Source organism: Hippopotamus amphibius, chromosome 2 (genome assembly GCF_030028045.1).
Source record: "Hippopotamus amphibius kiboko isolate mHipAmp2 chromosome 2, mHipAmp2.hap2, whole genome shotgun sequence".
In the NCBI taxonomy this organism is placed as follows: Eukaryota; Metazoa; Chordata; class Mammalia; order Artiodactyla; family Hippopotamidae; genus Hippopotamus; species Hippopotamus amphibius.
The window spans coordinates 193,673,701-193,745,789 of record NC_080187.1 but is presented as its reverse complement, the minus strand read 5'-3'; the positions used below and the strand labels follow the sequence as shown (position 1 = coordinate 193,745,789).

General features: G+C 42.4%; 1 protein-coding gene and 1 non-coding gene across 2 annotated transcripts; both read left to right on the top strand.

Annotated features, from left to right (window-relative positions):
* Positions 1–31,782: 31,782 nt before the first annotated feature.
* On the top strand, positions 31,783–31,888 carry LOC130847237 (U6 spliceosomal RNA). The gene has a single exon (XR_009052021.1). It is a non-coding gene; the product is annotated as a U6 spliceosomal RNA (small nuclear RNA).
* A 4,768-nt stretch (positions 31,889–36,656) lies between these two features.
* On the top strand, positions 36,657–60,222 carry LOC130845124 (aromatase). Its single transcript, XM_057721879.1, has 9 exons — positions 36,657–36,989; positions 38,978–39,128; positions 46,574–46,728; positions 50,110–50,286; positions 53,093–53,207; positions 55,345–55,459; positions 55,895–56,057; positions 58,533–58,774; positions 59,974–60,222. The coding sequence occupies exons 1-9, from the start codon at positions 36,845–36,847 to the stop codon at positions 60,220–60,222; spliced, it is 1,512 nt and encodes a 503-aa protein (XP_057577862.1). The 5' UTR covers positions 36,657–36,844.
* Positions 60,223–72,089: the final 11,867 nt, after the last annotated feature.

The window sequence follows — 72,089 nt, the reverse complement described above, 5'->3', positions numbered from 1 at the left end:
TGTGGGGTCTAAGAATTTGTGCTCTTCTGAGAGCAGAGGCAGGTGGGGCAGGGGCCAACCTGGAAAACATCAATTGATGTGAAACCATTAGAATTTTGAAGATATTTTAATGGTTTTATGGGGACAGTAGAGGTATTCTGGAACACCCAGGAAGCCTGGGGACCGTACCTTTAGGCAACTGGCAGACCTTATGAGAGGGGTATTGCTCCTATAAGTGTTTGAAAGAGTGTCTTCAAGAATAGTGTGGAGAGGGACAAAACAGAAGACCTCAGTCTGCAGACTGGATGACCCTGGGTGATTAATGAGAAGAGGTCACAATAAGGAATCATGACAGAAGACAGATAAAAGGTGACCAGAGACTTTAGGAGAGACCCAGACGCAAACTCTTCCAAGAAGATGTTCTCTGCAAAGGAGCAGAAAAGTAAAAATTTCTTAGACTGGCAAACAATTCATCAGACTGCTGAGAGAGAAGTCACTGGTACCCTCAAAAGGCAGTGTGGGTGGAACAGGAAGCTGGTGAACCAGACAGGGGTGGTACGCACCCTGGGGGTGGAACACCAGAGCCCAGTCAGCCTCCCGACCTGCAAGCCCATGTGCTGGACAGATGCAGAATTAGTCAATCCAAAGGCTTGGCCGTCAGCATAAATCTGTTTTAAAATCTAGCTCTCTGTCTGAGTCAGGCTGGGGAGGAAAGAGCATGAACTTTGGAGTTAGATGGATTTTAATCTTTCCTCAGACAGAAACCAACTGTGAGACAATATCAAGGAGATTTAACCTCTACTTCTTCATCTTTAAAATGGAACTACTTCTATTTATCTCACAAGGTGTTTTTTCTTTTTTTAAAGACTAATATGAGATAAAATGCCTATAAAATATGGGGAAAGATACTCTGTAAATTCCAACTCCCCTAGGACAGTGGGTTGTTTAGAGAAAACTACTGGGACTAGCAATGAATTTGGCAAGGTTTCAGGATACAAAGTTAATACACAAAATTCAATTGCATTTTGATACACTAGTAGCAATCAATTAAAAAATAAGAATTTAAAAACAATTCCACCTAAATGTCCATCAACAGAGGAATAGATAAAGATGTGTTACATATGTACAGTGGAATATTACTCAGCCATAAAACAAGAACAAAATAATGCCACTTGCAGCAACATGGATGGACCTAGAGATTGTCACACTGAGTGAAGTCAGACAAAGACAAATATCATATCGCTTGTATATGGAATCTAAAAAAAGGCTACAGGGACTTCCCTGGTGGCCCAGCGGTAAAGAATCTGCCTTCTAATGCAGGGGACACGGGTTCAATCCCTGGTCAGGGAGCTAAGATCCCACATGCTGCGGGGCAACTAAACACGCACACCACAACTACTGAACCTGCGCAGCTCAACTAGAAAAGAGAAAAACACATGCCACAGCTAGAGAGAAGCCCGCGTGCCACAGTGAAGAGCCCATGCACCATAATGAAAGATCCTGCATGCTGCTACGAAGCTCCAGAGTGCCACAACTAAGACCCAATGCAGCCAAAAATTAAAAAATAAAAAATTTAAAAAATAAAAAATTTAAAAAATAAAAAATAAAAAAAGGCTACAAATGAACTTACCTACAAAATCGAAATAGAGTCACAGATGTGGAAAATAAATTTATGGTTACTGGGGGGGTAAGGAGGGGCAGAGATAAATTGGAAGATTGGGATTGACACATACACATTACTATATGTAAAATAGATAACTGATAAGGACTTATCTAATTAAATAACTAATACAGCACAGGAAACTGGAAAAGAAGCTAAAAAAGAGTGGGTATATGTATATGTATAACAGATTCACTTTGCTGTATATCTGAAACTAACACAACACTGTAAATCAACTATAATCCAATAAAAATTTTAAAAAAATTTCCAATACAGTAAGGCCAAAAGCAATAAAATACTTCATAATAAATCCAACAAAAGATGTATAAGATCTCCACACTGAAAAGTACAAAACATTGCTGAGAGAAATTGAAGAAGACCTAATAAATGGTGAGATGAATCAGATTTGTGATGTAAGACAATATTGTTAAGGTGGCAATTCTGCCTAAATTGTTCTGTAGAGTCAATGAACTGTCAAAATTCCAGCAGGCGTTTTTTGTTTGTTTGTTTATGTGCTTTTGTTTTGTAGAATTTCACAAAACAAAGTTGATTTCAAAATTTATACAGAAATGCAAAAGACCTAGAATAACCAAAGTATGGTCAGTTAGGGATATTTGAGAAGCAGGCAGCAAGACTAGATTTAGATTTGCATGAGCTTTCTAGAGGAAAATGACTGGGGAGGATAAAAGAGGAGGAAGCAGGAGCAGATAAGGAAGCTGTCAGATCCCCATGCAAGTCTGATACCCATGAAAGGATAGAGGGAATGAAGAATTGTGTGGAAAGGGCTTCAGAATACAGTGTAGTCCTGAGAGTTTTAGTCAGGAAAGAGGAGTCCCCAAGCAAAGATTGCCTGTTGGAGGAATCCTGCATTGGATAGAATGGGCTATCACTTATACCCTCACTACACTCAGTCATTGGTTGGAAGCTACCAAGAGAAAGATAGCCTTTCTGTGAACTTGGTGGTGAATCCACAGGGTGGAGCCATCAACTCCACTCCCAATAGCAGGTTCTTCTCTAGGAGATCTGAGCAGTACACCTCCATGGCAAAGTCATTTTTAAAGAGAACAAAGTTGGCAAACTTATCTTCCAATTTACCAAACTTACCTTTATATTTAAATACTTTCTATACAGCTACAGTAATCAAAACAGTTTGGTATTGGCAAAAAATATACAGATCAAAGGAACAGAATAGAGAGTCCAGAAAGAGTCCCATACATATACTGCCAATTTAAACAAAGGTACCAAAGCAATTCAATGGGGAAAGAAAACTCTTTTCAGCAAATGGTGCTGGATCAACTGGATATGGATAAGGGGAGGATGGGAGAGATATCAACCCTTATCTCACACCATACACAAAAATTAACTCAAAATGTAATCACAGACCTAAATGTAAAACCTAAAACTATTAAACTTTTAGAAGAAAACTTAAGAGAAAAATCTTTGTGATTTTGAAGTGGCAAAGTTTCCTTAGAACACACAGAAAAGCATGAACCATAGAAGAAAAGCTGATAATTGGGCTTCATCAAAAATTAAAAACTTTTGATTTTCAATAGACACTAAGAAAATAAAGCAGACCACAGACAAAGAGAAAATATGGAATACATATTTTAGACAAAAAAAATTTGAATCCAGAATATTTTTTTTAAAACCTCTTAAAATTCAATAAGACAAACCAATTATAAAAAACAGGGGAGGGAGTTCCCTGGTGGCATACTAGTTAGGATTCCAGGCTTTCACTGCTGTGGACCAGGTTCAATCCCTGGTTGGGGAACGAAGATCCTGCAAGCCACATGGCACTACAAAAAATAAACAAACACACAAAAAACAAAACAAAAAACCCCAGCAAAATCAAAAAAATCCCCACAAAAACAAAAAACAAAAAAACCAAACCAAACCAAACCAAAAAAAACCAAACCAAAACCCAGGGGAAATATTTAACCAGATGCTTCATAAAAGAAGATATGTGAATGGTCAGTAAGTTCACTAAAAATAGCTCAAAATTACTAGTAACTAGGGAGATGCAAATTAGGCCTGCAGTCAGATACTTCTAGAATGGCTAAAATGAAAAGATTGACACATACCAAGTGTTGGCGAGAATGTGGAGCAACTGGAGCTCTCATATGCTTCTGGTACTTTGGAAGATGATTTGGCAGTTTCTTAAAAAGTTAAACATACAGCTACCATACAACACAGCCATTCCATTCTTGTATGCTAGTGTTCATTGTAGCCTTATTTGAAATCGCCAAAAAACTGGGAAACAACCTGAATGTTCATTAACAAGTGAATGGATAAACTGTGGTTTAACTATACAATAGAATACTATTCAGCAATATTAAGGAACAAATTGTTGATATGAACAACAACATGAATGAATCTCAAAATTAATATGCTAAGTGAAAGAAGCCAGACAAAAAGAGTACAGACTGTATGATTACACTGAGATAAGACTCTAGAAAATGTAAACTAATCAATAGTGACAGAAAGCAGATTTGTAGTTGCCTGAGGATGAGGTGGAAGAAAGGATGGATTACAAGCATGTGATGAAAATGTTATCTTGATTTTGGTGATGATCTCATTCGTATATAGAAATACACATAGATATATGTTCAAACATAAAATTGTATACTTTAAATATTTTAGGTTTATTGTATATCAATTATGCCTCAATAAAGTGGTTTTAAAAGGATGAGGGAGGGAGATGAGAGCTTGTATAACTAATGTAATCCCACCAATACGATAAGAAGATTTGAACCGTGTCCTAGAAGAAACGTGGGGAGGAGGGAGCCTGGTACTTTGCTTTCCTGTCTGTGTAGTATCTGCCTTTCCCCTAGGCTTGACGAAGGAGCAATGCCTAGTTCCAACCAGCTGTGGCGTTAAAGCTCCTGGAGTGCTTCTGCCTGCTAGGCTGGGGTCCACACAAGGAGGACCCTTCCCTCTGACAGGGGAGCAGGCAGGATGGCTGCCAGGGCAATCCACCACTGGAGTCACATAGGGCCTGGTGCTGGCTTAGAAGACGGCTGCACTTGCTGTTTAATGCTCTGCAGTCACCACACTGACTCAATAGTTTTACCTTTGAATCTGTGTTTTGAGGGCAAAGTCCCATGGGACAGTGGATGCGCCAGGAACTCGGACCCTTGGCTCACGCAGGGTTGCTCCTCCAGCCGCTTCCTGAGTTTTGGCTGCCTGCTCCTCCCCCGTCCTGCCCAGTGGACGCTGCTGGACACTTACTCGGAGGACAGGACTGGCGCAGAGCCAAGGGGACTGAGTCATCACAGGGTGCGCCCCGCTCTCCCCCCACCCCAGCTGTGTGTGCCTGTGAGGGTCTGCATTTGCCCTGAGAGTAAACCTGTGCCCGAGACAGCGCAACATCAAATGGCAAATGTAAAACAGCATGACAGGTGGGAAGACCATGGAGGAAAGGAAAATGCTCACTCCCACTCTCACACCTGCTTTTTGAAAAAGGGGCTCCGCCCTTTCATTTTGCATTTGGCGGGCACAAATGCTGTTGGTGCTGGCTGCAGGGCTGCCTGCCAGAGATCACTGTGCTCCTTCCAGACCCACCTGCCCCATCTCTCCAGCTGTGGATTGCCACCAGGACAGGAGCTGGGCTGATTTTGCTCCCAAGAGCTTCCAGCCACACTCAGGGGAAAGATGTGGCTCAATTCAGCCCACTCAGGAACGATGGAGACCCAAGCATTGTAATGAAAAGTCTGGAATATAGGGCAGATTTGCTCTACAGAGCAGGAAGTATATCAGGGTACAAGCAAGGAAAGTCCTGCTCTCATAAGATTCCTCTGGATGCCGACCTCCCTGTTCTTTGATTTCCTCTCCAGTGTGGAATAAGGGTGAAAGTCCCAATTTGGTGTTTTGAAAAAAAGTAACCATGACAACAGCCAAGTCCATAGAGAGAGTAGTACAAGGCATCAAGCTCACTTTCAGTACTTTGCCTATCCTTCCAGAATGAATGCTCCTAGTCAGACGATGATCCAGCTTCAATGAAAGAGCCAAAGGGAAGAGCAGACCTAGAAGACCGTCGTGTGCCCAGGCCCATCACAGATTAGTGGGATCTCTTTGATTAGGCAGTTCATTGCCTCTAGCGTTCTCCACACAGTCCAGGTCAGCTTTTGAAAGCCTATTCTGAAAGGGCAAGAGCAGATATGAGCTCTTTATAGGAAACATATCTGTTAAATTCACATGTTTAGAAGCAAAAATAAACTTGGAAAGTTGCATTAAGCGAGTCAGAGTACGATCAAAATCGTGGCCTAATCCTTGACTGCATGGTTGGAGAATGAACTGGCAGATGTGCTTTTACTTCTGTCCTGGGGGAGGGAGGCCTCCCCCTGCCACCAGCCCTTCTCCGAGGCAGAATGAAGCAGTCTAATCTTCAAGGGCACTGGCTGGGAAGAGATGAGGCCTGGATTCTAAACTCTGTCACTAATTAGCTGTGAGATCTTGGGTGCGCAGCTTAACCTCTTAGGCTGAGCCAATGTTTGCCCTGCTCTGTCAGCGATGTAAATCCTTGTGCCAGTAATGTGACCTGTGAGAGCATTATCACATGTTCCTCTCTGCTCTTCTCCAAGTCTGACAGAGAAGGGTTGGGTCTGGCAAGGTGAAAGATAAGTCTTTCCTCTGCTGAGTCTGGGCAGATTGGGGAGACAACAGAGGGTTATTGCAGCTTTCCACCAAGGAAACCAGCTATTTTTCTCAGTGTTGAGGGAAGGTAGATTTGCTTTTTCTCTGAGGTTGTAACTGGATTTATCAAGACTGGTCATACATGCTTAGCCTGTACCCTGGCACTCAGCTCACTGGGCATCAGGGATCTGAGGCTCTAGAGCTGCAAAGTTCAGACAGGCATCAACTGGAGGATGATAATCAAAGGCAATGGGGAATACCCGCCCCGTTGAAAGGGACAACAGCTCTTTGCCACAGGGAATGTGGGTCCAGTGTGGGCAGATCTTCTGAGTTTTCCTGAAGAGTGGCCTGAAATCTGGGCTTTTAAAACATAAGATATCCAAAACTTTAGATAATGGCAGTGAAAGCAAATTTAAAGCACAATGTAAGTCAAAATGAGACAGGTTAGCAGGCTGGGTGAGTTAATGAAAGAAACTCTGGTTAGGAGGGGAAAATATAAGAGCAAGGCAATCGTGCCCTGCTTCCTGCAGAGAGCCCAGAGAGGAAGGAAGGTCCTAGGGTGTCTTTATCCAGGCAACTCGTCTCCTGTCTCTCAATTCTCCTCCTCTGTCTCCCCTTCTCCCTCCAGCCTGAGGAGACTTCATCTCTCTGTGGGAGGAGGAGGTAAGAAGCCTTGCTCCTAACACCCATATCTTTTCCCAAAACCACCATTGAGGCCACTCCTGCCTACCCCTATAGGGCCTAGATTTTGAAACTCAAAAGCCAGGAAAATATTTTTCCCCCTCTGCATTCTGCTTTCCTGAGGCAATGAAAAATGCTCTGCTGATTTAATGAGGAGAGGGGATATAGGTAAACCAGGTAACACTAGCTAACCTGCCGCAAGCTCAGGGGCTGTGCTGAATGGAGGAACATCACACACAGAACCTGAGGCTCTAATGGGGGTGGCAAGCTTGGGAAGTTAGGACTAGTTTGGCAGGGCTGGGTGGAGTATACAGCAAATGGCAGGGGAGGGGACTGGAAAGGCAGATGAAATAGGACTTAATATTAAAAAATTTAATTGGCTTAGATGTCTAATTACTAATGTGTTATTTTTGTAAGGCTGGTGGCCCAATCCTATATTTATTTTGTGTAATTTATCATCTCTGCACTTTAAAGTGACGTGTACTTTATCATCTACGCACTTCAAAGTGACATAAAGAAACCATGATCTGGAAACCATGCTCCTCATAATTTGGGTGGTCTTGCTGTCTACAAAGTATCCAAAGCTGATACAGTTAAACTCCTTTGCAGTGCACTCACTGAGCAGTTCACCATAGCTGTCATCAAGCCTTCTTGCTATTTCAGAAACTGCTACTGCTTTCTGCCTGCCCTCCCCCAACTCCAGCTCCCATTCTCTACTTCCCCAGGCTCCACCAAACTCTCCTTCTTCCCCAATGATCCTTCCAACTCCATCTCTTCACAGAACTCAGGCTGACCCCTGAGGACTCTGTTTTCCTTTCTCCCCTCTCAAGCAGAGGATGTGTTTTCAATCATACATCCTCCAATTTCAGTGTTGGGAGCTGGGGTTGGTGTCTTCCAGAGTGCTGCCTCTGGACCATTACTCTCTTTTTCTTTCTAAAATACTCTAATCTCGAGGTTCACACTGTTCACCCCCTTAACCTGACCGCCCTAGTCCCTGAAGCCTTTACCCTCTTTCTCCATGTCTTTCTTTCCACCCCATCACCCTAAGGCACTAAATGTCCTTATGGCTGATCAAAACAACACTCTGGCTGCACAGTTCCTTGATGATTACACCTTCAGTGACCTTCTCCCTCCACCTCAGCACACTCCTAGGGGCATGGCTGGATCCTTATCATCATCAGAAACTGCACCTCCTCTGACCTTTCATTCTCTCACCGCCACCTTCCAGCTCATCTGCTCAGGTCCCCTCACTGAAATCTTCTCTAGCCTCACTGAGCTCTCCAAGCCAGTGGTCTCACCACTTTCTCTATGTCCATGAATCTCCTCCTATCTTTACTTTCTTCTGTATCTAGCTTAGAGGCCATAGTTCTTCCTACAGTGTCCTAAAAATATTATTAAATCCATTGTGCCCCTCTTCACTGTCCTTACCTGGCAAAGTCCCATAGACTTATTTGTGCCTGTGCCTGAGTAGGTCAGTATTACTGGAGAATATGGCACAGCTGGGTGTTTGGACATGGCTCTGACTTCATGTTCTCCAATCTTGTTTGGGTCTTTGACACTGCTCAGCAGTTTCACCATGCTTTGCTAGACGCTCCTGCCTCTTGCATTTCCTCTTCTCAGAGCTTTATGCTTCCAACCCCTTTATTCTCAGAGAAGAAGCTTAGCAGAGAAAATTGATGGATTGCATCTGCACCTGTCCTCTCCTTTCACGTACAGTACAATGCAGCACATGTCCTTCTTCCAACCAAAGGCAGTCCCTCCACCCTTGCCCCAGATCTCATACCCTCTTACCTAAGCAGGTATCCTGTTCCATTAGGTACTTTTTCTCCTTTCCCAATCTTCAACCTCTTCTTCACACCTGGATTCTTCCCTTTAGCAATCAAATATATGCTAGAATCCTTCATTACAAATAAAGCCAAGCAAACAAAACTTCCCTTTATTCCACACATCCCTCAAGCTCTTAGCTACTATTCTATCTACTTTGCATTCACAGCTGAGCTTTTAATTTGAGAGTTGCATAGGCACTGCCTCCACTCTGTCTCCTCTTCTCCTTTCCATTCTGGCTTTCTCCTTCACTGCCTTGCAGAAATTGCTCTTGCTGGGGCCACCAATCACTTTTTTACTTTATCCAATGTGAGTTTCCTGCCTTCACTGGTGTTGACCTCTCAGCAGCATTCAGTACAATTAACCACATCTTCCTTCTCAAAATATTCTCTCCTCTTGGCTTTGGTGACAAAATTACTTTTATGGTCTTCTTTATACCTTCTGACTGTTCTTTCTTCGGATCTTTTGCCTGTTCTACCTCCTTCCAAATTCTGAATTCTTGACTTCTTTGGAAATTCTCATACCATATTCTCCCTTGGCAATTTCGACGTTTCCCAAGGCCTTAAATCCATCTCTATCCTGGTTTAATCGCTCTTGAATTCTTACCTTTTCTATCACAGAACTATAATTAAGTACTTATTTCGGTGATTATCTATGTATTGTTTCCTCTGCTAGAACCATAATCTCCATGAAGATGGACAATGTCTTCTTTATCTACCATTCCTATAATCCATTGGGTCAGCCTGCAAAAAAATGACTGAGCTTCAATGCAAAATTTGACTCAATGGGCCTGTGCTCTTCCTACCAGTAGAGAAAGCAAAAATCTACCTTCATGGAGTTGTCTAATAGCTAGAACTTGTCACTGCAGCCTTTACTCCCAGATTTGTTAAAACTATCTCTTCTTTAGTGCAGAACAGGAAATCTAGATATTTTCTTTTGCCAAAAGCAGAGGAATCCTGTATTAATAAAAGTAAAACTAACACTGAGGGGTGAAGGAGTCTTCAAGCTTTGAAGCAGAGGAGTGATAAGGTGAGTTCTGTATTTTGGAAAGCTAGCTGTCAGCAGTAAGGAGGAAGAGTTGGTGGAAGGAGAAAATAGAGGCAGGGGTATTCATGAGATTCTGTTCCAAGGGAGAGCTTATGAAAGTCCTAGCTCATGGGTGGCATTGAGAATAGGAAGAAAGAGGGAGAGGTGAGACTTTCAGAGATAAAATGACAATTGAATATGAGGGTAAGATGGTAGGAAGCGAGAGATTGCCCAGAATCAGAGGATTCTCATATTTTACCCATCATCCCCTGCAGTGGGCCCTCACATATATGCTGTTCTCTCTCCCTGGAAGGACCTTCCCCTACATTTAACTCCTTGGAATCCTGTTCCTCCATCATGATCTTTATAAAGTTCTCCTGGGTTATTCCAGGGAGGATGACTCTTTCCCTCCTCTTTATCTCCACAGCACTTTGTTCAAATGGTCAATATTATTGCCAGTTGTATATAACACAAGTGCTTATGTAGTTGATTATATCAATAACATGGTTTAACTCATATATGATGTGTATTGGCTTATACAGATGTCTTCATAATTAATGCTTTCCCTAAAAATTCCCAACATTCACTAGGGCTTCAGCAGCCCTTTAGGACCAATGCCTTCTATGAAAATACTTAAAATACATTTGAATACATGTCCTATGCTACCCCCAAGAGCACTCCACCACCTAATTCCAGCAGAATCCTAATGATACCACATGACCAGAAAGACTGCCTCCTTGGGAGACAGCTCCCGATTCCCATCTCCCTCCTCTGACTGGGGTAATCCGTTTGCTGTTCCACCTTTGTAATTTGCACACTGCTTCCTTGTGGAGTTTACCACAGAAAACCTAGCTATTTTTATTTGTGTTCATGTCTTTTTCTTTAGCTGTATCAGAAGCTTCTTAAAAGCAGAGACAATGTTCTCTTAGTGCCCTTCCTACTTGCTCCCACACCCTCCACCCACCCATACTGGAATCATAACACCATGCTTGGCACCTAGTTGAGTTCAGGGTTCTAGAAAAGTTAATGAATGAGTGAATCATAAACATAATTTGGGTCATTTTCTGCATGCAATGCATCACCTGTCTCTGCCCACTTTGAAAGCCCTCAGCCTCTTCTCTGCCCACTACCCCTGGCTTCCAAGAGTTTCTCCCCTCCTGTGCAGCATTTATCTCCACCCCTAAAGAGATTTCCAATCTGCTGAAATACTGGTGCCTGCACCATAACTCCCTCTTTGGACTCATTTTTAAAGCCATTTAATAAGATTTAATTCCAAGGCTTAGCACTCTTCATTTGGAGAACTGTCCTACCACTTCTGGTTTCTCTAGCCCTGATAACACTGCCTCCCACCCTCAGTTTATGGCCACTCTACAAGAAAGCCTTATGAAGTCTCCCTCAGCAAAGGAGCTGATTGTCTTGGAACCAAAAGAAGCTATGCAGTGTCCAATTCACTCCCTAAAATTCCCCTTGGAACCGAGGAGTTGAGCAGAATGTGTCTCTGGGCTCTTTCCTTATGCCATCTTTTCTCACACATAGCAAGAAATGATGTTTTGTTTTGTTTGTTGCTTTGATTACTTGACAGATGTTCCTGGTGGCAACAGTGATCCTAAATCCTAACTCTGCCTACCATGATTCTGTAGGTGTTGTCACTAACCACTGTCTCCTCCAGTGATCACATTGTCCTCTGAGTGGTGGGAGGGCAAGCACCATTAACCCCATTTTACAGATGCACAGTCTGGGACTGGGAGAGAGATTTTGTGATTTTCCTAAATGGCCATGGTTTGTAAATGGTGGTGGTGGGTGGAGGCGGGGGTACTTAACCCAGAGCTTCCTAAGACTTTCCCACTTTCTCAAGCTTTTGTCAAATTTGTCGTGAGCAGCATTTGCCGCAGCCAACGCTGGTTTCTTGGACATTCTGTCATCCACGTAAGCTGGCTCCCCTGATTTTTGGATTTAAACTCTAATTGAATAAACGAGATTTACATTTTAAAGGGAAAACCACCCTTATAGTCCTTAGTTTTTTGTACACCTCTGTAACAATTTCAACAGGCCCTACCTTAGAATTACAAGCAGCCAACAGATACGTATGGAGCACCTGCTTGTTAGCCCTTATGCCAGACACAGGGAGGTTGGCGCGGGGTGGGAGATGGTGGGGGATAGGGTGGGGAGAAGCACGGGGAGCAGGAGGGCCTGGAATCCAGTCCAAGCTCTACTGGAGGGACACCTTTTCCAAAGTTTATCCTTCCAGAGGTGGTGGCCTTTTCTGAATCACACAAAATGTGCTGCATAGACTAATAGGTGTCCAGCTAGGAGGGGAAAGGGGAGAGAGGCAGGAGAGTTTACAATCTAACCTGAGAGTCAGGCCACATGCCACAAGTCACATGCACACAGAGGCCTGCACCTGGGCTGCATTCAGATAAAGACATACTGGAAATGTCACCAAGGATGTACACCAAAAGCTGACTGCGGTCATGGGCAATAAAGGAAAACAAAGGCAGGAGAGGTGACTGTAGCCTGGAAAGATCTGGAAAGCTTTGTAGAGAAGAGAAAGTGATTTGGAAAGTGTGCAATCCTAGCTAAAAGGAGGGAAACACTGTCCCATCCCTTGGCAGGGCCCTAGAGTCCTACCTAGTGCCTGCTTACGGAGACTCCAGTCCTTTTTGGAAGTAGGTAGGATATAAAATGCCCAGTACAAAGGAGAGGAGAAAGAAGAAAGCAAGGGACAGCAGAGAGGATAAGAACTTGCTTCTGAGCCACAGTGCCTGGATCTGAGTCCTGTTTTACCGCTCAGTAGCTAAGTGAAGTTGGGCAAACTGCTGGTAGATTCTGGACTTCGATATTGGTAGTACCTACCTCCTAGAGCTGGCATACAGATTAAATGAGAATATTATGTACAAAGTGCTTAGAATAGTGCCTGGCAAACAGTAAGTGCTCAATAAGTGTTAGCTATTATTATAATCACACATGCATGCGTGTGCATTTACTGACATGTACACATGTGCACAAAATGCCTCTTATGATCCACAAGTAGTATTAGGAGCTATAGATTGAGAGTTATTCTAAAAGACACCAGGGAAAGGTCAGAGAAAGAGGCCTTGACCTTCATGTGTTGCTGCTGTTTTTCATGGTTTAGCACTCTGGAATAAGAGACGAAAATACGGCAATGAAAATGGTACTGTTTGGGACAGATCTTATGCCCTGGGCTCAGTCACTGGAGCACAGGGTCCAACAAGTCAAGGCCCGTTTGGATTCCACACATCACAGCCTGGAGGCAAAGTTGCTATTGGCTATGAACTCAAGAGTCAACAGTCTTTTGAGCTGCACCCTTCCCAGAGGTTTCTATGGTCCAGACCCTGGAGGTCATAGAGACCAGAATCATGGCTAAGGGAAATTTCCAAGGTGGCTCTCATCACTCTTAACAGAGTCATCACCTGCTCTGCCCTGCTGCATATTGAAGGGCACTCAGAGGCCTGTCCCAAAGTGTCGTAAGTTGGGGCCATCACCCCACCTTCTACACTTGGTGTAATCTATATTCCTGGGCAAGCTACTTAATCTCTTTAAGCTACATCTATAAAATGGATACAATAATAGAATCATTATGGGACTGGTTGTAAGGTTTTGATATAATAAGGTAAAGTTTAGCATTCTATAAAAGGTAGCCATTATAATTATTAATAGCTGCAACCACTGTTATTTTGATGCTGCAGGCAGAGAGATGGGGGGTGCCACTGCTGAAAGCACACCTGAAATTCACATATAATTATGGTGACCATAAAATTTATTGATCAAATGGGAAAACTTTTGAGAGTAAAGAGAGTGCTATTAGTGATGGCACTGGGACAACAGGCCTAAATTGGGACTGTCTTGGGTAAACTAGTCCACAATTCTCTCCCCACTGCCCACCACTAATCTCCAAGGCCAAGCTGTCTGACTGTACCTCTTTCTTCAAAACATAGTTCTTAGTGATTGAAGGAACCAAACAGGAAATATTTTCTCCTTCTTGACATCTCTGTCTTTTGGTGGTATTTACTTTACTGTTTAGGTTAGCTATCGCTAAACATGTGTTTGCCCTTGTACATAGTGCTTCACGGAAATGAGCTCTAAAATCCTTCTGACCGCTGTGGGAGGCAGGTGTGAGCTCTACTGCACAGCGATGGAACCTGAGGCTCAGGGAGGTTAAGTAACTTGCCCAACCATGGTGACAGGTCCATTAAATGGTATGTTGGGGATTTACCACATAGGCCAAAGCCCATGACCTTTACTGGATCAGAATGTTTGGTGGTGAGTCCAGAATGATTTTGGGAGGCCCTCACTCCCACCCCTCACCTTCTGGACTTACACCTTGCCAAGGTGTATATCTTCCTCTGATGTATACTCCAATCCCGAAACCCTCAGGTCTGAATGAGCATTGGCTGCCCTCTGATTTTCACAGAAATGGGAGCTTCATAAATATATGTATAAACACAACTGATTCACTTTGTTGTACAGTGGAAACTTGCACAACAGTGTAAAGCAATTATACTCCAATAAAGATCTGAAAAAATAAAATAAAAAAACAATAAAATTAAAAAAATATACAGCTACTAAACCTGCTCCCAGTTTCTTTGTAAATGGAACCTTGTGTAGTTTTCATAAGACCTAAAGAGTATATAGCTATGCTCGCAGCAGATTTTATCTTTATTTTTTTCCATTTCAGTGTTCCCAGGCTGGGGTGGGGAGCAGTATCTCTAGACCCGATTCTCTTCATAGATAAGCTGTACAGAAACCCTTCTTTCAGGAATGCCCACTTCCAACTCTGCCCTGGTGATACAGGTGCACCGCCTTACCCAGTGAGTAGCTACTGGTGCAAAACATTAACCTCTGAATGCCTGGTTCCACGGGAGCAAAGCTAGGGCTCCCATAAAACTGAGGAATGATCCTCAGAGTTCAGCTGAACTATTTGGGCAACTTTATCATTTCTGGGGCCCTAATTTTCAGGAGGACAGTTCCCACGGTGTAAGAAAATGACTGCTTCCTATAGCACCAGTGTGAATGTGAAAAGAGCTCTTTGGCGAAGGCGTTACTCATCCGTCGTTACAGAACCTGTCACCTCCAGGGTGCTTGTCCAGAAGCAACCTCCTTACCTACATTCTGTTGTAGCAAGTGCAAGTTTCCTCTGTACCCCCTGGGGCTGATTTCTCAGGACCACTGATAACAGCTTTCTTGTAGAACTTGGCATCACCAGCAGGCAAGTCACAGCTTTTATCTCAACTAAATTTGGGCCCCAGGGACAGTTTTCATCCGGGGGTTAAGTGCTTCCAAACTTTCAACAGTGGTGTTGATGCCAGTCCTGAGGAGTGGGAACATCAAAATGCTTCTCTCCCCACCCACCTGCAAGCATACAAAGGGAAAATTAAATCTATTCTCAAATATTCTGTTGAGTAAAGATTCCTTTGCATTACTTTAACTGGGTTTTTATGGAGACAGGGATTCCTTTTTGTATCCCATGTCATGAGTGACTTTAATGAGAAATGGTGGAAGTGAATTCAGGGGAGCCCACCTGCACATGTGTCTAATTCCATACTTCACTCCTCTGCCAAGTCAAGAAACCATGTGGGAAATTATAGCCCAGCTCTTCCCAGAGACCTTTAGCACAAATAACGTCTGCTCCCAACTACTGGAATAATGCCTGCATAATATGGAAAGAGGGAGATGTCCTGCTTTTGGGAAGAGCACTGTCTTCTTAACCAGCAGGGTCTTTGTACACACGGTTCTCTCTCCCTGGAATAGGTCACCCCTTTGCCATTGTTTCTCCTGGTAAAAACCTACTATCTTTAAGACTCAGCTTAAGGGGGCATCTGACCTCATCTGGGGGATCTGAAAGAAGTTTTCTGTTACATATTCCCATAGCACCCAGTGCTCCCTTTGATAAACCTCATCTCATTTTTATACTTACTAGTTCAAGGCCTGCCTTCAGTACTGGGTCATGAGCTCTAGGTCAACCTGGACCTGTTAGCCATGTTCCTCACGTGTCCATCACCTGGCAGAAGCACAGAAGGCCCTCAGTGAAGAAGTGTAGTACTTGGGAGGATGTGTCTGGTGCACTGGAAGTGGCATATCAGGACCCCTGGAATGCTTACCTGAGGCTGGAGATGCTTTGTATCTCCCTTTCGAGGGTCACTAGATGGTTCACGTCTGCTTTGCTCCTAAACTCCAAGAGAGTTAGAAGCAGCCTCCAGAAAAATCATGCCTGCCATTTGTATTATATCACTTTATGATTTATATAGATATTTCATATCTCAAGGCAAGGAAGGTTCTATTATCTCCATTTTACTGGCAAGGAAACTGAAGTCTCAGAGCGGTGTAGTAACTTGCCCCAAATCACATAGTATGGGGCAGAACTGTAAAGTGAATTGCATCCTGCTATGACACAACTACATTAACAATATAATGTCAACTATAACAATGCTGTTTATGTCTTACTTCCAAGTTCCAATGGTCACAAATCACTCAGAGCCTTTTTCAAACTGCCTCTTATCACTTATTAAGGATTCACCCATTCCCTGTTTGTAAGTTTACCCTGCTTCGAAGAAGTTTTGATTATTCTATTGGAATTCTCATGCCTGGCCAAAATCTCCCATGTTCTCTGCTCTGCCCACTCTCTGAGAAGCCATTTTTATGTGTTTGCATTTCTGCTTGCTTCTCTTTCTCTTTTCTCTTTCACTGACCTCCATGTCTAGCCTGTGTTTGCTCTTCTGGGTCTCCAAGTATATCTCTTTTTACCATTTATCCCCTGATACTTCCTATATTACCATATCCAACTCTGGACCCCTCCTGAGGTGATGTCTCGAGCATCTATGATATCAGTGATACTTCTTTAGTGTCACATGTCAGGCCTCAGAGTCCCATGACTGATAAGTTGACTATATGACATCAGACATTTCATGACCAAACAGGCAATTCTCCTGTGAGCCTAACTGCTCATTTCAATGATATCACCAAAACATCACTGGAGCCCCTTCTTTGGAACTGCTTTCAGAAATCTGTAACACCTTATTTTTAATATCCTCAGCAAACTTCTGGTTCAAGATGGTGGATGAAGCACATACTACAGCCTTTCCTTGTCACCCCAAATCTCTGGAATTGATAGAAATGATATTTTTGAAATTCACCACTGAATTATACAACAAGAAGAAGAACCCTCCTTCGGCAGAAATTCTGGCAGTATAAAAACTGATGGGATCAATCTGATAAAGGAAACAAATCAAAATACATACAGGTGAGAAGAGAATCCCTACAAAAGCAGGACAAAACCCAATAGAGCTCCACACCTGGACGGTGGATAATGAGAGCAGGAGAAAATCAGGGGCAACCAGCAGATTGTGGAACTGGCCTCAGGAGCTCCTACATATCTTCTTTCCCCCTACCAAGCAGCAGCTGAAGTGGGGCTTTACCCAAAGAAGCTTCTGAGGGAGGGTTGGAGCTGGAGACGCAGGATATACCCAAGCCCAGAAGCCTAACTGCTAAGGTATTCTGACTAGTAGCATGTTCCACTCCTTCCTCACTCTTCCTGAAAACTGATTAGAGTATAATCTGCAGCAGAACATCCGGCTTCTTTCTGTCACTCCCCAAACGGTGGGCAAACAGAAGCAGCCAGCTGATTGACAAGGAATTTCGGCCACAAAAATGAGTATGTAATTAAGACTCACCAAACATTTGATGAATGCCAATACCATGGAAGGGAGTTTGTTTCACAAATTGTAAATAAAAGAAGAATTTATACCCAAGGAAAGAGACTTAATGATCAATCAAAACAGGGATCTAGAATATGTTGAATTAATAGCCTCAGAGACACGAGTAGATATTGCATCCATAAAAAAGTAACAGATAGTGGACATTAATACTTTGATTTTTGAGATATAAATCTGAATGAATGGACTGAAAAGCCAAATAGATAACAGCTGAAGTGATGGCTGGGAGATTCAGTCAAGGAATTATCTTAGAATGTGGCACAAAAAGATAAAAGAGATGGGAAATATAAAAGAGCAGGTAAGAAACATGAAGAATGGATCTGTAAGACCCAATATTTGTCTGACTGGTGATCTGGGAAACAAAAATAGTGAGAATGGAGGTAAGGCAATATTCAAAGAAATATTAGCCAAGAATATCCCAGAATTGAAGAGGACCTCCTAAATTCTCAGCAGTATAAATAAGTCACATACAGATATCTCACTGGGGCCAGTTCTTCATCCACTGAAGATGGACTTGATTTGGGAAGCAGTAAAAAGCCAGTTGAAGTCGTGTGGTGGAAAAGTTGATCAGTTCTTATTGACAATGAGATGTAAGTTAAATGAGAGGCAAATTTAATATATTTTTGCAAGGCTCATGAATTAGTTCTGAAGATGCCTGTCTCTACTGTTAGCACCCACACAGCCAGCTTAGCTAGTAGAATTTCTTGTTTTCTCAAAACTTCCTGTAGTTTCCTTGTACAGGAGTACACATATGCTAGTTTCCTAGCACAAGAGTATGTAAACAAATCAGAAGACAGGGAGTCGAGTAAGAGAGCAACGTATCCTCTCATGTATCCTCTCTCATCATCCCCACCCTTACTTGCACTTCCACCAGCGGATGTGAATGCTCCCCAACATGAATCCAGCTCCTTCGGTCTCATCATCCCCAACCATCTTATTCAAGTCCTCCCTCCAAGCATTGCCAAAGCCCTTTCCTCTGCTCACCATCAAAATACTGGCCACATTCCAAGGCTCAGAACAAGTGCCACCTTTCACACAAAGCCTTGTTTGGTCACATCTCTATGCTAGTATCTCTTCATGCTTGTGATGATATCATGCTTATTAGTTTTTCCTCCTCCTAGCCTGTACACTCCCCCAGAGCGGAGAGAGTGTCATACGTGTCTTTTGTGACCTCCACAGAACTGCTCCAGATGCCTGTTAAAATGAGAATACCCCTAGGAGAGAGGACAAGCTGAAGGATTAGCCCCTGGAGACTAATTATTTTGGTGAGATGATTTCCTCTGACTGGGGAGAACAAAGTGGGTGATGGGAAATGTGGGGAAATAACACAGAAAAGGAAGTGTGGGTGAAGAGGGGCCCCAGAGTTGTGTTCATGCCACCTCAGCATCTCACAAGATCCCCAATTACTCCTTGGCACCAGGGTCACAGATCTGCTGACCTCTAGACCACCAAGGGAGCTTAGAGACAACCCTGTTTGCTTCGGCCCCTCCGAGTACCCAAGAGAGGTGTGGTGACCTGCCCACAAGCACGCATTTCTTCAGGGACCCCCAAGGACACTATTCCAGTCCAGAGACTCTATTCTTACCAGCTATTCCTAGGACTGTCCCTTATTACCGATGCTCTTGTTGGAGACTGAAGGCTAATAACAATGTTTATTGAACTCTTACTATGTGCTTCACGTAGATACTCTGGTAAGGCCTCAACATGCTTTACCTCATTTCTTCCTCATAGTTACCATACCAAGAAACTCTTTTATTTTCCCAATTTTTCTGCTGAAGAAACTGAGGCAGAGCTGTAGCAGTAAACACACACAGTGATAGGGTATCCATCTGAACCCAGGAAAGCAAATGGCACCAGCAAGTGTGCAGGAGGAGCTTTGAGTTTCTCTCGTCAATTCTTTTCTCATTCTCTCAACCTGCAATGCCTTTCCCTCAACTAGATGTCTTGTAAAATAATACTCCTCCTTTCAAGGCCATACCCAACCTTCCCAGGAAAATCATTTTCTCCTCTAACCTATCATCGTTTATGCCTCAGTCTGAACAGTTGTAATCTGACTTATATTAATAAAAACATGGAAAAAATAATAATATGGGTGACTCTGTCTTGTCCAAATTAACTTCTTGAGGGCAAGGGCTTCATTTTGTTCATCGCTATACTCCTAGAGCCTGGAGCATTAGCGGGGTCATTGTAGATATTACATTTTCAGAGTGAGCACCATAGTCTGCACATGCACGTGCTCTCCATGAGATGGGCTCCTCCGTGGCAGAAGCCCAGAGATCCCATGAGCCTTGATGCTCACTGAGGCTAAGTGCAGCCATGGGCAGTGCTAGTGTGAAGTGGGCCACAGATGGGATTTCAGGGATCAGACATGTCCCTCATTCTCCCTGTAAATGTTTCTCACTGGTTCCACTGACTGTATAATCTACCACCATATCATCAAGTCTTCATCTGTAGATTTGGGGTCCAGGTGAAAAGTTAAATGCCAAAGGAAATTTCATTCACTTACAACCTGGAAATCACATTCTGCTGGTCAGTGAAGATAGTTTTGATCTGGAAAGAGCCTCTGGGACATTGAGAACTGGAGGTGGAAGGTGGATAAAAGAACTTGACTTAAGAGTTGATAATTTGAAGTCTGTGGATGGGCTGCAAGGGGTCCAGAACCCAGGACTGTATTCAAAGCATGTTGATTACTGAGTGTGTTTCTCCACAGCTTTCATTAGATTCTCAGAATGGGTCTGGGGCTCTAAAGAGAATGAGAAGAGCTAGAGAAGATGGCCAAACCTGGCCATTTGCACCTGACCTTTCCTGACATGCCAGATCAGCTCAGGGTACCTGGGCCTACAGGTGCCACTGCCTGGCCTAAGGCAATGTTACAGAAGGAAAGACCCACGAAAGGTAAAGAGGGCAAATGCACTGGGGAGGGCCATGAGGGGAAGCTCAGACAAAGGGTGACGACGTTGGGTGTCAGATACGTAGCTAGAAGGGCTCACGTGGCCCAAGCCCCTTGTTTTATAGATAAGGAAAGGAGGTCCAGAGAGGTTAAGTAACCCCAGCATTTGGGGTCAGCCAGTGGCTCCCTTGCCAGAGACTGGCCCTGCTCTAGGCCATCTCTTTGGCCTCACAGTTTGTTCATTAAACAACAGATAAGCTCACAGGGAAAGGCCAGTATTGCTGCTGTTATCTGACTATTTGGGTGGTGGCTGTGGGCCATTTCATCTCTGGAATTTGGCATTTGGAATCAGAGATAGGATAAGGAAAACATTCCTCTGGGTACATGTGAACGCATCATTCTTTGATGACCCCAGGCCTAAAAAGCTTAACTTGCCAACAGTTCATTCATTCACTTCACCAACATTTACTGAGCACTTACTAGGTACAGGCATTCATGGTAGCCTCCTTGGCGGCCACAGAGAGGAGTGAGATGTGAGGTTTGCCTTGGAGGAAATTGTGCTGTGGTAATGATGAAGGACATCCCACTGCAGAGGCAGCTGGGGCTTCTGTGCAGGAGGCGGGTTTGTTGCTGCCCTTAGAAGGACTTATCACATCCAGGTAAGTGAGCCAAAGCAAGGCCACTTGGGACCTCGGTGTGGTAAATCTTGGACACCAAGGCTCAGGTATGGCTCTGAATCTTGCCACAAGGAAGAGGTTCAGTGGCTTCTCTGGCTGGTGGCATCAGGGCTGCCCTAAGTAGCCCCACCTGGGAACCTCCCACTGTTGCTTCTGGAGTCATGGAGTCACACAACTCCATGTGCCAGAGAGAACTTGAAGCCTGAGGAACAACTGGTGCCCAGTTTTGGAGGTTTCACTTTCGCCCTCATCTCAGTGTCCTGAGGTAGAGAGAATTCACATCCTCAGCCAGGGCTCAGGGAGGCTTCGGGAATGAACAAGGTCACAGGGCTGTTTAACCACAGAGCCGAGACTTGAACTCAGGCCTGTAACCCCAAATCCTGCTGCTGTGATACTGTTACTTCTGCCTTTTCTCATCTCAGGTTAAAAGCCAAAATTGTACTGAAAAATCCCACTACTGATACTCTCTGAGGCCAGACAACATGTTAGATCTTGTAAAATTGAGTTGAAAAGTGAAGTGGTGGGAAACCTCTCAGAGGAATGACTGCTGCTATGGGAACGATACCCAGCCTGGCCTCTTCTGCCTCTCCATGAGTCAGGTTCAGCCTGCTAGTAAGAAAAAGTATGGTTTGGGTATCAGGCAGCTCCTGTATGATAGGCTCTGAGGGCCCTGTGGTGGGCCTCTGGTCTCTCAACATTCCCTCCCCTTGTATCATGGCCTGAAAGGGCCATGATCTAGAAGGCTTTTCAGGTGGTCACTGCTGACGATACTTTAAAACAAACTCTTCTGGGACAGGATATCAGACGCAGCCCATTAGGAAAACAATGGATTAGGTACCTGAGGCACAAGAGGGCATCCTCAGAGGGGCAAAGATGAAAGCTGAGGTAAAAGGGCAGCCAGGCCTGCTGGTGGTTGGCCAGTAAGCAATTGTGAAGAAAGGCTCATTTCCACAAACATGTATTGAAGTCATGGGACCTCAAAGATGAGTAAGAAAGCCCCAGTCCTTCCTGATGCCCAAGAGCTTTGGGTCTGTGTGCTCATGTGAAATGTGGATTTTGGCAGCCTGTGCATTTATCCAGGAGGGAAATTTGCTTTTCATGCACTGTTAGTCGTCTTTCTTATGTGTTTGGGATGCTAGTGGCTGGTCTCCCAGTGGTGCCCTAAAGGGGAGTCCAGGCAATGTTTATCCCACCGGTTTTCCCTTGTTGATTTCTACAATCTCTCCTGCTCCAGAAAAAGAAATTCCCAGGGACTCACTTGGAAGCATGCTGGGAAAAATGACTAAACCACCAGTGTCATGACTCCAACGCCAGGGCATGGAAGTCAGATTGCAGAATATGCACACGGTAAACCTTTTCCACTTTTAAGTGACCACTGGCAAGTGACCTTACTTCCATAGACCTCGTGAGGTTGGTTCAGTTTTCAAGGGAGATAACTATACTATTGGAAGATCTTGGAGTTTTTTTTGTTTTGTTTTTATCCAGCTCTGATACTCTGTGTTTCTACTTTGTAGAAGTTCATGGGCAGTTCTGCTTGTCATCTTAGAGATCTGTGGTCCTCACATGATGTCCTGGCTTACAGCCCCTTCCTCTTAACTTTCCCTACACCTCTCGTGTCTGAATGCAGCACTTGCTCAGACATGGTCCTTAAAAAATGTTTAATGAAAGCCTCCACCACTCTGAGTTATAGAGTGACTTGGCAGTCAAAATCAAGAGTATCCCAGGACCCATGTCAAAGGGAAAGGAAGAGGGGTATTTATATCAGGTAAGAGAGGGCTCAAGGAAGAAGTGGAAGAAGCAGACCTCTCCTGGGAGGCTCATGGGGCAGAACCAGCTGAGCTGGGGTGATATGAAAGAGACATGAGAACTCCCAGGCAGGATGTCTGTGGTTCAGTGAGGAGTCAGAGTGTTGATAGAGAGAGCCAAGAAATAAGGCTGACTAAGGACAAATTTGGAAGCCTTGCAGTTAACCGGAAGCAAAAAAGGGTTTTTAACAAAGGACTGATATAATGAAAACTGAGTTGGAAAACAACCTGGCAGCAGTGTGCAGGATGAACTGAAAGGGAAGGTCTGAGAGGAAGGACACCAGAGAGGTTACAATGGGGAATAATATCTGGACAGAGGCATAAACAGCACAAACTCAGGCAACAGGTTTGTAGCGAGTATATGCAAAGGTCTGAACACTGTTCTAGGAGTGGGATACAGTTGTGAAGGAGGTAGACGCAGATCCCCAGCCTTGGGGAACTCATCTTCCATGAGAGGAAACAGGAGGAGGGAGATGACTTTTAAGAATTAATGCCTCATTTTATTCGGTAAAGGATCTGAGGAAACATACACATCTAACTCAGAAGAATAAATATAAACGATTTTGTCTATTCTCCTTAACGTCCCTTTAGATGAATCAATGAACTGTGTATGGCTGATCTTATAAAGTCACTCACAGTCAGCTCAAGGCCTGGCACCGGAGCATGACTAGGCAAAGGCAGCTGCGCAAAGGACTCCCACACCAGGCCCAAGCGTGCAGCTCCTGCAAGTCTGTGGTGCTGGATTCAGCTACTTAGTAAAGGCTGCGAATTGGGTGGAGTCTGGATTGGGACCATGGAGAGATGTTTTGTTTGGCATCACATCCAAAACTTTGAGAGGAGTCCTGGGCTCTATAACGTCTACCCATCTCCACAACGGTGTCACCCATGTAACCCTTAAAGTCATTAGATCTTGGGAATACCAAGAGTGGAATGACGGTCCACCAGGAATCCCCAATTTGGGGGGAGTTTTCCCAACAGAGGCTTTTGGTAACAGTTATTAGAGATTTCGAGGTAACTTTTGGCAAAAGTCTAGAAGGCAGATATGATTTGCCTTCAACTGACCACTGAGAATGTGTTTTGATCATTAATGGAGCAGAGGGTAGAATAGGTTCACTACAAAAATTAAGATGTGGACCTGAAGGTAAAGGAAAATCTTGTGTCAGAAACAAGACATTTTTAGGAATATCCCTAGAACTTTGTGACGACATGTTTAGGCTGGGACAGGGGGCGAATATTCCCAGGGAGTAGGAAAGTAAGGGGAAAGGGTAAGTAAAAAACAAAACAAAACAAAATAATATTTTGAAGTCAAATGACTGGGAAAATGATGTATGAGAAGGTTGGGGTGGGAGGAGGAGGTTAGGAAGAAGTTGATGGATTTGGTTTTAGCCGTTAAGCGTGGAGTGAGGGTGATGCGTCTAAGTGCTGATGTTCACTAGGCACTTGAGGCTTCGGATATGGGGTTGAAGAAAGAGGACAGGGCCAAGAAGGGAAGTGGGGGTGGGACACCACACAGCAGCAAGAGCTGAAGTCAGGGAAAGAAATGAGTTCTCAGGCTTCCCTGGTGACGCAGTGGTTAAGAATCCACCTGCCAATGCAGAGGACACAGGTTCAAGCCCTGGTCTAGGAAGATCCCACATGCCGCGGAGCAATTAAGCCCGTGCACCACAACTGCTGAGCCTGCACTCTAGAGCCCGCGAGCCACAACTATGGAGCCCACGCACCACAACTACTAAAGCCCAGGCGCCTAGAGCTGGAGCTCTGCAACAAGAGAAGCCACCACAGTAAGAAGCCCGTGCACTGCAATGAAGAGCCGTCCCCGCTCTCTGCAACTACAGAAAGCCCTCATGCAACAACGAAGCCTCAGTGCAGCCAATAAATAAAAAATAAATTAATTTTAAAAAATGAGTTCTCAAAAGGAGTATGAAGCAGAGGGCTAAGCTCTTAGGCTGAGAAATGCTCAGGGTTCAGGGACTGCAGGGGAGCTAGGAACAGGTGCAGAGGAATAAGAAGGAGCAATGGGAGAAGAGGGAAAGCCTATCACAACAGCCATGGGTGAACAGATACAAGGAGGAGAAAGGGCCAAATGGGTCCAAAGCCACAGAGTGAGTTCAGAGTAACAAAGATGGAGGGGGAAAAGGTATGGATTAAGAGGGAGGTCGTACGTAACCTCTGAGGGACTGGTATCACGAGTGTAGTTAAAGCAGAAGCCAGAGTTAAGAGGAAATAGGTATAAAGGAAATGATATCAGTAGGCATGGGTTATTTATTTGGAAGTAAAAGAAGTTAACCTGCAGGGAGGGGAGGAGGAGGCCAGAGATGTAGAAGGAAAAGAAGGAGAGGCCTGTATCATGGCAGCCAGGAAAGGAACCAGGCATGTAGTAAGAGGAAGCATAAAGTGGTCTAGGTTAAGAGAATGTGCTTTCAGCTCCCACAGATTGGTGCTCACCTCCCACTTTACCACTTGCTTTGACATGCTGTGGCTCAGTTTCCTCATCTGTAAGACACTGGACTCATTCCAGAAGGTCATTGTGATGACAGCCCTAATGCACAAAGAGCATTTGGTGAAACATTTCAGGTGAGAGTGAAACTGATGCTACAGCCATCAGGTTGTGTCCATACTCTTCAAGGGACTGTTGACACAGCATCCAGGTTGTTTGTTCCTGTTGTAAAACAGCAATAACAGCTGTTATAATTTTTTTAAAGAAAGAAAAAATTACTTTTTGGAGATTCATGCCTTTTGGACATTCTCCAGCTTCCACCTACCTCTCTGTCTCCATTATTGTAGCATCCCAGCCATACCTCCTTGTTCACCAAAGATGCTGGCACTTAGCCATGATCAGCCTCTTCTGGTCTCCTGCTAGTTCTTGGGCCGATCCTTCCCTGCCTTCTTTGTAAACTCATCTTTTCTTACAAGATTTATCCTCCTCTATTCTGTCATCAAATTTTGGTGCCCCTTAAGACACTGTTCTCAGTCTACACAGTTTCCATAGCCCATGTCAGCTCAGGCCCCTCCCCTGAGTTATAGACTGTATATCACCACTTGGATGTTTCAATAATTCCTCCAACTCAAAATTTCTAAAATCTAAAAGAATTTGCCTCACCTCAAAACTGATCCAGGCTCAGAGAATGGCACACCACCCTTCTAGGTACACAGTCTGGAAACTTAGGAGACATACTTAACATCTTCCTCTCTTCTTATATCATTGGATTTAAATCATGACAGTCATGCCAACTTAACCATCAAATATCTCATGAACCTGTCTATTTGTCTCTATTTCGACCTCCCAAGACCACAGTACCTCTCTCTCTTACCTGAAAAACTATGGAAACCTCCCAGCTGATCTCTTTCACTCACTCCAACACCCCTCCCTGGATAGTATTCTTCCCACTGCAGCCAAAGTGATTCAGATTCTTCAAATGCAGGTATGACTTTGTTGATCCCTTGCTTAAAGCTCTTCAGTGGCTTCCCATTTCTCTTAAGACAAATTCTAACCTTTCTAATGCACCTACAAAGCTCTGCACAGGTGTTCCCTATTGCCTTCTCAAGCCCCCGTGCACCCCACACTGCCTTCACTCTCTGGGCCACAGGTCACCAGCCTTCTTCCTGTTCCTTGCTGATCCTTCTTTCCTCTTTGCCCCATGCTCACCCTCCCCCTGTTCCCATCTGTCCCAGGCCACCAGTTCCATTCCATAGCCCTTCCCTGGGATAGGACACTTCCATGCGAGGACCACAGGCCTCCCTGCCCGCAACTGGATGTTCTCACTCACTTGCAGAACCATTCAATGAAGATCTATAACTCCTCCTCCAAGACCCTGTCTGTCAGCCCCTAGGGGCTGAGGTCACGTCTGTCTTGTTCCTTGCAAGAGCCCCAGTAGGCAGCCCCCTATCTGTGGGAACCCAAATCAGAAGGTGTGGCAGGGAGAACCAAGGTGGCTGGGTCACGTTTCTCTGGGAGTGGGGGCATGAAAGAGAGACACACTGGGTGTACTAGAATAAGAAGGAGGGCAGGCTTGGCATCCAGCCCTCAGACCCTGGGTGGCTAGGTCTTCTCCCTGCTTGTCAGGTCACCCCCATGTTGCAACGTAGGATTTGGTAGGGTCTGGCCAAGCTGGGCAGCACTTCTGCAAGGTGAGGACCTGCCTTCCCACCCTGGCAGAAGGTCAGGGCTGTATCAGGGTGTCTGGGAGCCCCTCTTAGTACTGCAAGGCCCAGAGTACATCCTGACCCCAAAGCACTGGGCTCTGCTGTGCCCCCAGCGGACTTTGCCCTGGCTCAGACTTGGGACTCTGGACTGGTATTTCCTTATCCTGAGGTTGTGGGGCATTAAGGAGTTAGGATACCTGTGGTCCACGTAGTATGGGAGCACAGTCCTGGTTCACCAGGAGGCCAAAGCCCCTCATTAGTGCCAGGCACCCACTGTGGGATGCCCCAGTGAATGAGACCACTCTGCAAACAAATGCCTGGAGAGCCAGGTATTTGAGATGGCTTCTGAAGGCCTGTGGCACTTTAGGGCCACATGTATGTATATGTATGTTTGGTGGTGAGGGGAGGGTATTCCTGGCACAGGGGATATATAAATAACCTCTCTGAAGTTCTAGGACCTTCCTCCATTCCTGTACCACACCTCAAAGGCCTGTATTTAACCTGTCTGTGTGGCCCATTGGAATGTTCTACTGGACAGGAAAACCAATGTGCAAGGAGGAGAGAATCTTTAAGGACCTTTCTGGCTGTGGCATTCAGAGGTCTGAAGAGCAAACTCTTTTAAAGGGAGTTATTCTGAATAGCCTGGGAATGAATATAAATGACTGAAAGGTCCCTGAATGTAGAGACCAAACAAAGCCCATAACAGGCAGCAAATGGCATGATTCAGAGCATGGGCTCTGGAGACAGACTGTGAAGATTCCAGTCCCAGCTCTGCAATAAACAAGCTGCGTGCTCAAGGGCAAAATACTTACCCACACTTCAGTTTCCTCATTTGCAAAATGGGTACCATCATAGCACACAGGGTTGTTGTGAGGATGAATGACAATATTTGCAAAGTGCTGGGAACAATGTCTGACACACAGCAAATGCTTGTAAACATTAAAAAAATTCTTATCCTTTTGGGTCTTTTAGGCATCTTTATGCCATACTTTTGAGGAGGATGAGGAAACAGGTTCCTTTGCCCCACAAACCTTTAGACATATAGGCAGTGCTAGCTTTGCACAGTGGTGCAGGACAGTAAAAACAACATGCAAACCGAAACTATGCAAGGTAATCTTAAAAATCAAGAAAAAAAAATACAACTGTACTATAATCTTCAAAAATTTTGTTGAAACATGAAAAGCTCTTACTATAGGTTTAAAATGTACATGGAAGTGAAAAAAAATAGTAAAACCAATATTTTAATACACTAATTTAAAACATTAGAAATGTTGCAATTCTTAAAGTGTTTTTTTTTTTTCCTTTGTAAAAAAACTTAGCAGGAGTATTTAAACAGTTCTTGCTGCCTTCTTTTGGTAGAACTTACAACACTGAGGGAACATATTTTCTATGCCTTGGTGAACTGTCACACTTCTTTATAAATTTGCATCAGCTTCCAACATTTTATGCTTTGTGCTTTCACTATTGTAACATCTCTCTGAGAGTTTCTTAAATGTGAAGTTTTTGCCCGTATCACTTCCTCGGGGACATCTTCCTCCTTTTTGTCACAACCACTTTCTTCACTTGTGCTCTTAACACTGGTTTCAGATTTCATCAATATAAACAGAAACATTGAGGGTCCTGACTATCAGAAAGTCACGAGGAACTTACTCAGAATGATGTAAAATTCCACCCTGGAAATTAAAACCTACAAACTCAACCCGTTCAAAGAAGCTGACCATTAACAAAGGAACCAGATGATAACAGATACATTGCTGATTTTTCAGTCTCAACTTACATATATTAAAAAAAAGAAAAAAAAAAACTTGCCTAACATATGTGCAGACAGTTTTAGTGCCTTGCACTTAACCGTTAATGATTATTTAAATGATAGAATAATAGGATGAATCAATAGAATGCATCAAGCAACTGAATGAGTTCAACTATGTCACAAAATTTCTGTAGTTGCCAGAAATGGGTCTTCGGCTTCATATCTAAAATCTCATATAGATCAGGGGAGAAATGGAATTATTTAGGAATCTGATGAAAGTTATGGCTTCTTTCCCTCATAAACATGCAGCTGAGCAGGATAATATTTTATGCAGCATTTCAGGGAGTTCACAGAGACCCTGAAATCCACTTAGAAGTCCTGGTTAAGAATCTAGAACTCTATTACTAGGTAAAATCCAGCCAAAGTCTGTTTCAGAGACATTGCAAGTCTTAGAAACTTAGTGCACTTTCCAAGAGAAGATAATCCTTGGAGTGGTCACCTGGCACCAGGAACTGAATGGAATGGTTGCTCTTTCCTCATTACACAAGGCTATTCAATCTAAGTCTCTTTAACAAACCACCACCCCTGAAAATCTCTTCTGAGAGTATAGGTATTAGAAAACCTTCTTGAAAAGAAAGTCTCAACATTGCATTGTTGAAAAACACAGCAGAGGGTAGTGGCCAAGATGGCGAAGTAGGAAGACCCTGAGCTCACCTCCTCCCATGGGCACTCCAAAATTGTAATTATTTATAGAGCAACTATCCCTGAAAGTGATCTGAAGACTAGTAGAAAAGATCTCTACAGCTAAAGATATAAAGCAGGAACTATAATAAGACAGGTAGGAGGGACATATAGTCAAGACCCATACCACCAGCTAGGTGACCCACCAACAGGAAGATAATTACAATTGCAGAAGTGTTCCCCAGTGAAAAAAGGGTCCAGGTCTCTCACCAGACTCCCCAGCCTGGGGGTCCTACACTGGGAAGATGAGCCTCCAGAACATTTGGCTTTGAAGTCTAGTAGGGCTTGCTTTCAGGAGACCCGGAGGGCTGTGGGAAATAGAGACTCTGCTCTTAAAGAATGCACACAAAACCTCACATACTCTCAAAAGAACCTGGGTCAGACCCACTGGCTGACCTTGGAGAGCCTCCTGGAGAGGCAGGAGGCAACTGAACCTCACCCTGGGGATGAAGACATTAGCAGCAGCCATTTTGGGGAACACATCCCACCACAAGGTCACTGGTGTCAGTAAGCACCATTTTGGAATCTTCCTCTAGCTTATTAGTGCCAGGACTTGGCCTATCCCCACTAGCCCATTGGCACCAGTCCTGGAACCTCCCAGGCCAGGCAGCTAGCTGGGTGGGGATATAGCCCCACCTATCAGCAGGCTGGCTGCCCTAGGAACCCCTGAGCCTCTAGCTACCTGGGACCTGGCCCACCATGGGCTGGCTTTGACCCAGCTTCACCCATTAGAGAGGCACCACCCCTGGGATGACTTGGGCCCCAGCCCTGACCATCTACACACCAACATCAGCTCTGGGACCTCTGGGGCCCTGTAGCCAAAGACTTCAGAATCAGCTCTGCCCATCAGTGAGCTGGAAGTAACTATCAGTGAGTGAAGTGGACACTAGTCCTAGGACCCCTTGGGCCATGGCTTTACCCACAGGCAGATGGACATAGCCCTAGGACAACCAAGGCCCTGCAGCCAGTTGTGTCAGGATCCAGTGTACTTACCAGTGGGCCAACACCAGCTAGGGGACCCCTGGGCCAGTAGCCAGGACCTGGCCTCATTACTGGGTGGGCACCACCCCTGAGAAACCCTGTGCCTGAGCCCTACTCACCAGCAGGCAAGACAACAACTCCAGGACCACAGCAGCCCCACAGCTAGCCATGTCAAGACTCAGCCTACCCACCAGCAAGCTGGCACCACCCTGGGATGCCCTGGGCCTTGGTCCTGGCCAATAGCAGGCCTACCAGAGCTCCAGGATACCTTGGGCCCCTCAGTCAGCCATGTCAGGATTTGGCTATAAAATATGTCAAAAACAATAAATGTTGTGGGGATGGAGAAAATGCAGAGTTGTTAAAATGCATTCGAACTTAAAACATCAGTAACTTAAAATACCTATATATATATCACTATATATAAACCTTTTGGTATCCACAAATCAAAAATCTATAATAGATATACACAGAAAAAAAGAGGAAGGAATTCACACGTAACACTAAAAATAGCCAGCAAATCACAAGGGAAGAGAGCAAAAGAAGAAAGGAACCAAAAAAACAAAAACAAAAAACCAAACCAAGCAACAAAAAACCTAACAAAACAAACCAAAGAGAATTAACAAAATAGCAATAAGTACATAGCAATGAATAATTATTTTTTAGCCGCGCCATGCAGCATGTGGGATCTTAGTTCTTCAACCAGGGATTGAACCCATGCCCCCTGCAGTGGAAGCATGGAGTCTTAACCACTGGATCACCAGGGAAGTCCCCGCCTCCCTTTTTTTAGTAATAACTTTGAATGCAAGTGAACAAATTGTTCCAATCAAAAGATATAGAATGGCTGAATGGATATGAAAACAAGACCCATATGTGTGCTGCCTACAACATACTCATTTCAGATCTAAAGACATACACAGATTGAAAGTGAGGGGATGGAAAAGGTATTTCATGAAAATGGGAAAGAAAAGGAAAGCCAGGATGGCAGTGTTTATATCAGACAAAATAGACTTTAAAATAAAGACTGTTACAAGAGTCGAGGAAGGACATTATATAATGATTAAGAGATTGATCCAACAAGAAGTCATGACAATTATAGATGTATATGCACCCAACATGGGAGCACCTAAATACATAAAGTGAAATATTAACAGACATAAAGGGAGAAAATGACAGTAATACAATAATAGTAGTGGACTTTAACACCCCACTTTCATCAATGGACAGATCATCTAGACAGAAAATCAATAAAGAAACACTGATGTTGTGCTCACTTCAGCAGCACATATACTAAAATTGGAACGATACAAGAAGATTAGCATGGCCCCTGCGCAAGGATGACATGCAAATTCGTGAAGCGTTCCATATAAAAAAAAAAGAAAGAAAGAAATACTGGTGTTAAATGACACATTACACCAGAATAACTTAATAGATATATAGAACAGTCCATCCAAAAGCAGCAGAATACACATTCTTTTCTAGTGCATGTGACTCATTCTCCAGGATAGAACACATCTTAGGCTACAAAACAAGTTTTGGTAAATTCAAGAAGACTGAAATCAAATCATGCATCTTTTCCAACAACAAAGCTATAAGAACAGAAATCAACTACAAGAAAAAAACTACAAAAAACACAAACACGTAGAGGCTAAACAATATTCTGCTAAACAACCAATGGGTCACTGAAGAAATCAAAGAGGAAATTTTAAAAATATCTGGAGACAAATGAAAATGAAAACAGAACAAAATCAAGGTAAGAGCAGAATTGAAAGAAATAGAGACTAAAACAACAACAACAACAACAACAAAAACAGAAAAGATCAATGAAATTAAGAGCAAGTTCTTTGAAAAGATAAACAAAATTGGAAAACCTTCAGCCAGACTCATCAAGAAAAAAGAGAGAGGGCCCAAATCAATAAAATCATAAATTAAAAAGAAGTTATGACTGACATTACAGAAATACGAAGGATCATAAGAGATTACTACCAACAATTACATGCAAATAAGACATTAACAAATTAATAAATTCCTAGAAATGCACAATCTCCCAAGACTGAATCAGGAAGTAATAGAAAATATGAACAGACCAATTACCAGTAATGAAATTGAATCATTAAACAAACAAACAAACAAAAACACCTAACAAACAAAATTCCAGCACCAGATGGCTTCGAGGGGAATTCTACCAAACAGTTAGAAGATAGTTAACACTCATTCTTCTCAAACTACTCCAAAACTTTTCAGAGAAAGAAACACTTCCAAACTCATTCTACAAGGCCAGCATCATCCTGATATCAAAACCAGATAAAGATAACACACAAAAATAATATTACAGGCCAATATCACTGATGAGCATAGATACAAAAATTCTCAACAAAATATTGGCAAACCAAATTCAACAACACATTAAAAGCATCATACATCATGATCAAGTGGGATTTATCCCAGGGATGCAAAGATGGTTCCATACTGACAAGTCAATCCATGTGATTCACCACATTATCAAATGAAGAATAAAAATCATAAGATCATTTCAATAGATGCAGAAAACCTTTTGACAAAATTCAATATCCATTTATGAAAAAGCCTCTCAACAAAGTGTGAATAGAGGGGATGTAACTCAACATAATAAAGGCCATATATGACAAGTTCACAGCAAACATCATGTTCAATGTTGAAAAACTGAAATATTTTCCTCTAAGATCATGAATCAAGACAAGGATGCCCACTCTTACCACTTTTATTCAACATAATTTTGGAAGTCCTAGCCACAGCAATCAGAGAAGAAAAAGATACAAAAGGAATCCACATTAGAATGGAAGAAGTAAGACTGTCACTATTTACTGATGACTTAACACTACACATAGAAAATCCTGAAGACAAAAAACAAAAAACAAAAAACAAACAAAAAACAACAACAAAAAAACCCAAAAGAAAAAAGAAACAGAAAACCCCCCAAACAAAAAAATCACTAGAGCTCATCAATAAATTCAGTGAAGTTGCAGGAGAGAAAATCAATATGCAGAAATCTGTTGCATTTCTATACACTAAAAAGAAACTAATAGAAAGAGAAAATTTTAAAAACAATCCCATTTACAATCACATCAAAAAGAATAAAATACCTGGAAATAAATTTAACTAAGGAGGTAAAAGACCTACACTGATGAAAAAAATTGAAGATGATACAAACAGATGGAAAGATATATTTAGATATATTGTGATCATGGATTGGAAGAGCTAATATTGTTAAAATGATCATACTATCCAAGATAATCTACAGATTCAATATAATTCCTATCAAAACACCCATAACATTATTCAAAGAACTAAAACAAGTAATTCTAAAATTTGTATGGAAACAAAAAAGACCCTGAATAGCCAAGACTATCTTAAGAAAAAAGAACAAAACAGGAGATATCACTCCCTGATTTGAAACTATACTACAAAGCTATAGTCATCAAAATAGTATGGTACTGGCACAAAAACAAACACATAGATCAATGGAACAGAATGGAGAGTGCAGAAATGACTCACACTCACATGGGCAATTAATCTACAACAAAGGGGCAAAGAACATACAATGGGGAAAAGACAGCCTCTTCAGTAAATGGTCTTGAGAAAACTGGACAGCTACATGCAAAAGAATCAAACTGGACTACTTTCTTATACCATATACAAAAATAAATTAAAAATGGATTAAAGACTTAAATCTAAGACCTGAAACTATAAAACTTTTAGAAGAAAATATAGGCAATACACATTTTGACATCAGTTTTAGCAATATTTTGGGGGATATGTCTCTTCAGGCAAGGAACATAAGAGGAAATATAAATGGGACTACAGCAAAAAAAAAAAAAAAGCCTTTTGTACAGTTAAGGAAACAATAAACAAAATGAACTGACCACCTACTGAATGAGAGAAGATATTTTCAAATGATATATCCAACAAAGGGTTAATATCTAAAATATACAAAGAACTCATACAATTCAACACCAAAAACACAAAAAACCCAATTTAAAAATGGGCAGAGGACCTGAATAGACATTTTGCCAAAGAAGATATACAGCTGGCCAACAGGCACATGAAAAGATGCTCAACATCACTAATCATCAGGGAAACAGAAATCAAAATCACAATATCACCTCACACCAGTCAGAATGGCTATTATCAAAAAGAACAAATAACAGGTACTGGTGGGATGTGGAGAAAAGGGAACACTTGTGCACTGTTGGTGCAGCCACTATGGAAAAATCTATGCAGGTTCCTCAAAAAAATTAAAAATAGAAATACCTATTATCCAGCAATTCCACTTCTGGGTATTTATAGAAGAAAATGAAAACACTAATTCAAAAAGATACATGCATCCCTATGTTTATTGCTGAGTTATTTACAATAGCAAAGATATGGAAGCAACCTAAGGACTCATCAACAGGTGAATAGATAAAGAAGATGTGGTGTGGTTTGTGTGTGTGTGTGTGTGTGTGTGTGTGTGTGTGTGTGTGTGTATAAAATGGAATATTATTCAGCCATAAAGAATATGGACTATGAAAATTATTTATGAAAAATGAAAGAAGGAGGAAATATTACCATTTGTGATAACACAGATGGACCTAGAGGGTATTATGCTAAGTGAAAGAAGTTAGAGAAAGACAAATACTATACGATTTCACTTATACACAGACCCTAAACACCAAAACAAATGAACAAACATAACAACAGAAAGAAAGTCATAAATACAGAGAACAAACAGGTGATTGCCAGAGGGGAAGGGTTTGGGAAAAATAGGTGAAGGCAATTAAGAGGTACAAACTTTAGTCACAAAATAAGTGAGTCATTGGTATGAAATGTACAGTGTGGGAATATAGTCAACAATTATGTAATATCTTTCTAGGGTGACAGGTAACAACTAGAGTTATCATGGTGATTATTTTAGGTATATAAAAATATCAAATCACTATGTTGTGTACCAGGAACCAGTATGGTGTTGTAGGTCAATTATACCTCAAAACCAAACAAATTCATAGAAAAGGAAATCAAAACTTTGGCTACCAGAGGCAGGGGGTGGGCAGATGTGGAATTAAATGAAGGTGATCAAAAGTTGCAAACTTGCTGTTATAAGATAAATAAGTACTAGGGATGATAAAGTACAATATGATAAAGATAATTAACACTGTTACATCTTACACGTAAAAATTGTTAAGAGAGTAAATCCTAAGTGTTCTCATCACAAGAAAATATATTTTTTCTATTTCTTTAGTGTTGTACCTGTATGAGATGATGGATGCTCACTAAAGCTATTTTGATAATCATTTCAGGATGTATGTAAGTCAAATCATTATGTTGTATACCTTAAACTTATACATTGCTGTACGTCAATTAGATCTTAATAAAGCAGAAAAAAAGTACTCTCCAAGAAAGAAAAAAAGAAAGGAAAAAAAATGACATCAGAATCAGCAAATCAAACTGAAAATTGTTGTGCACAGGAGATTAGCTGCTATGAGGAGCTCGGTTGCTGAGTGGCATCTAAGCCTACTGCTGGTGGCATCAACTGTCCTCTCTTTTCTTCCTGCTTCCGTATTCCTTCTATTTCTCCTCTCCTTTTATTCTTCCTCTCCTGTTCTTGTTTCCTACAGCCTCTGTCATAGGCCCATGTGCACTGCTTCATTTAGTGTGGTGCAAGAGATTTTATGCCTCATCAAAACCAATAGAAAAAGATTGTCCTGAGTGAGTCATGTTGAATTCAATAGACAACTTTATGGGAGGCTCTGAGAATGCCTCATTGATGCCCATGAAATACATTCTTACTGGAGAAGCTAACACTTTGGGGGAAGTAATTTTGAGCAAGGAAAGGAGTTGGCGGATTCTTTTTTAAAAATTTTATTTGGCACCAAGCGAAAAAGATTGCCTAAACAAAAACTACTGATGAAGTCATGGAATGACTCCACCTCTGGAATGAGCTTCATTTTCACGTATTTTGGTAAGAAATTTGGCTCTCAATTGGGAATTCAGTCACTCTACCCACTCAAGGGCAAGATGATAAGGTTCTATCAGACCAAGCGTCTAAACGAACCTGAGACTACCAAGGTCAGAAATTCTGCACTTCAAGCCAAAAGATCTCTCTTGGGCTTGCTTGTTTTGACTTGTAACTACAAATTTGTCTTGTCTAAGTGTCCAATCACATTATAAAACAAAGTGCCCATCTCTACAGTACAGCATCCTCTGAAGCAACAGGCGTCCTAGATGTACCTTTGGGGGATTCTCTAATTTTTCTGCCCCTCTGATTTCCACAGGACTTTAAATTGTTTCCCCTGAGATCAAGCAACACAAGATGGTTTTGGAAGTGCTGAACCCAATGCATTATAACATCACCAGCACAGTGTCCGAAGGTGTGCCTGTTGCCAGCATTGCAATCCTGCTGCTCACTGGCTTTCTTCTCTTTGTTTGGAATTATGAGGACACATCCTCAATACCAGGTAAGTGAGTCATTTATTTCTATGTCTAAGGAGATTGTTTCCTTGGGCTTTTAATCCATGAGGGTAACAGAAATTTTGCAAAATGACAAAGAGTAAACCTAGGGAGATGGCTGAAGTCCATGGCATAGAAGCAAATGAGGACTCAGGTGAAAAAATTTTAGCCAGTTATCTGTACATGTTTAATGAAAACATTAGAACAATAGCTTAGATACTCCCTTCCAGTCTGCACTTTATTTTGGTAAAATAGACTTGGCAAAGTATCCTTTAAAGTAAGTTTAAGAAGGGGTGGAACAAGGTAAAATTCCAGAATTGGCTTTTTTTCTTTTGATTCAAATTCATTGCAGTTTTGCTCTAAGGGTGAAAATGTCTCTGGATTGTCTTCTATACTCCTTTTCTGTCTCCCTCCCACTTTGCCGCTCCCTTTCTTGAACTTATTCTTTCTCTTTATCCCACTCTTCATTTTCTTTTACTCTTGGGCATGGTGGTGATGTTGGTGCCACCATAAGGGCTGGATGGGACCTGGACAGTGGAAGAAAAATGGGGGCCACCATGATTCCCCTGAAAACCTAAAAAAATCTTCAACAAGCTCTGTGGATCAATCAAAAGTAGAATATAATACAATTATCCGGATAATTCCAATAGAAACCCCACCACTCTACACTATCAGATTAACTCAGAAGTCTCAGAAATATCAGACTGTTTTGTAGTTTTCAGGGAAAATTCCTCATGGCAGGCATGTGTCCCCATAAAAATTCTATAAGTCAGTCATCTACTTATAGTGTTACTACAACAATCCTAAGATTAAGACCCCTTGACCCAAAACTCCCAAACTTATTCTGATTATATAGACATTAACAAAGGCTTTCCAATTTAAGGGCAGAAAGAAACACCTGACAGTCTTTTCCACATTCACTCAGCTACTTCAAACTTAAGTAATCAACCTTGTTTGCCAGATTTGGGCTTAGACATCCAATTTGAATGACTCACACAAACACTTAGATTATCTAAATTTTCAGCACTGCACTGTCTCAGATAGTGTGTGAGTTTTAGCTCCGTGACTATTTCACTGACAGATTGCAATGAAAGGAGTAAGATATAGAAATGTTATAACTTTACAATAAAACGCCTAAAACCGTTCCAACAAGCTCTTGACGAACTTCACCACCACCACCACCATCAAGCTACCACGTCTGTCCTCTGACACAAGCAGCGGCAGGTCCCCGGCTGCCCGCCCGCTTCACGCTCCTCACCATTCTGTCATCGTCTGCAGCAGCCAGGGTGTAAGGGCCGCTGGTCTTCGCGAAAACCAGATCACTGGACTCAGGCTCTGGCCCAGCCCCTGTTCAGACCCACTGCCTCATTTCTCAATGCTTAGCTTTGTTTTGTCTATTGAGATTTAGCTTAAGAGTCTCTTCTTAAACCAAATCCTTTCTGAAGGGAGGGGTGGGGTGGGGAAAGGAATGGATGCTTTCTGTTTGGACATTGTCTTTGCAGACCATGTTTCTCACAGTTAAACAGATGACACCAAAGCCAAAAACTAATTCAAACCTGCCCGTTCCATTGACGGGTGCTTTCAAGTCCAAAGTTTTCAGACAAAACTAGGCATCCAGACAGAGCTGTCAGCTTGTCACTTGTCCTGGTTTTTGGGCCTGCGACCAGAGGGACTGAGTGACTTGTATTTGAAACTCATTGACACTGTTCAACACAGCAAGAGTAGACACCTACTCCAGTCCGTTCAGACTGAAATGACTGAGACCAAATGGAACTGTTGCGATGTCGACGGGACTATATTTTACTCATAGAGCTGTGAGGAGCCTCGTGTTAACTGGTGGTGCTGTTTTAATCATGCTGTGTGTGTGATTCACCTACATACATCAGAAGATGTAAGAGGACGTTTAGATATAAAACAACAAGAACAGCAGTAACTTAAAGCACTCTGTCTTTTTGGTGTGGTAGAAATACTGATTGTGATCTGATGACTTTCCTAGGTCCTGGCTACTTTCTGGGAATTGGGCCCCTCATTTCCCACTGCAGGTTCCTCTGGATGGGGATTGGCAGTGCCTGCAATTACTACAACAAGATGTACGGAGAATTCATGAGAGTCTGGATATGTGGAGAGGAAACCCTCATTATTAGCAAGTAAGTCTGCTAACAACTGGTGACATATTTTAAAAATCAAGGCTGGGATATTTCCCGTTAAAAAACAAAATTATTTTTATATTTTGCCATCTTTGTTTCCAAAGTTATGTTTTCACTACTTCAAAACAAAGATGAGTCGTTCCCAGGTAAAATCTAACACTTCAGACAAATAGAATAATCGGGTTTTGCTTGAAGCCAGAGGTACATATTAAGAACTCTGGAAGACTGCAAATTATTCACAATTTCTCTGAGCAGTGAATGTGGAACCTTAGAACACAGATGATTTGGTTTTGACAAACACACTTGAGGGAGAGGTATTATCTTTTATGCTTTCCTAAGATTTTGGTCTTAGCTATATAAGCATTAAAACAAACACACAAGCAATAATAACTAAAACAAACACCTGAGGAAAAAAATTCTGACTGTATCAATTTGCTGATGTGTTTCTAATGCCAGGCTACTGAGGAAGCAGACAAAGAAGCCATTCATACACTGCTATCCTATTGGTGGCTGTGTGCCAGTGAACTTTCTGAGTGGTTTTATATAAATTGGGAACAATATTGCCTATTAAAAGAAACGGTATTTCCCCGCTTCCCGTACACGGTTATATTTTCCAGATAACTTTAGCTGATTGAATTCACTTCAGGGTTAACGAAATATGCATCAACTAACTAGCTTCGTGAAATATTAGTTTTCTTACTGCTTTGATCATAGAAAATGAAGAGTGTAAAAGAGAGCACATACCATAGATGTTCCGCTATCTTTGCAAGATTTTTAGCAAAGCCATCTGCCAAAATGTCTCGTTAATGAGTTTTTATATTTATAATCCCTGACAGAGATCTGCCCACAAACTAAGACGGACCAGGGTATTTTACTGATTTATTAGAATTGTTTCTTCAGATACACAGACTATTGCCCAGAAGTAAGTGAAGCATCTCTGGAAACTACATTGATATTTATTTTCAGGCCATGATGATATACATCATTTCTGAAAACACCGTGATGAACTCAAAACCCAATTCTTTGAACCAAATACTTGAAAGAAGGGAGCAGGGGAGAAAAAGTTATCTTTCCAAATATTTCTACCTATTCAAGAATGTTATTTTGAACCAAACTAATACCTCAATTTTTGCCGGGGTTTTTTTCTATTTCATTCAGTTTGGTGGTGTAAAAATTTGAAGAATAGCTAAGGCAGACCATGTTTACACAACTAAACATGTTTATACAGCTTCAAGTGGAAATGTCATTTCACTGGGTTCATAGTGAAACACCCCAGTGCAGTGGTTCTCACACAGTGGTCCCCTGACCAGCAGCAGCCATGTATCTAGGAACTTGTGAGAAATGCCCATCCTTGGGTCCCACCCCGACCCACTAAATAAGAAAATCTGGGGGTGGGGCCCAGCGATCTGCTTCCACGAGCCCTCCAGGTGATTCTGAGGCACACCCCGGTTCAGATCCACTGCTCTAATGGTGAGACCAGAGTTACTCTTGGGTTTTACTTCTCTGGGTCTATTAAACTCCACTCAGCCAGATTTAAGTGAATTTGATAGTTCTCATTTCAAAGTCAATACTTCACTCACGTTTGCAACTGACTAGAGTCCCAAAAATGTCCTGGAACAGATGACGACTGGGCTTGGAGGACTGGGACACTGCCTCCTGCTCTTTGATCCCCCAGCACAGCAAGTTGCCTCCCAGCCCTCCTCAAGTCAGTGTCGGCCTTCCCTGTCACCCCTTTCCCTCAATACAGGAGAAGGCACCCACAGGACATTTATCCAAAAGGATGATGCCTGCAGCTCAGGATCTAAAGCTGTGCTTCCCTCACCCTGGATGCACATTAAAGTCATCTAGGGAGTTGTTCAAAACCCCACTGCCCAGGCCACATCCCAACTTTTACAGTCTCTTGAGTGGGGGTGGGGACCAGGCATCAGTAGTGTTTAGAGCCCCCCAGGTGATTCCAATGTGCTGCGGAGCTTGATGGAGGAGAGAAGGTAAGATGCTTCCGGGGCAGGAGAGCCTTTCCCTGGGGTTGGGGAAAAGCGTGGAGTGGTTTTGTCTGATTTGCTTACTGTTAAGTCTAGCTCAGGTGGTGGGAGTGCAAGACGAGACCTGGAGGGAAGAATGAAGCACGTGAGAAGGACCAGAGGACCAGGACAGAAACCACTCTTAGACACTAGATACTTAGATCACCAGATAAATTCCGAAGAACCCCAAAGGCAATTCCGGAAATAGGACCCTCGTTACAGCACAGGTGGCATCTGACCACTGCTGTCTTAATTAGGAAAGCGACCTTAGCGACCCTGACAGAGTCAGGTGCTGATTCATGCTGAGAACATGGACAACAACCCACTCTGCCCTTCCCCCAGCTCTCCCAGTCCTTTCCCTGTCCTGTCCTCACAGGCTTTTCTCTGGTTGGAGTCTCTGTGTTCTCCATAATTGCCTCCCAGCCGCTCAAGTCTGTTGTTAAGGGCTAAGCTCCCCACAAGAATTGGACATGCTTATCCCCATCTCCTTCCCTTGCCTGCTCTGCAGGTCCTTCCAGAACTACCCGTACCTCTCGAGAAGACCCCATTGGACCTCAGAAAGCTTTTCTTTTTCTTTGAATAGTTTCCCAGATTTTTTCTCTTTTGAAAAGTTTGACATCTGTAGTCATTACAACTGTGCTGAGATTAGGGTCCAACTTTCAAATCAGCTTAGTTCTGAAGTGGTGGGGGCTACAGAACCTCAGGGGGGAGTGTCAGGCATGAGTGCTGCCAGGATTCTACCTGAGCAGCTGGGGGCTGTGGGGGGAGGTGCACCTGATCACCTGTAGATAACGTGTGCGTGATTCTCCAGGCAGAAATGCTCCACATTAATGAGGGTCTCAGACGCTATGCATGACACTATATGTCATATGTATATGTTAGTGTTTGTAATAATATCAAAAAGGAGAATGTGGGTGGCATCCATAAATGGAAATTAACAATTAACATACTAATTGGGGTCAGATTTGCCCGCCTGTTAGCAATTTAAGTACTAAGTAATGTTATAAAATTTATATACTTATTTTAATTGTGTACAAATTTATAGGGAATTCATTTACTTATTTCATAAGCCTACATTTATTGAGAATTTACTCTATACTAACCACTGGATGACCCTAACTCGTCATAGTCATTATTGACTCTCCATTCACTCATTAAACAAACATTTATTGAGAACTTCTTATGTGCAACAGGTATCATGAACAAATCAGCCCCAGATCCCTACCCTTGCAGAGGAATATATTGTTACAGTGTTAATTCACTGAAAATAAAAGGGTAAAACCTAGTATAGCAGTAGGGTGAACAACTGTCTTGGTTTACTTGGGACTAGATTCCCCATGTTGTGCACTATTTAAGCTAAAACTCAGACAGTGCCAGGTAAACCAGCATGGCTGCCCACACTATTATCAGGTAGATACGTGCTATATAGAAGATGAGGTGGGTGGAGTAACTTTGGGATGGGGAGAAATCAAGATTCCATTTCAGATATTTTGACTTGCCTTGCCTAGTAGCACTGAATGGGATATTAAGAAGGAAGTTCTGACCATTCAGACCTTCCACTGTAGTCAGAAACCAGCAACGGAGGCTGAGAAGGACAGCCACACAGAGAAGGGAAAGCCAGGAGAGTGTGGTGGTCTGAAAGCAGGTGAGGAATGCATGTCAGGGAGGGTGGAATTGTCAACTATCCAGACAGTGCCACATGAATGGACAGAGGTGTGAGCATTGCATTTAGCACCAGGGAGGTCATGGGTGACCTTGACAAGAGCAGTTTCAATGGAGTGCTGGGGGCAAAAGTCTGAACACTGTGGAAAATGGGGAGAGAAGACTGGGAGGCAGCAGGTATAGACACTCTTTCAAGGAGTTTGCCATAAAGGAGGCAGAGAAATGGAACAGAGCTGAAAGGGATGTTTAGTCCAAGGAGTTTTTGTTTGTTAAGATACAAGATGTTATGACAAGTCTGTTTTGATGGGAATGAGGAGTTACAGAGGAAACTGTTATGCAGCAGAAAGGGGGAGTGTGCCAAAGTAAGATGCCGAGGGGTCCAAGTGGCAAGTGGAGTTGGCCTTGAATAGGGACATGGAAGTTCATCTGCAGTAACAGGAGGCAAAGTTGACTATATGGGCACTGATGCTGGTGGTTGGACTTGCAGAAGTTCTAGTTGCTTCTGTTTTCTCAGGAAAATAGGAAATAAAGTCTGTAGTTGAGGTTAAAGGTGAGGAAGTAGAACACTGGAGGAGAGAGGAGACAGGATACAACAGTCATCCAGGAGAGGGAGAGAGTGACTGGACTTAGGAAGTGTAGCAGAATTGCCAGCTGCACTAAGGGCCCACGTGAATTTAACTGAGACCTGCCAATGTGTATGTGTGTGTGTGTGTGTGTGTGTGTGTGTGTGTCCATGTGCATGTATGGTTTTTCCCCTGGCCCCCATTCAGCTGCCGCGTGCAGAGTAAGCTAAGCTAAGAGTTGAGTTTAGAGAGGATTGAGATTTTACCAGGCAACTAGGACAAAGTAAGCAGAGGGTCAAGGCAGTTGAGGTTGCATGAAAGGGAGAGACTTTATTGACAAGAAAATATTCTTCCAACTTTCTAATAAGAAAAGTTCAAATGAACAGGGAAGTTAGAAGAGCACTCCTCCCACTTTTTGCCCCCAAGACCTTGACATTCTGAAGAGACCATGTCAGTTGTCTTACAGGGTGTCCCACATTCCAAATTTCTCTCACTGTCTCATTATGGTGTCATTGAACATACTTTTCTACTGCCACTATTGCTTATAAACTGAACACTAGGTTCGTCGGCTCTATTCAATTCAGCTTCATTGATTTGCCCTAATGCTTTCCTGTTAGTCCTAGGCACTGCATATTGCATCACATCAAGAGACCAGAGAAGGTGGTCCCATATTAGTGATACTGAATTTGATCAGCTTAAGGTGCTTGCAGTCAGATCTCTCTGTTATAAAGGTTCGTTTTCTCTTGCAGTGACCTCAGTATTAAACCTGGGTAAGGATACTAGAGGGCAAAGGACAGGGAACACGTGGTAGGACTGATGGAGCCTAAGTCACAGGCACTGAACAGGTCTACACAAGGCAAGTGTTTTTAAATGTTTGGTACCAATTATCCCATTGGTCGTCTCCCCCGTATTTCTAGTACTCATCAGTCTTGAAGCTGACCACAGGTGTGTGAGTTCTTTAAACTCAGAACGGGAGGGTGGCTTCTTCTTTACCACCTAAGAACCTACTTCCTGGCTACTTTTCATTTTGAAGAGACAATAGGTTTGCCACCTTTGGAGATGTCTCTTGACTTCAGTCACGTTTCAAGAAGAATAATGACCCCGGGCACCAGGCATCTTACACTACCCGCTGTCCCCTCTGAGCACGGGGACTCACCTGGTCTCTCCTCAGTGGTGAGAAATCCTCACTCTCCCAGGTGGACAGTCAATGCAACACCTCCCTCACTTGGTGTTACAGGCCGGCCCGCACTGTGGGCAGGGGGTCTCTCCTGCTCTCCTTGATGGCACGAGAGCTCTGGGCTGGCGTCCCTAATTCGTCACCAACCTTCCCGTCTTCACCTTCCTATCTTCACCTTCCTGACCTGCTCCAGTTAGATAAAGCCTGCCTACTTTTGATAAGTGACCTTAGTTTAAACTGCTTGTCCTTGGTGATACTTTGCTTGCTCTGTGCACCACTTCTGTCTTGCCTACTTTGTTCTTTGCCAGGTCCCAGCCTCTGACTCAGGATAACTGAGATGTTGGCGCCCCCTAGAGGACAACTGATTTAATCGTTGGCTCTTTATCAACTAGCGTTTAGCTGGGTAGAAGTTTGGGTTGAAGTTTTTAAGTGACCAGTAATTCCTCCAAACATATGCACAGACCAATATACGCAAGTGCTCTAAAGGTCAGAGAAGAAAAACAGTATTCTGCTTGTCCTCTAATATGAGTTTGTGAATAAAGAGTATACCAACTACTTGCAGCTGTGATTATAGCGTGAGGTAGGGGATGATAAGAATAGCTAGAATTCTGAAGCCTATTAATTAATAGAATTTCAGTCCTTTCTATGGCGTGATGTCTGTCTATAGGACAAAATTGTACCTATGTTATCAGTCAAATTAATTCCCTGGAATAAAAATAGAAGTATCTGGATTTGTGTCAGTATTGAAAATACAATAGAATAAAGCAAGCCACTCCACCTTTTATCAAGAAGAGAATAACTATTCATTTATCCTTTATGCTCTCAAGTATTAAATTATTTAAATGATCAATTTATACTTCCAGTGCCATAGCCTAACCTATAAGCAATCTTAATAAAACATCTTCTCAACAAAGCGAGTCTCTCTGCAGAAGAATCCTGTACCACTGTCCTAAGAAGAAAATATTCCCCTCACATATGGAGGCCCATGATGTCTTCAGCTAGGATTTTACAACATGTTGTAATGCTCATTGCCTTATCGTGCCCAAATTCGACTGGGATTGGGGGCAGGAAGCATGTCCTAGAGGACAAGATGGGTGGGGAGGGGCCGTCTCCTCCTTCCTAGTTGTTCTGAAGGCCCAGCCCAGGGCTGAAGAACTGGGCCTGGGGCTTGGAGACAGAGGACAGAGCAGTGGAAGAGGAACCAGGAAGTTCAAGGAAGCCTGGGTTATTGGCAAGGTCCTAGGGTTACCACATCAAGAGCTATCTAATGGCTCAGCACATCCTATGTCCTGGGAGAACTCTGTGACCCTGGAGACCATGAGGAGTCATGAGGGATACAGAGCCCCAAGGGAGCTGCTGTCACCACCACAGAGAGCCTTCCAGGCCCAGCCCAGCCAGCCAAACCCAGGGCAGAGGTACCCAGGAGATATCCTTCAATCCTAGAATGATACCCCCCTGGAGGGGCCAGGCCTGATTAGAGCCTCTGGGGGATGGGTGGTACAAGGCAGAACTGCTGCTTCCAAACTATAGAGATAAGACTTCAGTTTTTCCAGTAACTCCCATATCTGAGACTCACTTCTGCAGTGGGGGCCACTGTCTGGAGTTGGGCTGCTTGGGAGCTGGAGGCTCTCAGGAATATGGTGGTGTGGAGGGTTTCGTTTCTTACAGCCTCGCAGCTCTGACCGCAGTAGTGAGTAGTATTTTAGAGTCTTGGAGTCAGAGAACAAGAGGCAATCATGAATAACTCTGTGTATATGGGTGTGTGTGTGTGTGTGTGTGTGTGTGATGATCTTTAGTGATACTTAAACAGGGAGCTAGTAGATAGAAATGTTTGAACTGGAGAAGGGGTTAAAACACAGCACAATAAGATAACACAAGTGCTTATTTAATCTGAACACTAGAAATTATACATTTTGTTTAGATCAACATGCATTTGCTACAAGAGCCAATTGGTAGTTAAATTCATCACCGTGAGTTTTCTTGAGTCTTTAAAGTCAACACCAAGGTTTGCTTTCTTTTCAGGTCTTCGAGTATGTTCCACGTAATGAAGCACAGTCACTACACATCCCGATTCGGCAGCAAACTTGGGTTGCAGTGCATCGGCATGCATGAGAAAGGCATCATATTTAACAATAATCCAGCGCTCTGGAAAGCCGTTCGACCTTTCTTTACAAAAGGTATTCAGGTGCCCGGTATATTCTGCTCTTTTGTCTACGAATATACCTGTTTTGAAATCACTTTAAACATCTGCTGCTTCACTGTTTTGAAACAGTAAGAGCTAACATTCATTGTATGTGTACTATATAGTAGGCACTGTTTTAAACACTTGGATACTTTAATCCCAAGCAACTCCATGTGGTAACTACTCTTATCACCTACATTTTACAAATGAGAAAACTGAGGCATAAAAAGGTTAAGTATCTTGCCCAATTTCCACCAGTAGTAAATGGTAGCACAGAAGACAACCCCAGAGCCTACATATTTAACCACTTCAATTTTGTTCTTCCTGTTTCTGCATCCATTTCATGGATATAAAAAATAATTGGCACCCTATATAGTTAAGGTAATTTCAATTAAGAATTTAGTGTGTTAGCCATATAGTTGATTTAACATACCCAACGTTTGCTGAATCATTGGGTGACATCCCAGATGTTTTAACAAAAAGCATTTTGCAAATAAATTAGAGAATTTTATTTTATTTACTTATTAATTTTTTAATCTGTTATTTTATTTTTTTCCCTATCCTTGTTGCAGTATAATAGCTTTACACTGTTGTGCCAGTTTCCATTGTACAACAAAGCGCATCAGCTGTATTTATACATACATCCCCATATCCCCTCCCTCTTGAGCCTCCCTCCTGAGCATCCCTCCCACCCTCCCTATTCCACCCCTCTAGGTCACTAGCAATCACTGAGTTGATCTCCCTGCATTAGGCAGTTGCTTCCCACTAGCTATTTTACATTTGGTAGTATGTGAATGTCAATACTGCTCTTTCACTTTGCTCCAGCTTCTCCTTCCCCACCTCCCCATGTCCTCAAGTCTGTTCTCTACCTCTGCATCTTTATTCTGCCTCTACCACTGAGTTCATCAATGCCATTTTTTTAGATTCCATATATATGTCTTAGCATATGGTATTTGTTCTCTTTCTGACTCACTTCACTCTATATGACAGACTCTAGGTCCATCCACCTCACTACAAATAACCCAATTTCGTTCCTTTTTATGGCTGAGTAATATTCCATTGTATATATGTGCCACATCTTCTTCATCCATTCATCTGTCAATGGACACTTAGGTTGCTTCCATGTCCTGGCTATTGTAAATAATGTTGCAATGAACATTGTGATACATGTATCTTTTTGGATTATGGTTTTCTCTGGGTATATGCCCAGTAGTGGGATTGCTGGGTCATTGTCCTTGGGAATGTAAATTAATGCAGCCACCATGGAAAACAGTATGGAGGTTCCTTAAAAAACTAAAAATAGAACTGCCATATGACCCAGCAATATGAGAATTTTAGAACTGAGAAGGGCTGCATATGTCATCTCTTTCAGCCTTTGAATTTTATACTTAAGTATATACATTTCTAGAGAGCTTGTGATTTTTCCCCTAGGCAATATGGTCAGGTATGGATGAAGAGAAACTGGACCCCCAAACCTCATCATGTAGTGATTTCCCCCTTTACTATATGCTGCTAGAATGGAAGTCTTTGGGGAATAAACATGACCAACCTTTGACATTAACATCAGAGAAGATGGTCATGCCCTAGAAACCTTATCATTGATGGAATCTGGTGCTAGATGTGTTGTAGGTCTGACCAAGCACCATGGATATTCTTCCCTCCAGCCAGCCTCTCTAGTGAACCTAGATGCCTCCTGTGTGGCTGCTGAGACAGGGAAAAACTATGCCTGTCCCAGTCGAGTGGTGGTCTGCCTCCACAGAGCTGCCCATCACTAAGACTCAGCACAACTCTATCACAGATTCCACTATCTTAGTTTCCTATTGCTACTTAGCAAATTGACACGGACTTAGTGGCTTCAAACCACACATTCATTATCTTACAGTTTTATGGGTCAAAAGTCTGCCATGGGTCTCAAGGAGCTAAAATCAAGGCACTGGCAAGGCTGTGTTTCTTTCTGGAGGCTCTAGGAAGAGAGTGTTTTCTGGCCTTTTCCAGCTTCTAGAGGCTGCCCACATTCCTTGGCCCGTGACCCTTTCAGAGATATTACATTCTGTTTATACATGTGAAATGTGGCTTCAAGCTCTTGAGTGTAGAGGCAAATCAGACATCAGCCTGGGAAAGATATTCAAAGCTAGCCCTTCCATACAAAGGACTGATTCATGAAGGAATCATTTGTCCCACTTGAGGATGTGACAGTCACCCAGGAAACAGCATCCTGGCCTTTCATATCTCCAAGTCCCTCCTAAAGTCAGAAAGTATGCTGCCAATCCAAACTTCCTTTTCATACATGGGTGGAAATGCTTAGAGTCTAGGACCACTCACACTTTGCAAATAAGAAAGGTCTTATTTGCAAAGTGTGCCTTCAGGGGCTTCTGCAGCACAGCTGGTTTGTTTTGTTAGAGGACTCTGACTTTAACAACAAGTCTGAATAATAAAACCCATAAAAAAAAGCGATTACTTCTAAAGAAGAAAACTTAGAACAAGGAGAGAAAGGATTTTAAGAGTTAAACTCTCACGTGAGACCACCTACCATCATGACCGGATAGCTGCTAAGATGGTCAGGAGAAGAACGAAGTGAGAGATCAGAGCCAGTTCACGCTACCAGGTTTCATTCACTCATTCATTCATTCATCTGTTCATTCATTCATTCATTTATTCCTCTATTTGAAAAATATATGTCGAGAGCCACCATGTACTATGGACTTGAAGTACAATGCTAATAGGTTGTCACTGCCCTAAAAGAGTTCTCAGTCCTGTGAGGAAGACGGCTCAAACAACAAAGATTTGTTTGGCTGTTAAGACATTGATTGAATACAATAAATCTGGATGTAGTTTGAGGAGAAACCAAAATTAAGAGAAGGGTATGTGTGGTAATTTATAAGACTAGCATTTTACACATATAACCTATAATTAAACAGGAAGCACCTTAGATCAAAAAGGTAAAATCCAATTTGAACAGTTCTGTAGCAACATTCTGCCACCCATTGAAACATAAAATATCACTTTGGCCAAATCCAAACGTTCTTTAAAGGGAAAGGTATGTAATAAACATGGAAAATCACTGATCTGTGATTTATGATGAAAAGCACTAAATGTTTCCTTTGGAATCTCACAAATGATTTGTCATCATATGAAGACAAGTTTAATTTTGAGTGGTTTGTTTTAAAAATAGTTATTTATTCATTTTTAGTCATAAATGTGATAACCTGTTAGCAGAAAATTAAGAGAATACAGGAAAACTATGAACATGAAAATTTCCACCCATTTATTGAATAAAAATGTGGTCAATTAAGCTCCAAACATAAAAAGCCAAAATCACCTGACGGTCTGTGTGCCCTGGAGTTGGAAGTAGCTCACTCTGATGTGTCCCCTTCAGCCTTGTCCGGGCCCGGCCTGGTGCGCATGGTGACCATCTGCGCTGATTCCATCACCAAGCATCTGGACAGGCTGGAGGAGGTCCGCAATGAGCTGGGCTACGTGGACGTGCTGACCCTCATGCGGCGCATCATGCTGGACACCTCTAACATACTCTTCCTGGGGATCCCCTTGGACGGTACTGAAACGTTCATTCTTGTGACTTGACATTGGGCCCTTTATTAAACAGGGCATGAGAAGGATAACGGACTCAAGTAAAGATATGCTCTTTTGTATACGGCTCTTCTCTAAGCCTTTCTAAGTACTCCTAAAAAACTTCCTGGTATGTCTGCCTTGTTCTCTTATAAGATCATAAATATCCATAGCAGGGCTGTGCTCTATTTCTTTGGAATCTCTCCTCATTGCTCTAAGAAATAGGATTCTACCCACACTGAAACTTAACAGATGTGATCATTTGATTTGCTCATAAATATATCCTACCACCAGACCTATGTATTTAACCATTACCAACCATTCTTTTGGGCATGATATATACATACTACACATATGTGTGTGTGTGTGTATATACACACACAGCACATAAACACATACACATTCTATCTATCTGTACATATATGCATATATATATACACGCACACGCACATAAACGCACATACACACCTCTCTCTCAAAGCCACTAAGAGTGAAAACTTTGACTCTATACAATGAAAGGGTGCTGCTGCTGCTGCTGCTGCTGCTGCTGCTGCTGGAAATGATGATGATAACATCATTAATTTAGTATCTACTCTGTGCCAGGCAGTATGAAAAGTGGCTTCACATAAGGTTTGTGATTTAGCATTTAGAACGACCCTGGCAAGATGTCTCACTCTAGAAACTGCTTTCCTCACTATATCACAGAAGCAAATACTAAACACATACAGGCAACTCTACCACCAACAAAAGAACAAACATTAATCAGGTGGATTCATTCCATTCTCCTGTTGTCAGCTTAATGAAATTTCCCCTTATTTGATTTCTAGCAGTGTTCATTGATTCATCCATTCATTCAGCTAATATTTATTGATGGCCTGTTTTATTCCAGGCTTAGGTTCTGGGGATAGAGCAGTGAACTAGACAAAGTTTTGCCTTCAAAGAGTTTACATCTCAGTGGGGAAACGGACAGCAAGCAAGTAACTATCTAGTAATATTTTAGGCAGTAAGTGCCTTGAAGAAAAAGCAAAGCAGGGCAAAGGGCTAGAAAGTGAAGGGGGAGGTCAGTGGGAATCCGAGGCTACTGTGGGGAGAGAGGGTGGTCAGGAAGGCCTCTGTGGAGAGGACATCTGAACATAGCCCCAAGTAAAGTGCGGCCACGAGCCGCATGCAGCTCTGAGGGAAGAACATCACAGGCATAAGAACAGGCACGATTTACATACTTGCCCACACCAGCCCCCTGATTGACCACATTTGGAGAAGCAGACACACCATCAGCCCTCCCTTCCTCTCCTCCACTCTCCTCGCCTCAACTCCCCTGCTCTTTAATTCTTCCTTACAAGAGTCACAGGACCCCCATCGGATTGACATCAGGATGGGAGCCCCGTTCACTCTGAGGACTTTAGCCACAGCCTCTTGCCTGATCCCCTTTCAGACAGGGACTCGGAAAGTCCTGTTTGCCTGTTCCACGGACATCTCTCCTAAGGTTTGGCAGGTACCTATTTTAGAAGTCCCCGCTCTTTGGTTCCCCACTAGCCTTGATTCTTAGGAGGGATCAAGTAAAGGGAACTGTACAGCTTTCTGTTAACTTATGGATGCAGACTGTGGTCTAAGAACCTGCATAAGCCATACAGAGTTATGTGTATTTCCCTCTGCTTCCTGGGTCCTTGTGGAACTCTCAGTTGGCTGGAGGGACCCAGTGCACCAAAGAGGAAAGGACATGGCCCTGTGGTCATATAGAACTGGTCTCCAGCCTAGGGACTGCCTGCCACACTGGCTGTATGGTGTCGGGCAAGCTTCTTCATTTCTAGGAACTGCAGCTTCTGCATCTGCACAATGATGACACTCCCACTGCCCTAGTAAGATTGTAAGGATTAAATGAAGTCTCTGTTGTAAAGTACCTTACCCTGTGCCTAGTATTTAGCAGTTGAAAATAAATCTCTTCCCGTGCCTTGTGCATAATTTGAAAAAAGCAGGGGTTTTCTTTTCTCTAGTATTCACTTTACTTCAAGAATATCCATGGGGCTGGGGTGAGGGGCAAAGGGGAAGTTGGGATGAGGTGAGAGAGTAGCACAGACATATTTACACTACCAGCTGTAAAATAGATAGCTAGTGGGAAGTTGCTGTATAACAAAAGGAGAACAACTTCATGGGAGATGCCTTGGAGGGCCAGGACGGGGAGGGTGGAGGGGAGTCGCGGGAGGGAGGGGATATGGGGATATGTGTGTAGATGCAGCTGATTAACTTTGGTGTACCTCAGAGATGGGTACAAGAGTGTAAAGCAAATATATTCCAATAAAGAGTTAAAAAAAAAAAGAATATCCATTAAGAGCTGACTGTGCACAAGACTCAGGACAAAGCATTGAAGATCCCAGATGAATTCCACACTCTGCACCAAAATATAAACAACAGAGTGGGGAGGCTTTTTGCCTTTCCAGATGCCAGAATTGAGGCTATAACAGCATTAATTACTTATTTCCCACAGTCAGAAAAACAGACGGTGTTGGAGGCTCAGCCAAGGAGGAGGATGTGAGATTCTAGGCTGTGTCTCTAACACAAACATGAAAACTGACAAATCTCTGGTTAACGTGGCAACTTTAGATGACAAGCAGAATAAATTGGTCTTGATTTGTTTAGCGGCATTCCCATGGCTGAAACATGCATTGAAGGTGGAACCTTGCCCTGCTTAGAGTCACAGATGCTAGGAGAGTCTACAGGGGATCTTCTCTGATCAGGGAGCCCTTCTTGGACTCAGATTTTTGCTCATCTGCTCTGCTCTGTTTCTGTTTTTCCAGAAAGTGCTATCGTGGTTAAAATCCAGGGTTATTTTGATGCATGGCAAGCTCTCCTTCTCAAACCAGACATCTTCTTTAAGATTTCTTGGCTATACAGAAAGTATGAAAAGTCTGTGTAAGTAACACATTTTGGAAAATTTATTGGTGAGACTAAATTCATTTGTGTTGTGTCTTAGCTATTGCTGGCCTCTTCGGCAAGCTTTCTCCTCTCCAGAACCACGAGGGAGCTGTTGATTAAGTTACTGGTGAAGCACTTCTTACAGTAATTTGGGTGCATGTGGCCAGAGCACAGAGGAAAGGAAGACTTTGGCCTAGGGCAGTTTTTCACCTAGTAGGCCAAGAGCTCCATCTCTGGAACTAGGACACTGCAGTGTATTTTGAGTTGAAGAGAAGGGTTGGCTGAACTTATTATTATTTGTCAAAATTCTCTTTGCATGTCTGGAAAAATGGAAACATGAAATCATTTTATTGTTGTGTTGCTCCTGAGTGAATTTAACTTAATTCAACTTGTAAGAATTGACGGTAGTTGCAAAAGAATTTTTTCATGATGAACTTTTATAAGATGTTGTTAGTTTAGTTATGTATCTTATATCTTGGGGAATCCTAAAATTGTCATTAAATGGCTTTGCTTTGATCTCAAACTAGTCTAGCAGAAGACTGGACAAATGCCAGTGGCCCATTGGGTAATCAATGGGCTTTTAGTGTGTAAGTAGCCAGCCACTAAAAGTGCCACCTCTAGACATCAATGGAAGGCTGAGGGGATCTAGAGGTAGACAGACCTGCTTTGCATCCTGTCTCTACCACGTAGTAACCAAATGGACATGGGAAGTTCTTTAAAGTAAAATATAACATACTTTCCATGGTGGGGATAGAGGTTAATGAGATCCTCTATCTAGAGCAGTCAGCACAGAGCATGACACATAGTAGGCAGTAAACATGTTAGCTTTCCCCATCGCTCTATTCACATCTTCCCCAGATGTCCCTGACTATCTTAAATTCATCTCTAAAAGTTCCCAAACCTGTTTGAAGAGTTAACTTCATCCTGTTTGCATGTTTTGATATTCAGTAATATTAGTCTCCAGGAAGTAAGTCAATTTGATGTTGCTTTATATATTCCCAAGTGGCTGATGAGGATCGGGGGATGACTTGGACACTTGGTTCTTTAAACATTTCTCTTTGTTTCTACTAGAGTTTACTGTGACTTGAATCAATTAGATAAGTGATTCATCTCTTCATTGTGGTCAGAATTTGTGGTGGTCTGAAGAGTTTTATAGGTCCACAGCTAAACTTGGTCGTTAGTTTAGCTTCAGTATGGTCAGCAGGCCCATAGAAACTTATTGCATGAGACTGTATAACAGTTTCGTTTTGGTTTCTTTAAAACTATCTCAAAAACATTCCCTCTCTATATAAATTTGCCAATGCTTAGTGAACTAGGTAATATCTCCTATGACCTAGAACAGTAAACACCTAGAGAAATTTTTTAGTCCCCTTTCCCCCATGTCCTTGCCAATACTTGTTTTTTGGTAAGGTATGAATGACGTATAAAATTATTTAGTTTCAGTTGTACAACATATTGATTTGATAGTTGTATCAATATATTCTGCAACATGATCATCACAATAAGTCTAGTTAACATCTGTCCATACATAGTTAGAAAAATTTTTCTTGTGATGAGAACTTTTAAGTTCTCTCTTAGCAACTTTCAAATATGCAACACAATATTATGAACTATAGTCACCATACTGTACATTACATCCCCATGACTTATTATTATAATCAGAAGTTTGTACCTTTTGATAATCCCCATCACCAATTTTGTCTCCACCCCCAACTTCATGCCTTGTTAAACAACAATCTATTCCATGTGCATTTTTGTAAAGATTCCACATGTAAGTAAGAAAGATTCCATATACAAGTGAGAAAGACAGTATGTGTCTTTATCATGCCAATACTTTGAAAAACATATTGGATTTAGCCTTTTGGTAACAATTTTTAACCTTTAACTACAGGTTATAGCCTTGATTTTGCTACCAGTACCTAGATATCTTGGCTAACTCTGGTTCCTTAATATGAAGTGTAACATATATGTAATTTAAGGATATTTGCAAAAAATTAATATAAATTCAGTTATTCATGAGGACTTAGGTCTTCAACTAAAGCAGATAATTTTATTTAAACAAATGGCAAATGATTCCATTTTTTTTAGGTGTCTACTGAGTGCAGATAGATTATACTTTCTCTTTTATTTCCAGCAAGGATTTAAAAGATGCCATGGAAATTCTGATAGAAGAAAAAAGACACAGGATTTCAACAGCAGAGAAACTGGAGGACTGTATGGATTTCGCCACTGAGTTGATTTTTGCCGAGGTACAGACCTTCAATAACCATAATTCCCACACAACATATGTGTATGATTATGTATAGGCGTCTAAAAGTCCTCTTGTTAATTGTTGCATGTTTCTGCTTTTAAATATTTGGTTTAATATTTCTATAATGCCCAACCCAAATGGCCCACTATTAGATAATCTGATTGGACTGACCTTTAAGATTTAAACTTCTCTGTGCCTGCACAATACAAAATATGACAACCAGGAAGTCCAAAGACACTAAATACATAGATAAATGTCTAAATTATTCAGCTTTGAGCTGAAGATTTTTAATGAAAATGTCCGTTGTCAATTCCAGAGACTTCTAATTTCTATGCTTTCATTTTGTTGAGGTTTATTGATCCTTGAGTGCCATCTCCCGTCCTGTTCTGAACCTTCCCCTTTTCCAATGTTTCTCCCCATTTTAATTATTCAGAAACGTGGAGACCTGACAAGAGAGAATGTGAACCAGTGCATATTGGAAATGCTGATCGCAGCGCCAGACACCATGTCCGTCTCTGTCTTCTTCATGCTGTTTCTCATTGCAGAGCACCCCCATGTTGAAGAAGCGATAGTAAAGGAAATCCAGACTGTTGTTGGTAAGAATTTATCAAACAAACAATAGAGTTTAGAAAACAATTCCTTCTGAATATCAGCTTCTAGGTCCTAAGAATCTTATGTCAAAATCTTTACTAGAATCCACCCAGAGAACAGCAAAGCAAGTCATTGTGTCATATTTTCATTATGCCAGACAGATTTCTGCTTTTTTCTAACATAAAAAAATACATACTGGATGGAAAAAAATCCAAATATAGAGAGATGTATAAAGTAGAACATAATATCTACTGATCCCTTCCACTCTCCTCCCCAGTCTCATTCCCATTCCCTAGGGGGAATCACTGTTAATATTTTGATGTGTATTCTTCAATGTCTCTTTTTCTGGGCACATAAACACATATATGTTTTATATATGTTTTACTGTTTACTTTTATATGGTTTTACCTGTCCATGTTTAAAAAACATGGGATCATCCACAAGGATTTGCTACCTTATCAGTAACGAAAGGCTTTTGAGGATCCACCCAGGGAAGTGGCCGTCATTTATCGCAGCGTTTCTGGGTTTCAAGCAGTCCATTCTTCCAGCTGGTAGCAGAGGGAGGAGGAGAGGGTGATAACAAATGAGGGGACTGATCAGTTTCCTTCTCCCCCCCAAGTCCAGGGGTGCTGGCCCCTTCCTGCCCCCACTCTCTCCTCCTCCTCTGCAGGAAGGCCTCCAGGTCCCTGCTCAGCTCTTCCCAACTCTGCCTCCTCCCTGCTCTGCCTCTGCTGCAGCCTCACTCTGCCACAGCTTCTGATATCCCTTCCCTAGAAACACTGCCACATTCAGAAGAAGTCAGAATTGCTTTCTGGGAGAAAACAGAATGCCTTATTTTGAATGTGCTTCACATAAGTAATCTCTTTAGGAACACATTTCAGACACATGTGAAGAGATATCAGAAATGACATAGACTTTTCTTTCTTGACTTTACAAATCCCTATAAAACAACCTATTTTGTTATAGAAAGGCACCACTTTTTAAAAACCATTTGAGTGCTGCTTGAAACAGATGACAATAAGGGAAATTTCATACAAGGATTAAATATGTAAATGGGTTCTGCAGATGCACTGCTGTAGGAGGGCCACTGCCTGGGAAGATAGATAGCAAGGATTCAGAGTAACATCCGGGTTTCAAATCCTGGAATGTTTTCTCAAGTGCCCTTTTCAGGTTATGGGTACTGTGCCAGAGGCAGGGGTACCGCGTTGAATAAGCCAGTGCCATCCCTGCAGTCCTGGGGCTCTCAGTCTCATGAGAAAAAAAGAACTCAAGAAACAAGCTCAGTGGAATGAGAGAGAGAGTCACAGAATGATGGGGGCACAGGCAGCAAGGGGGAAATTGCTATTGAGACCATAAGCCTTTAGTAAAATTTCCTGGAGAGGTGAAAAGTGCTTGTGCCCCATGATGTTCCCTTGACGCTTCAACAGACCTCTGCACAGAGAAAAACCAAGAGAATTATTTGTACATGCACCTGTGCTCCCTCTAGACCCACACACCTGGTAATTACTTCCAAGGGTATGCCTTTGGTTACCTTTGCCATCATCTTCCCTCTACCTCCCCACCCCAAACACACACACTCCATTAGACTCTTACTGTGTACAAAGAGCAGTATGTGAGGGGCTGGGTTGTTAGAGTTCTCTGACCAAGTGAGACCTTTCCCAAATAACCTAATTGTACAGGAGACAGAGCTGCCTCAGGACCCTGGGTTGATTTTGATTCTGCCGAAATGGTAGCCCATTTGAGGATGCTTTGAAATTTTGCCAATTCTGAGAGTAACCTGAGCCTTTCTGACAAGTGTGGGGCTAAGTGAGACAGTGGGGGGATCCATCGATCCCCAGATCACCTGGGGCTGATCTGAGGCACCCCTTTCATTGTGGTGGGGAGAGTGTGTGCCACTCTACCACACCAGGTTGTCCTTGATGAGATGAGGAGGAAGGACTATCAGTGATATTTTCTGACAAATGACTGCACAGGATACCAGAAGAGAAAATTTCTTTAAACCTAATTAAACTCACCATCTCACTTTGACTAGAGAAGGAATGAATGTCTTCTAGAATTTAGAGTAGGGGACAAAGCTCAAAAACCACAAGGTGGCAGATGAATGTTTGAAGCAGTTAGGGTAGATCTACATGATGCTGCAGAGAGGATGTGCAGCTAAAGGGCTCATTGGCTACTCGACCTCAGCTCACTGTTGCCATGTGGGGATGTGAGTCCACTGTTATTTGTTTTTTTATTGTTCTAGAAATTTAGACTTTAATATGAAAACCTCAGGTGTTACGATAATTGACTTCAAATCTGAATTTTCATAAGACACTCTGTGGACCAAACATATTTTACCCAGGTTGCTGGTTTACTTCAGAATTATAGGTATAAATTTTTTCAACCAAGAGCAAACTGTTCTGTGGCAAGTGTAGGATTTTTTAATACCGATCGTATATTGAAACTAACATGAGCTTTGTCTTTTTTATCTTCTCCTACAGGTGAAAGAGACATAAGGATTGATGATATGCAAAAACTAAAAGTGGTAGAAAACTTTATTTATGAGAGTATGCGATACCAGCCTGTTGTGGACCTGGTCATGCGCAAAGCCCTAGAGGATGATGTCATCGATGGCTACCCAGTGAAAAAGGGGACTAACATTATCCTGAATATTGGAAGAATGCATAGACTCGAGTTTTTCCCCAAGCCCAATGAATTTACTCTTGATAATTTTGCCAAGAATGTAAGAGCCCTTCCTTAAAACTGAGTGTGCCACTCTTGAAAATGTCAACTGTTAAATCCTCTCTGTTTCCGTTTTTTGCGCCATGTATATTTCATTCTATTTACTCATTCCCTCCTGCCTCACCAGGAGAGCACATTTCCCCCAGCTTGGAACATGGCCACCATGTCTGTTCTCAAGCCAAGGAGGTTGGCTCTCAGCTCTGGGAAATGTCTTCATGGAGGCCACACAATAGGTCAAAATGTGAACAATTCAGGCCCTTAATTTTGGCTAAAATGAGCCAAATTTTGTTTAACCAACCCACTTTTCCATTTAAACTTATCAGTTTGACATCATGCAGATTCATCTGTAACATCACCTAAGCCAAGGAAGTCCACTTCTGCTTCAGATGGGAATCAAATGAGAAGAAAAGATTTGGTTTTTGCAGGGGGCCTTTGGTTCCCCAAATGGCCCCACAAGCACTAGGTCCCATTCTAAATAGGACTAGGTAATTAGAAGAGCCTCACCTTGTTCTTCTGTAATTGAGGTTTACTGGAGATTCTGCCTCCATTACATCAAATTCTAGACAATGATTTTTTTCAACATGAATTATCCAGATGGTTCCTTTTGTGCACCCCTTTTCCATTTCCATATGGGGAAGGGATATGATCCTAATGAAACCAGTGATCCAAATCATTTCATTTCTATATAAGCAAGCATGCCATGTTGGCAATTGGTCAAAAATAACTTACTGAGCATCTATTAAGTGCCAGGCATTATGCGAGCCCAAAGGGAGACAAGACAGGCAGAGGTGTTCCATTAAATATTCGCAGAGCTAAAAATACTGAGATCCTTGGCACTAACAGGCAGGGAACCCACAACTTCGACTAAATTTGTCCTTGTCATCAGGTTATATGGCCTGGCAAAAAACAATCTTTGCCTCCTTGACCGGCAGGACAGTAGTAAAGCCTTCCCACAGAGCTAGTTGAGTATTTTACACAAAAATATAACTGGGGATTGTTTGAGGTTACATCTGTATCACCAAGAGTGATTCTGATTGGATGGAGAAGGAAGCTTATCTGTGTTACAGTCATTCTTCTCCGTGAAGGAACAATATGCCCAAGTCCCCGAAACTGAGCATTCTGACACTGTTTTCAGGGTGAATCAGAGGTGCATGACTCTAGCCTTTACTACTCTGGCTAATTGTCTGATTGTTTTCCTAGGTTCCTTACAGGTACTTTCAGCCATTTGGCTTTGGGCCCCGGGCCTGTGCGGGAAAGTACATCGCCATGGTGATGATGAAGGTCATCCTGGTCACACTTCTGAGACGCTTCCGCGTGCAGACATTGCAAGGTCGATGTGTTGAAACGATGCAGAAGAAAAATGACTTATCCTTGCACCCAGATGAGACCGGCGACCTGCTGGAAATGATTTTCATCCCAAGAAATTCAGACAAGTGCCTTGAGCGCTAAAAATGTTTGGTCAGTCCCTGACCCTGAGCACTTCTCAACAGTATTCCACATGCAAAGCACCCATTTTTGCCAGGTAGTCCTCTTCACATGAACAACCGTGGCCCGTGGGGTTTTATAGGCTTACCTCCCGTGGGTTGTCAGCAAGCCGGGAGACACCAGTCATCTGACCGAATCCAAACCAGAAACCAGAGTGCAAGAGAAAATGCGGAGGCCAAGAGTTTGTGCAGGCAACTGCAGCCCTAAAGGCCCAATTCCACAAAACATGCTTTGGAAAAGACAAGCCATCAGCAAAACTCCTGCCCTACTCCTTACTGTCCTGCCCTGAGATGGGAGCTTTATGATGTCTGGGGCAGAAGCACTCAAGTCAATTACAAAGGCCAGGCTGACACTGGGTACCTAGGGCTAAACACACCAGCTAGTGGGAATAAGGGGGTTTTGATTTTGTTTTCTGTGGGTTGGGGACTGCAACATGCATACCCTTGGAGAAATGCTTACTTTTCCTATGAATTATGTTAAATTAACTCTTGTTTAACCACCTGTGATTTATCTATGGCAAAAGTTAAATGGAAGCCTGTCCTTTCCCAATCTCTCAGTTTATTCCTCAGCTGCTTACTTCTGATACAATAGGTATAGATTCAGGTAATACAAGGTAAGTTATTAATAGCCTAAGTAAAATATAATTAGTACCATTTATTTGCTGTAGGAAAAAATTTCACACAATGCATTTCAAATTAAAATAAAATTCCTTTTTTAATATTTGCATTGTTGCTTAGCTCCAGGAGTGCAGTGACTAAGAGATAACTTTAGGTTATGGCACCTATTAACACCACAGATTCAATGATTTGGGGGAAGGGAAGTCCTCTGAATCTATATCTAATTCTACAACCCCATGAATTCTAACTTCTAAGGAGTGCTCCTCATATACCATTATCCTTCTGTCTCAACATTTCCCCACCTCTTTTTTTCCATGACCCCAAAATCAACAGCAACAGATCAGTGGAGAACACGGCTAGGGTAGAACCCCTGCAATTGCATTTTATCCTACCTCAGATTTAACAGTTACCTTAGAGATTTAACAGCTATCTAGTTTATTGAATCACTATATGTAGCCTTGGAAAAAACCCATACCTTGGAATTAGCTCTCCAAGGCAAATCAAATAGATGAGTGAATTTTTCAAATACTACTTTTCTTGTGTTATATCGATATCACCACAAGAGTGAATCTGCTAAATACTACTTAAAAACTAAATTCATTTACAAACATGTAAATGTTTGCCATCGAGTCAGCCTGAATATTCTTCACATCCTGCTGCTTGGCAATAGGGCAACAACTGAGTATAAAATGAGAATGTAAGCTCCTGAGATCGGGAGTTCTTGTCACCCTTTTGGAATCCATGCCTGTACCCCATTCTTACTCCCCATATTTCTTTTCAAGATCAACACTGAATGACACTCTGGCTCAGAGATATTCTAACTGACCCAGAAACCAAGTAAAGGGGAGGCAGGTATCCTAAGAATTCAAGGATGGGCATTAGTAAAGAAGAAAATATTTGAAATTGGAATTATCTGGATCATCTATCTGATGTAAACATATGCAGAAATATGTCTGTATATCTGGATATGTCTGTAGTCAGATCTAGATGAGCACCCAAACAATTCAGACCCCTGAAAGAAAAGCAAGGATTTTAGACTTATGTATCCTCATTAACTCACTTGACGATTATTAACAAGCAGTTAACTTTGTCTCTGGCTGGAGCTGCACAGTAGAGGAAAAATAGACTTTGGATCAGTGTACTTCATCCATGTAAATCCCTTGAACATCTACCGTATTTAAGGTGCATATATGTAGCCAAGGCCATAGTCTGTCTATACAAAGTGAAATGGAAGGTGGATATAGTTGTATATAGATAATGCAGATACAAAAATATGCTAGGGGTGGGGGCAAGAAGAGAGGGATAGTACTGGTTTGCATAACCTAAGCAAACTCTCCCAGAAACAAATTATCTGGGTAATTCGTTCAACTTGTCACTCTGTTTGTCCTGTATTGAAAAATCTCATATATTTGTACAGGCTTGGCTTAAGGAATTTGGAATATCATTGACATTTCAGTAGGCTGATGAACATATATTTGAAAATCCTGTTTTCTCTTCAGAATTTTGCCTCAGTGTTAAGTACTTAATTGTCACTCTGAATGTGCTATGGATTCTGTTTTCACCGGCTCTCAAAGAACTAGGATGTGTAAATTATTAGTGACATGCATGCATGTGAGGGCTCTGTCATTTTCAAATTGTGAAGACAATTGTAGTCTCCTATCTTTGGGTTTTTTAGATATCCCCTTCTGCCTTTGTTGACATCTTCTTCATCTCTCCCACAAGTGGAAAGTCATCTCATTCAGTAAGACCTCACATAATGGGAATTGCCAGTTGGAAGCTGTCACTTTTTATTTCTAAGCAGCACCCCTCACCAATCATGGTGCTACTATTCCACAGAAGTGTGTGGCATTGGCCCACTGGAAAGAATGCTAGCTGGGCCCTTCTTAACTTCCTGTATTAGTTGGTCATTGGGACTGAATCTCTCACCTGTATTTGCAGAAAGACTTGCTAAATTAAACTTTGTCAAAGTTAGGAGCTGAATGGAATTTGTGGTATTTTCAGTTGGACTTAGCTCAATAAGTAAAGTCAAGGGCTGAACCCTCCATGGCTCAACTCAAACAAGGTCTCACTCATTCCCTTACTGCAGCTTTTAGCAGGTTTTGGCCTATGTCTAGGGTGTCACTGCCATACCCTGTTTCCACCAGGTCAACAAGACAAAAGGAATGCATTTAGATAAGCCAATCTGATCATCAAGCCCAGCCCATTAAGTATACCTGCCTCTTTCTCTTCCATCAAGAAAGCATTTCAAAGTACAAGACAAATCAAAATTATAAGAATATATTTATAAGACTTACTATAAGAATAACCTTAAATCTACTCTAATTATAACCAAAAGTAAATGTTTAAAAACTTTAGTATTTTAATTTATTAAGAAAACACTTATTGGAATAAAGTTCTTAAGTTGTGGGACATGGAAGTTGAGCCTGTGGCCCAGGTGAATTTTAAAGTTCCTCTCAGCTCTACAAATCTATAGGTAAGGAGGCAGTGAAGCCTTGAATTTGGGCTCAGCCTTTTCTTGAATGTATGCTTTGGCCAAACTGTTTAGCCTTCCATACCTCAGTTTTCTCACCAGTCCACTGGGGATAATAAATTCCTCATAAGGTTGGTGTGGCGATCACAGGGGATAACTTATGCGCCGCCCTCAGCACAGCGTCTGGTATAGGACGGCCTCTCAGCAAGCCTTGGGCCTGATGATGACGATGCTCAGTGACTAGGCTGATCATGACACCCTGAAACCTCTTTTCATGCAGTGGAGACGGCAGAACGTGTGCCAGATGCTTCAGCACTACGGTCTCATCTTACGCCTCATGACAACTCTCAGTTTAGTATGACTGCCCCAGGAAGCCCCACATTGCATTGATGACAAGACAGAGGCCCAGGGATTTGGGGAGACTTGCCCTCAAGGACCCAGCCAGTAAAGGAGCTGGATTTTAGTCCATTTCTCATCCTGAAGTCTTGGCCCCTCCATCATGGCGACTCCTTGCAGCAGGACTTGCTGCTGGAAGGCTGAGGCGTCTAGTCCCAGGTTCCTGGCTCTCCCGCACGTGATGTTGGGTAAACCCCTTTCATGCTCATTCCCCACCTCATTACCCAAGGAATCTAAGTCAGGAAATATCTTAGTTTCTTCACCCAGATTCTACCTGACTTACCCACTTCTTCCTCAAGAGAGGTAGTGCGTGGGAAATGCTGTAAAACTTCACTTAGTATAAGGTGGTAGTATTAACGTGTGGATTCCATCAACTGCCTCAACTGGAAATGGTCAGATTCCACTACTCTATTACCTAACCACTAGGAACATTTCTAGTTTTGCACAATTTCAATTCATTGCAGATGCGGTACTGCATGAGAAAAGTAAAGAGTGGAGAAAAAAGTAGTAATTTACTCTAAACACACAGAGGGCAATCCAGATCTCATGATGGCCATAAAATCCTCTCCATCTTGGCCAGATTGAGAAAGGCTGAGGAGCCCATTATGATGGACAGCTGCTAGGCAGGAACTGCTTCTTTTGGCAAGGATGTCAGATATGAATGAAATAGTCAGTCCCTCATTTGGTTATTTCCAAATGGCCAGGTGTTTGGCATGGAGGACACCCAGCCAGACACAGGCATGGAGACTCCCTCTCCTAGCCTAGTTCAGCTTGGATGGATGAGGAGCTGAGAACGCATCACTCTTCTGCCTTGTTCCCATTCCAGTTTATTGTGAAGAGTGTTCATTCTTTCAGACCAAGAAAACAATCATAACCATCGGAATTTCTTATTATATTAAGTCCTTTGCATAATCATTTTATTTAATTCTCCCAACCATGAGGCAGGTATCACTTTTACAGATTAAATTCTGCCCCTCCATCCATTTATATTCTTTGCTACCTGCTTCACAGAGTTTCTCAAACCTACCCACACAAACCCCAACACACATGCTTAGTTTCTCAGGCTCTCTTACCAAATCTTCCCCCACTGCCAGAAAAATTTTTTTTTTCTTGCTCTGCTAAATTTATCTACTTAGGTTATAAAGTATAACTAATATTCAAAATGTTTTCCTCCCAACATTCCAAGGAATTGCCTATAAGAATTATAAGCATCACCAAGCAGGGATTGTTCAAGGAGAGGAGGGAGGAAAATAGGTGCTGCCTTCCAGATACCCCTAAAATAATAGCACCTGCTTTACCTACACATGAAACTGGTCCAACCTATACCGTGGTGTCTAGGTTGTAAGGGTTCCCCAATCAGAATGTCTAGAGGAGGGAGGCACCTATGATCAGGCCAGCTATAAGCAGAGCTTGTGGGAGAAAAGGAGCATGTCTCACCTAAAGGCCTTGAAGTTTAATGTTCTAAATACAGTGTCATCAAAACCAAAGTCATCCATGAGCTGAACTGGGCTCACTAATAATTCCTTTCCCAGTGGAAATTAACCCTTTCCCTGGCCACCAACACTTTCCCTCTGGCAAACTTACTTCCTTCCCTAAACAAAGCTTGCTGCTTTTACTACTCATGGTGCTCTAAAAACAACCAAAAACAGGCAAAAAGAAATTAACTGTCACTTCGTAGAAATCCCTGCCCATGATAATGCAGGTGTGGGTGACATTGCTTTGTGCGTTGTTCTTGACACAGTGTGAAGGGGAAATAATTGTTATAAATTGTTAATGTGCCACAACTAATAGCTCTCCATCTCCAAGGGCTTACCACGGAGCATGATGTTTATGGTCTCTAATATTATTCCCTCTCACATCCGTCATTTCATTTGCACCCCTACACACCCACTTACCCAAACACTAAGTGAGGAAAGTAGAGAAGTCTCCATTTTACTGATGAAGAAACTGAACCACAGGGAGGTCGCATGGTTTGTCTAATGTCACACTGTTAAGCGCCACCTCTAGGATTTCCCCCCAGGGATTCCAACTCCAAGTCCAGCGGCTCTTTGATTTCACCTGGCCAAACTTCCTTTCATAGCTGTGTATATTCTGAAGATTATTTGTGTGTCTTCTCACCAATATGAACCTCGGGTTCATCTGTAAATAGGGGCTAACCAAGGTAATCCAAGATGATCTTATCTCAAGGTCCTTATCTTAATTACATCTGCAGAGACTCTTTTTCCAAATAAGGTCACATTCACAGGTTCCAGAGATTTGGATGTAAGCATACTTTGGGTGTCATTTTTCAATGCACTACACCCCACCCCCCAGGACATGACTGGCAGTTCTCACTTTCTAGAGCAATGTTTCCTAAATTTGAACATCTGGGTCACCTGGGGATTTTGTTACTAAATACATGTGGGATTCTAACTCAGTAGATGTGGATGGAGCCTGAGATTCTGCATCTCTAACAGGCTCCCAGGTCATGCTCATGCAGACCCAAGTGCTCCAAGGTGAGCAAAGAGTGTAGCAGTGAGGTCCACAGGCAGCAGCAGCAGTCACGGCAGCACCTGGGAGCCTGTTAGGATGGAGGCTGAGCCTGAATCTGTATTGCAACACAATCCACACACACTTTGGTTGCAATTTAAAGTTCCAGAAGCATTGATCAAATGAAGTTTCTACCTTTCTACTTTATACCCGACCCGCACTCACCATACTCTGCCCCTGTGCCTATAGTGTCTTCATCTCTGTTTGGTCACGTCTTCAGTTCCCTGCATGGCTGTAACACCCCTGGGACCCTGAGGGGAAGGCCCTGGAAGGAAATGCACCCCATCCTCCCTTGCACTCAGTTCTATTGTACAAATAGTCCACTGAAGCCCCAAGCCAAGCAGTCACTTGCCCTAAGGCTGTGAATAACATGCTGTGTGATTCCAAAGATCCACAGAACTTGTGACGCTCACAGAAGCTATGAAAAGGCATGTTGCCTTTTCAGAGAAAGTGCTACAAAACTCTCCCGGGAATCCTGGACACTCTTACTGATATAGAGATCAATTAAATGTACTTTCTCCACCTTTCTGATGCACACAGCAAACTCTACAATGAGTCCAACAATGCTGATATATCCCTTTGTGCCTCCCAATATATTAACAAATCTCTTAGGCATCTTCCATCATCATTCCTATGGTTTCTTTCCTCAGGGAATTTTCCTTGAAAGAGAGCCTTCTCCCTTCTTTGCCAGCCTGCTTCCTCCACAGGCTGTGCACAATCAGGCAAAGGTTGAACTTAGTTGAACCTAGAATTAAATTCTAGCTCTGCTATTTACCAGCTGTGTGTTGTGGGCCAAGTTTCTTAGCTTCCCAGAGCCTCATTTGACCCATCCATAGAAGTGGGTATAACATATGTCCCCCAGGGATCCTTTGATAGTGCTGGATAGAACTGTGCATGGAAGGGGCAGTGAAGGGGCTCAGAGAGTGTCTATGTCCTTTCTTTGCTCTTCCTTTGGTCCTCTCTTCCCATGGCCCTTAGGAAAATGGACGGGTCAGTTGTATCTTTCCTTTTTTTTTCCTCCACCTCTCTCTTTCTGGCTCAGTGGTCTTTCAGACACTTCACTTTGAAGAAAAAACGGGTCCTAATCTTGTCTTAAGAGGTCTGTCTATACTCACTTCCACATCAAAATAAAACTATGTCAACTAAATACAAAACCTCTGGAACCAATTTTATAAATATCCAGAACTGAATTAAGTTTTTCCTAATGCTTAAGTAACTACTGTCTTTCAACAAAAATAATTTATTCTTGCCCTATTACTCATTTCTTTCTTTGATAAACTTATATTGAGCACATGCTAGGTAGTCCGTTCCTGTTCTAAGTGCCTATTTCCTTTTATTTATATACTGAACAGAAAATAAATGAATTAACAGATAATGAACAACACCATTTCAGATAGTGGTAAGGGCTGAGAAGGAAATAAACCAGGTGATGAGACGTGATGGGTTTGGAGACTCTATTTTAGTGTTAGATGGTCAGGTAAGTCATCTAAGATATTTAAGTTAAGAGTAACCAGTCCAGATCAGGAGAAGAAAGATCTAGATAGAGGGAAGAGCAAGTAAGAAGGCCTTGGGTGGGTAATGCTTGGAGTAGTTGGGAGCTCACAGGTGGTGTAGCTGCAGTGTCATGATCAGAGAGGAGCAGGAAACAAAGTGAAAATGATGAGGAATGAAGATGTTATGGACTGGATTGTGTTCCCCCAAAACTCACGTATCAAAGCCCTAAACACCAATGTGACTATGTGTGAAGACAGGATATTTACCAAAGTAATTAAGGTTAAGTGAGGTCATAACTAACTGTCCTTATAAGAAGAGATACCAGAGAGCTCGTCCCACTATGTGAGGACATGGTGAGAAGGCAGCTATCTGAAAGCCACGAAGGGGTTCCTCATCAAGAACAGAATTGGCCAGATGTTGATCTGGGACTTCTAGCCTCCATAACTATAAGAAAATTTATTTCTGATTTTTAAGCTACCCAGTCTGTAGTATTTGGTTGTGGCAGATTGAGCTAAGACAGGAGACCACGCTGGGCCACAAGGGCCATAGTGAGAAGCTGGGTTTTCAGCAGGGGTATGTTGAGTCCAGCTCACTTCAACTCATAAAAGTGAATTGTTCAGGTTTCAGGAATTTTGTGAGCTGTTAACCATCAAGTTGGTATCTTGATATTGGCCATAATGGGAGTATTTACGCTATGGAAATTGGCAAATGCTACAAATCAAGGCTCTTATCTTTCTTCCCAGAACCTCCTTCCAAGAGAACCAGTTGTCAAATACTTACTAATGAAGTATGTGCAATTTAGGTGCAATTGGAAGTCAATGGAGGGTTTAAGCAAGAAGATGAGTTGATCTAATTTACATTTTGAAATAATCACTCTTGCTGCTGTGTGGAGAATGGTTTCTGGGGGATGAGAGTGGAAGCCAGGGACCTAGCAATTTCACTCCTGGATTTATATTCCCCAAACCCCCAAAACACTAAGTCAAAAAGATACATGCAACTTCAATGTTCATAGCAGCATTATTTACAATTGCCAAGATATGGAAGCAACCTAAGTGTCCATCAACAGATGAATGGATAAAGAAGATGTGGTACATGTATATACAACAGAATACTACTCGGCCATAGATAAAGAATGAAATTTTGCCATTTCAGCAATATGGATGGACTTGGAGGGCATTATGCTAAGTGAAATAAGTCAGACAGAGAAAGACAAATACTGTATATCACTTACATGTGGGATCTGAAAAATACAACAAACTCGCGAATACAACAAAAAAAGAAACATATTCACAGATATAGAGAGCAAACTAGTGGTTAGCAGAGGGGAGGGGTGGAGGCAATGGGAAGTACAAACTATTGGGAATAAGATAGGCTTAAGGATGTATTGTACAACACAGGGAATATAGCCAATAATTTGTAATAACTGCAAATAGAAAGTAACCTCTAAAAATTGTATTAAAATTTTAAAACATTTCAAAAGGAATTTTAAAAAAGAGTGGAAGCTAGGAGACCCAATGAGAAAGACTTGAATCCAGATCTTCTGACCCCAAGTCCAGTGCTCATTTTACTGTCAAAACTGAGGTCTGTACCTAGTATTCCCTTCCAGAGCCTATAGAAACTCTGACCCTTTAAGCTTTTGCTACAGTGTCCAATTTCCTAAACCTTTAATCAGCAAAAAGCTCTCTTCTTTACAAAAAAATTACCATTGGGCATTATTAAGATGGCAGAGTAGGAGGATGTGGAGCTCACCTCCCCCCACAAACACATCAAAAATACATCTACATGTGGAACAATTCTCATGGAAGAAACTGCAAACTGGCAGAAGCACTCCTATACAACCAAAGCTGTAAGAAAGATCTCCATGTGACTAAGTAGGATGGAAAATAAGGCTTTGGATTGGGATCTGTGCTCCTGGGAGAGATATGTAAGGAACAGAAAGTCCACACAAGTCAACTGGCACCCAGGGAATGAGCAGGTTGAGCCACAATCTGGACACCCCTGTCCTGGAGTCCCGCATGGAGGAGACAAGCCCCCTCACCTGCTGGGAAATCCACTGAGACAGATAGAAGGGCCGGAGAAGCCTACACTCTACTCAGGAGGAGTGTGCACATGCTGGCTTGCTAACAATCAGAGTGGAGAGCTGCACTGGCAGCTGCAGCCTTATTGTACTTTCCAATCTGAAGAGACAAAAACCCTGGCCCTTGCTCACTCCATACCACAACCTGATATGAGATCTGGGCAAAGATTAGGTTCATCTATGCAGAGTCAGCCTGGAGGGCCAGGGGTATGATCTGGGTGGAGCTGCAAAGCCCACTGTCAGCATGTGTATGGTGCAGTGGGTGGGTGTGCAGTGGACAGAATCAGTGCGCACAGGGTAGCACCACAATAGTGTGTAGTGGCTAAGTGCTAAATCTCCAGCAGAAAGGCACTGGGAAGGAGTATGTGGTGGTTGTTTCCCAGGCAGAGTGCCTGGCTCTGTCCACTCCACAACACAGCTTAGTGTTAGATCTGGAGCAGACAGGTCATGGGAGAAGTCTCCCACAGAGGCAGCCCAGGTCTCAAGTGGAAGTGAAGACACCTCAATTCCTGCAGCCACAATGCCCAACCACCAGCCCCAGCCTACTCCACACCACAGCCTTGTACTAGATCTGGGATAAACATAATAGAGAAAGGGGAGCAAATTTGGGCAGCTTCTGAGTGGAATCATAGAAACCTACACAGGTGGCAGATGAGTCCTCCGTGACTGCGTATATCTCACTTCGTTCAGCAATCATCTCCTTTGGGGCAGGGCAAATGGAACATTCAAGGGCAATGGAGCCAGATCAAATCAGACCCTCAGGGCTTCTACTCCAACAACTATTGAGCAGACCCTGCCCTTTACAGCCATGAAGCAAAGAGGAATACCCACCTCACATTCCATACAGCCTCTCGATACTACAATATCAATCACATACCCTATCAAAGGGATAACAGCCAGCACACTCTGAGGAAAGACATGGCTGGCATCCATACCAAAAACAGCCCTTGCACCAAAAATATCAAACACACACAGGCTACACAGGTATGCTCCCACATAACACCACTTCAAGACCATGGTAGATAACTGTTTTTCATAAATGCACAGAGACAAAGTTAAGTAAAATGAAAAGACAGAGGAACTACTCCCAATTAAAAGAAAAAGAGAAATCACATGGAAGAACAATAGTGAAACAGATCTCACCATTCTACTAGACACTGAGTTCAAAATGATGTAATTAAAATGCTAAAGGAATTAAGAAAGATTACTAATAGAAAAGCAGATCACTGTAACAAGGAACTAGAAACTATAAAGGTGAACCAATCAAAATTAGACAATTCAATTGTTGAGATTAAAAACCAATCTAGAAGCAATGAATAACAGACTGACACAGAAGAATGATTAAGTGATCTGGAAGATAGAATAATGAGAATCACCCAATTGGAACAGCAGACAGAAAGACAGATGAAAGAAAACGAGTGTCAACTGAAAAAAATGCACAACCTAAAAGCTGAGACTTGTGTTTTATTTAGCAGACAAAAGGACTTAAGCCCAGGACAGAGTCTCTCAGATAGCTCTAAGGGACTGCTCTGAAGAGGTAAGGGAGGATCCAGGATATATAGGGGTTTTGCAACTAAAACTAGGTAGTCAGAACATTAAAACATTACGTTAACTAAAGAAAATCAGAAATCTCAAGTTAATGAATTTAGCAGTTTTCTTTGGGAAGATGCAAGAGTCTGGGCTCATTGAAATCATTACTTTGATAGGCACCTTAGCTATCCAGGGCTAGTATCCTGTTCTTTCCAATCCCAAGTCCCCTCAGGGTAGACTTGGGGTTGGCTGCAGTGTCTGAGGGCTTGGCAGTGGGCAGCTCTTTTGTCTCTCTCCTGAGTTCCCACAGGGCTCACCATCAGGCGGTGCAGGGGAGCTTGAGAGCTGCAACATCCTTTGCTTACTGATATGGCAAGCAACATTTTTTATTCAAAGAAGCAACATAAGAGATGTATGGGCCCAGGAATCCCACTACTGGGCATATACCCAGAGAAAACCATAATTCAAAAAGATACATGTATCACAATGTTCATTGCAACATTATTTACAATAGCCAGGACATGGAAGCAACCTAAGTGTCCACTGACAGATGAATGGATGAAGAAGATGTGGTACATATATACAATGGAATATTACTCAGCCATAAAAAGGAACGAAATTGGGTCATTTGTAGAGATGTGGATGGACCTAGAGAATGTCATACAGAGTGAAGTAAATCAGAAAGAGAAAAACAAATACTGTATATTAATACATATAT

What these genes read in the sequence shown, in the direction of transcription:
- LOC130845124 (XM_057721879.1), top strand. Translation starts at nt 36,845, where the DNA reads ATGGTTTTGGAAGTGCTGAACCCAATGCATTATAACATCACCAGCACA. An exon ending in GAAACCCTCATTATTAGCAA is followed by an intron (nt 39,129 to 46,573) that starts GTAAGTCTGCTA and finishes CTTTCTTTTCAG; the next exon opens with GTCTTCGAGTATGTTCCACG. An exon ending in TCGACCTTTCTTTACAAAAG is followed by an intron (nt 46,729 to 50,109) that starts GTATTCAGGTGC and finishes TGTCCCCTTCAG; the next exon opens with CCTTGTCCGGGCCCGGCCTG.